The following is a 72,089-nucleotide window of genomic DNA, read 5'->3' on the forward strand; positions in this document are numbered from 1 at the left end:
AAGCACAACCAGGAGGAGCCACCACGTGATTCTTCAGGGGAAGAAAGACCAATAAGCTAAAGTTAACTGCAGGATACACATAGCCAATAGAATCATGCCAGGATGCCTTTGTCTTTGTATAATTTACATATTGTATAGTATGAATCACTACTGTGCAACTCGGAAAAAGTGCTGTTCGGTTGGTGGCAAGAGAGGTGTAGAGTTGTATTGAGAGGGATCCGAGACCCAGGCGCATATGTAGTAAATCTGTGTATTGGGAATAAATCCACTCGTGCGTGCAAATGCCGGCTTCCTGATACCTTTCTATTGCAGAACGAGCGCGCATATTGTTGGATGAGTGAGAGTTGGGTAAAGTCACAAATTGGAGTCAGATTGCTAATTTGAGTTTACATTGATTTAAAATTAAATTCTAACATTGATTTAATACTAGATTCCAACATAAATTATATTGAATCGTAGTGAATGTAATTGAGTGATTTTAAATCAAAGTGAATGAAATTGAGTGATTTAAAATTAGTGAATGAAATTGAGTGATTTTAAATTAAAGTGAACAATATTGAATGATATTGAATCATAGTGAATGGAATTGAATGATTCTGAATTAAAGTGAATGAAATTGAATGATTTCGAATCAAAGTGAAAAAAACTGAATGATATTGAATCATAGTGAATGAAATTGGATGGTTTTGAATCGTAGTGCATGATATTGAATGATTTTGAATGAATGTGAATTAAATTGAATGATTAAGAATGATAGTGAAGAATATTGAAAGATTTTGAATCAAAGTGAATAAAATTGAATGATATTAAATAAAAGTGAATAATGTGAATGATTTTGAATCATCGTGAATAAAATTGAATACTCATTCATATCTTGTCGCGGTAATGCCTGATCCAGGAGAGGGCGTCATCTGTGACATCTCGAAGATCCTCGTCGGAACAGTGAGGACCAGACGGACAGTGATGCAGGATGTGATCCATCGTCTCTTCTTCTCCGCATATACATCTTGCGTCTGTCGCTATGTTCCAGCGTAATAGATTGTTTTTAGTCTTGCCTACGCCAGACCTCGCGCGGCTGAGCGTTACCCAGTCCTTGCGGGTAAGTGTGCTTCCTACAGGAAGCTGCTCTCTCACTTCTGGAAGTGCGGGGTTAGGATGATCAGTGACAACTTCTTTCCATCTCTGTAGACGGAAAGTTGTAGCTTGAGTAGAATTGAGAGGTTGTTCTCTGATGAAACTCTTGCGGGATGTAAGTCGGCTAGGGATCTCATTGTGGTCGTGCAGAGGGTGGCGTTCGTCATGAGACTGCTTGTACCGCTCCGAGCGAGTGAGAGCTTCTCGTCGAATGGATGGAGGAGCAATTCCCGCTAGCCTATACAAGTGCTGCAATGGGGTTGCACGAAGGGCTCCAGTTATGGTTCGACATGCACTGCTGAGTGCTGGGTCTACTTTGCTGGAATGAGCAGACCTTGACCATACTGGAGCACAGTACTCTGCGACTGAGTAACAGCATGCAAGCGCAGTTGTTCGAATTGTGGCAGCATCGGATCCCCACTTTGAGTTGCCTAATTTGCCAAGCAAGTTGTTTCTGGTCGAGAGTATCTTCTTCAGTTTGAGGATATGCTCTTTGAAGGACAGAGTCCTGTCTAATGTTATCCCCAGGTAAACAGGATACTTAGTATTCTTCAAGACTTTTCCATTCCATCTGATGTCCATGGTGGTGTTGGCTTCTTTATTGATCAGATGGAATGAACAAACTTGGGTTTTTCCTGGGTTCGCATTTAGTGACCATCGAAGGTAGTACTCAGTCAATATCTTGAGAGCTTCCGTAAGTCTCTGCTTGATGGTATCGAAGCTATCTGACTGTGTTGCTAAACACAAGTCATCAGCGTATAGAAATCTTCTGATATTATTGAAGGCAGGTTGGTCGTTGGTGTAGATGTTGAAGAGTATTGGAGAAAGAACAGAGCCCTGAGGTAAGCCGTTCTTCTGGCTCCTCCAACGGCTCTTCCTTCCGTCCATCTCAACAAAGAATCTACGGTTAGATAGGAGACACTCAACTATCCGGACGATATGTGAGTTGTTAATCGTCTTCGCCAGCTTCATCAGCAGTGACCTATGATTAACCGTATCATAAGCGGCGGACAGATCAACAAATACAGCGCCAGTGATCTTCTTGGCCTCAAATCCATCTTCTATATACTGTGTTAGATTCAGGACTTGTCCACAGCATGATTTTCCCTGTCGAAAACCAGCTTGATCTGAGATCAGCTGATCTTCGACTGAGGGAGCCATTCGTTCCAGTATCAATCTCTCGTACACTTTGTATAATATACAAAGCAGAGATATAGGTCGATAGCTTTTTGGATCTTCGGGGGGTTTCTCTGGTTTAAGCAAGGCTACTACCCTTGATTTTCGCCATAGCTTTGGGATCGTGTGAGATGTTGCACACGAGTTGAACAGGGCAAGAATCCAGGATCTAGCTGTTCCTCCAAAGTTTTGAACTAGCTCTGGGTGGATCCCATCAAGTCCTGCTGCTTTGCCTGGCTTAATTTGCTTTATAGCAGAGTTTAGTTCTTCTATTCGGAAGGGCTCAAAGCTGTCATCACAGGTGTTCATGAGACGTGCCATTTCGCTCTTCATCTTCTGCAAGCATCCCCGTTCTTTGTTTAGCGGCTTACCATTTACCAAGAGCTGGTTTGCAACCTGGTTAGGTGTAACGGCCGCTGTGCGTTTCACGGGTTGTTTGTCACAGTCGAGTTTTCGGATTGTGCTCCACGCCTTCTTGCTGTTGTGAGTCAGATCCGTACTTTCAATCGTCTCTCTCCATCGCTCCTTCCTCTGATCATTAACCAAAGCCATGAGAGCTTCGCCGAGCTCGATTGTATCGGCGCCAAAAGGATCGATGTTGTACGCATTCACGTATTCATTATATACATCACGGCTTTTGCTGTTCAGGCCTGGGATGTATTCCTTCCTGCATCCTCTGGGGATGTGGTGTTTTGCACACTCCCATACGAGATTGCGAAAGGCGTCGTAATTTTGAGGCGTTGGTGGTATATTCCTCACTTTATCATCAAGCCCGGCAGTAAAATCTTCCCAGTTTGCTCTTCGGAAGTTGAAGCGTGGCATTGGTTTGTTAGTCACACGTGGTCTCAGAACGGGTCTAACCTCAATCAATATTGGCCTGTGTTGTGACCTTGGAATGGGGTCGATTACAGTTTTTTCAAAGTTGTTGTGATGTAGTGCAGATGTGAACACTAGATCGGGATTATAGCCCCGTTTCCATCTAGCGCGAAGGAAGGATGGTTTATCCTTAGCGTTGTGGAGTAAAGTCAGGTCGTTATTAAGTGCCCACTCCTCTACTGCTCCGCCATCGTTGTTGGTATGGTCGTAGCCCCATAGAGTATTATGGCTATTGAAATCGCCAGCCACTAATAGCACTTTGTCTCCAAAATCAAAGTTGTCAGGCCATTGAAATCTTATTGGCGGTGGCTTGTAGACCGAAATGATGGAAATTTTTTCGGTGTCCGCCTTCAGTATTTCAATCCCATTTTGTGTGCAGTCTCTACTTTGCGAGATGATGGACGAGTCTCTGGCATAAATAGCACTGCCATGGGTTTGGCTGGGATGGCTGACAATCAGAGTCATTCCGGGTATAGTAGGAGGTGCGCCACTTTTGTGTGTCTCTTGAAGGCACAAAAAGTCCACATCCAGTTGTGACAAAAATATAGATTTGTCCTGGGACATGCCCTCTGCGTTGAAAGTGCAGATTTTTAAGGACTTCATGGTAAGGGTCGAGGGTCTATCCTTTTACCACCCTAGTTTTTGGCATATTTGCGTGTTGAAGCAATTGGTCTCTGTCATTTGTCAGATTAACGGAGGACACCACGGGAAGGTTTGCTTCTTGTCCTCCTGAATACTGAATGACATTAAATAATTTTGAACAAAACTGAATAACAATGAACAACTTTGAATGATCCCGAATTACAAGCAAGATCATTTTAGGAATGAAATCGCGACCTCAGAAGCATTTTCGAGATTGTCAAAGCTGGGTCATAAAAAAAAAAAAAAAAAAGCGTTGTCGTGCGTCTTCTTTCACCGCTGCTTGAGCGCTCGGCGCTCAGCTATCTTGCGAACTCTGTCGCAATAAATAATTGATAGCCTGGTGGTATGGATCGATATTTTAAAACAACACACAAAATGGATTTGCCTTGTCGTCACCGTCTGTATTTAATCTCTCCTGTGCTGTGTGTGGGGGCAGATAAAAAGTGAAATTGACTTTAGTTTTACTCATCCATCCAAAAGAGAATATAAGAAATCAAAGCTTCTGAACATTAAATGAAATTTACTTTCCACAGTTCAGAACCCATATAAGTTACCGTAGTCAAATGTATTTAGAATGCTGCATGCTTGTCATTAACTATGGTAATGAAATGTTTTTTAGTTTGAGTACTGAACACTAAAGGATAATGTAAATGGCAGTCAACCTGAAACAGAACAAAGGGTGGACTGCTAGGAGCCACTTTTGTGATCCTGGCATGGAAGTCCATTGTTTCAGAGGGGTCTCGTTCACACCTCCTGTGGTGCAGCTGTGATCCAATCTTCCTGCATTCTTCTCCTGAGTGTCTGGTCATTAGCATGGTCTAAACTTCGGTTACACTTAAAGGATTTCATACTTCTGACTATTAAAGGAATATAAGAGTTTGAGCTTAACATAGTTCATTAGATGTTGGTGCATCCAATGTATGAAAATGTGATATTGTAAAATGCTGAGAGTGTGACTGGTGGAGCGAAACTGGTTGCGGGGGTTGTGCAGGAATGGAATGTTTTAGAAGCAGATGGTGCTGAGCGAGACGAGATGACTCCGGGAGCATTGGCTGAAGGAGCGGCCATCGGGGGATCGCACGCAGGAGGAGCCACGGGATTCGGCGGGAGGAGAAAGACCAATGAGAGCGAGCTAAAGTTAACTGCAATACACATAGCCAATAGAATCATGCCAGGATGCCTTTGTCTGTGCCATTTGCATGTTGTATAGTATGAATCATTACTGGGCAACTCGGAGGTAGAACACATTCGCTGGTGGCAAGAGAGGTGTAGAGTTGTATTGAGACGGACCCGAGACCCAGGAGCCATGTAGAAAATCTGTATTGGGAATAAATCCACTTTGTGCGTGAAAATGCCGGCTTCCTGATACCTTTCTATTGCAGAACGAGCGCGCATATTGTTGGATGAGTGGGAGTTGGTTAAAGTCGCAAATTGGAGTCAGATTACTAATTCGAGTTTACATTGGTTTAAAATTAAATTCTAACATTGATATAAAGATAAATTCCAACAACACTCAAACAAATATGTTACTGAAATCAAAAATGTCCAAGTCACACTTTTTACGAGAGTTGTTTTTTTTTTTTTGTCAACCAAAGTTGACTTATATTTTACAATGTAGTACTACCACTATACAAAGTACCAGGTTTTTATCATTTTTGAGGGTGACTCACAAAAAAAACTACAAAAATAAAATACTGTAAATTAAATTTGACAACACCCCATATAAACATACCATAGTATTTTTCCATTGTAGCAAAATTCTAACATGAAAACCTTCAGGGCATCATGGTAGAGTCTCAGTCTGTTTTCACGTTCCTGTTTGCTTATAACTTCACCTCGATATTCAATAAGAAAGTCTCCCTTCTGAAAGCGGCAGCAACTGAACACTCCTCGACCTTCCAAGGGAAAGAATTAGGATGAATTCGAATCATTAAATTAAAACAATGGTGAAAACAAGGCTCAAACTAAAGAAGTGATTGCCAATCCTCACCTTAAAATGAATTTATATATTTTATGAGGAACCTATCCTTGTCCTTGCCCAAGGATGAAAAATATGCTACCTCTTCTTTGGGTTTAACCTTAGTTCCTTGTGGCCTCATTGCTGACATATCTTGCTGAAGATGAAGACCTAAAGAAAGTCATAAGGCGGGAATTACAAGTTAAACTATCCGGTGTATAATTACTTGGTGCAGATCTGTTTAGCAGTTAAATTTCAGTCTTTCAGTGTACCATGAGAGCCTATGTAGTAAATACAATACAAAACTAAATAAAATATATTGCATGTGTCACAGCACAGCTCTACTAAACGCCGGTAGAAATGAGGTGTAAATATACACTGATAGACTACAATGTTTTCATTAAAAGAGTTCAGATTTAAGTAAAAACAAATGCAGCATTTTACCAAATCATGAGTGCAGAAGTCCTCGAATTTTGTCCATATTGATTACACCTAGTCATTATTTAGAACATTTCAATTATTATTATTTAAAACAGCAAAGGCAATTGAACTTTAAATGAATAGACAAAATTACAGCTCAGCTTGGAAATTGCAGTGCGATGTTGTTTTCGGTTAGATTTGTTTACCTGACATGTTTCGGCGAGTCTTTCGCCTTCTTCAGAGTGTTGCATGATGGTGTCTTGTTACTCGTCTTTATCAGCTGATGTTCCATGAGGGCGTGACTTACCTGTAAAAAAAAATGTCAAGTCACGCCCCCCGGGGAGCCTTCATCCTGTCAACCACCTGGAGCAGCATCTTGGAGGAGTGAACGGACAGCATTATGACCATCGGCCAATCAAAAGCTGTGAAATATAGACTGTGTGAATTATTAAGTAGGGGGTGCAATACAAGGTCCTGCCTACAGGGGCGTTTTCTCACACAATAATACACAACATTCATGTTATTTTGGTTTAAAGGGACATTGGCTAAAATTTGGAATTTGAGCATTCTACACCCTAAGAAACATGATAGCATTGTCCGAATTACGAGGACATGGGTTGCGTCCCCGTAATTCAAATTGTCCTTGCAGTGTTGCGTGTATTCAGGTCAAATGTCCCTGCAATGCATGAAAACAAACATACACACACACACACACACACACATCTGTTTTATGGATTCAATTAGTTTGGAGGATTACAACTCCCAGACGATTGCCCGACATCTTCTTCCGGCTCAGAGCCACGCAGTCATATCGAAATTAATACTTTTGAAATGAATCCCAAATGCTGGTATATTCAATTAATAGCCCATGGCAAAAACGGAGGACATATTCCCGAAAATTATAGGTGGTTTTAGTTTTGTAAACATAAAAAGTAGTTTCAGATACAGTGACGGGCCATACATTTCACACGCAGGCCTTCAGTGAAGTCCTACTTAGTCGGGCGGAAGTTGTTCCTCTTCGGCTTAACTGCCACGCACGCCGGCCGGTCTCCTCCGGAGCTCTCGCACGGTCCCGAGCGAAGCGAAATGTCGCCGCGCTCGTGCCCGGGCGGAAGGTGCTCCTATTCGGCTTAACTGTGACACACGCCCGCCCTCCTCCTCCGGAGCTTCCATTCGGTTAAACTTAGGGGCCGCTTGGAACCGCCCGTGCCCGGGGAAGGTGCTCCTCTACGGCTTAACTGCCACGCACGCCGGCCGGAGCTCTGGTACGGTCCGAACCGCGCGAAACATCGCCCCAAATCGTGCCCGGGGGAACGTGCTCTTCTTCGCCCACTTTCTCCTTCGTCCACTCTCCTCTTCGGCGCACGCCGGCCGTCTAACCGCTCCAGCGCCCCCTTGTGCCGCTCGGCGAAACTACAATGCCCCCGAATATTTTTTAGACCCGCGAAGCACTGAAGCGAAAGGTGAAGCGCGAAGTAGCGAGTGTTCACTGTACCAGACTTTTTTTTTTTACTTCGTGTTGGGCGGAAGTTTTACTTTGAAGGAACACGGAAGAGGATAACTACTGAATGGATGCTGTTTGACAGTCCGTATCAAGACGATTCGGAAGAAAGAAAAAAAGGATTCTCCGACGACAAGATTGATAATTTAAAGATACTTAGCCCGGTTGAAAGTGTCAATAAGGTGAATATTTGTGTTTATCGGTCTACAGATTTATGTTTCTGATTTGAATATGCGTTTAATTAAGTGCACTTTGCATGTATAGAGAGAATTGAAACTCGTGGCGTCATGTTTGTTTATTTTTTAGCGCCAGGTGTAAGAGGTTTTGTGTGTACGAGACAAAAGGAATAAAAGGAGAAACTTCGGACCACCAGTAAAGCTTCATTATTTCAACCGACGCTACATATGATGTTAAAAGAATGGAAATAATTTCAGCTGTCTGGCCTGAAATGTCTTGTTGAAACACATGATGCTGTGTATATGACGCCACTGCCAAATCCTTATGAAAGGGACTAAAACCTGGATTAATCAAGTCAAGTCAAATGTTTCTGAATCTTTTTGTGTGTTTTTAATGTATATAAAGAATGCAGTTGAGCACATTTACGGCGCAATTGTAAACCTGAAAACTACAGCACTATAATGTTCAACATGTACAACTTAAAGCCAACTGCTTTTCAGTATAGTGAAAAACATGTTTGTTCTTCTAACGTTAATGCAAACATGAATCGGAAACGACCAATATGGACAGGGCTAAGTATTCACACTTTGTGGTAGAGTACAATATATGCTTTCATATAGATGTAAGTCGCAGTATTAATGTCGTTATAACCTTGTATTTTTCCTGTGTACTTTACAGAAGGAACGAGTATACTTAAAGCTTCCATGTAAGTACAATTTTATCTTGGACTTTTCTGTATACTTTTCAGTACAAGCCAAGTATTTTTAAGCATACTTCTGTGAAGTTTATAAAACCTAGTATTTTTAAGTACACTTAAAGTATACTGCCTATGTTTTAGTATAAAACAAGTATACTTGCAGTATACTTAGATAAACTTCTTTTTCGTAAGGGTTGATAAGGCTATTTTATGTGTTTAAAACTAGACCGCTCACCAGGGACAGATGGCTTAGCTGGCAACTTTTACAGACACTTCTGGAAATCACATAGGAACATACTTTTTCAAGTTTTTAAGGAAACAATCAATAATCTAATCCTATTAACGAGAACGAAACAAGGTATGATCACTCTAATCCCGAAACTGGACAAAAATCCAAAGCTATGAAAGCATTGTACTTCTAAATAATAACTACAAGCAACAAACATACATATATAATGACAGACTTTAAGAAATTAAATACTAATTATCCGTGAAACACAATCGGGCTTTGTAAACAAAAGATCAATTCATATTGACATCAAATTCGTTAAAGACCTCTTAGATTATTATGATGAGATAGAAGACCAGGGTGGCACGGTGGCCGACTGGTTAGCACGATGGCCTCACAGTGAGAGACAGCATCGGTCGTGGGTTCAATCCCGGCTCCGGCCATCCTGTGTGGAGTTTGCATGCTCTTCCCGTGCCTGCGTTGGTTTCCTCCAGGTACTCCGGTTTCCTCCCACATTCCAAATACATGCATGGCAGGCTGATTGATTATGAATGTGAGCGTGAATGGTTGTTTGTTTCTGTGTGCCCTGCAATTGGCTGGCAACCAGTTCAGGGTGTCCCCCGCCTACTGCCCGATGATAGCTGGGATAGACTCCAGCAGCCCCGCGACCCTTGTGAGGACAAGCGGTACAGATAATGGATGATGGATGGATAGAAGACCAAGGATTCATCCTATTCATTGACTTTCAAAAGGCTTTTGATAAATTGGAAAATCAGTTACTTTTTGAATTGTTGCCTGCACATGGCTTTGAACCTTGATTCTGCGAGAACATTGAAACTTTTTATACTGAGCCTATAAGTACAGTCATACTCCCAACCGGCACTGTGTGATACCCACTGTGTGTGATCACAGTGGTGTATGTTTTTTTTTTGTTTTTTGTCAAGACATCTGAGACTGATTTTTATTTCCCCTCTGATATTCTGGCGTGTCAGACAATCATTCAACTTGGTCAGGAGATGGCAGTGTGAGCCGAGTGGTAAGCCTGCGACACCTGCGATGGTCGTCAATCGCGCATGCGCGCAGCCATTTCCTCATTGCCGATGAGAATTGGCGAACAACCGACTGCAGTGTCGCTGGCTCTACACCACCTCACACTTTAACCCGTTTTTCAGGTGGGTAAAGGTTTACAAATTAACATTATAATGTGATTATATAGACGTTTACTTTATATTTCATTGTTGCATCATCGCTCTTCATAAAATGAGCATATAACCGTTTTGTATCGTCGTCTTGTGTTGCCGGTGTAGGTACTAGATGTGGACGGGTCGCTATATGTGGACGGGATCCTTCGGAGGCTGCGCGCTTGCTAATGACGTCACACGTTAACACGTATTTTCAAATATATTTCTTTGCCCAGTGGTTCAATCAGGCTACAAGATTGTAGGAATAGAATGTCTCTATATAGTGTAAAACATTTCTTAATAAAACATTCCCAAATTTTTCCTCCGACCCTTAACCGGTCTGATTCCCAAAGCAACGTAGCATTAACGTGACGTTTTCTACAGGCACGCAGAGGACACCAAACGAAAAAAAAAAAAAAAGGATGATCCTCGCAAAAGTAGCAGTAAATGTTCTACTTTATTATTATTGTTTTAATTGTGATTATTTCGTAACTCAGAACATACAAATGTAACAAACAGGGGTGACAAACATGGAGTCAAAGGTCATCAGCAGATGCGAAGGCTACCGAAGGACCCCTCCACATCTAGCAAACCCAATTTTCTCTTTATTATTTTTATTTATTTTTTGAATGGCTTTATTTAACATTTGCACAACTTACAAAAATAGCATTTTTATAATCAAATGAAACAGACCAATGTATGAACGAAATGCACATTAACAAGAACAACAAAAATAGGAAAAAATAAATAAATAATACAATACAACCAACCTAATACAATAATTACGCTGTAATTTGACATTTTATCTGAAAAAACAAAGGACTCAACACTTTAACACATTCCCAATTTGGTCAGGGGTGACAGAAAACGTCTCAGCTAAGTGTGACAACGTGTGCAGACTTTTCTTGTTTTTCACGAGGGACAGTACATGTACATATGAATGCAGCTCAAACAAAAACACACAAAGAAGAGGAGAAGAATGAAAGAAATTTGCCTTATAAATGTGGAATTTCCCCAAAAGTAAATTAGTAACATTCATCACATAACGGAGTGATACATCTTCAGAGTCAAAACAGTTATGCTATCTTTAGACTCAATCGTTATACATTTGCCGGTGTTCGTCAAAATAAAGTCCCTTACATCACTCCAAAACTTAGATGTAACTGAGCAGGGACAAAATAAGTGAATGGTGGTTTCCGGATCAATTTGGCAAAAGGAACAAGTTGCACTAATATCAACAAAATTGTAAATAATTACCTTACTTGGATAGATATTGTGTAAGATTTTGAAATGAATTTCTTTGCACTTATTTGAGATACAGAATTTAAAGGGGTATAACCAAGCTCTGTTCCAATTGATATCATCAAGAACTGTCTCCAATGTCCAAATTCATTATGGTCCTTTATTCCTAACAATATTTTCAAGAAAGTAGGAGGTTTGAAATTTTGGCTTGGATGTAACTATTCAGTAACAAAATTGCCAATCAAACTCTCCGAATTCTGTGAGCGTAAGTCTCTATAATGGGCATAACTTTAATTGCAGATCTTTTTGATCATAATGGCAATCTCTATAGTTCTGAAGACTTTATGAAAACAAAAATCTTTCCAATCGCACATAAAGAATTTTCTTCTGTTACAAAAGGATTGCCCACAGGCATAATTGTATTAATGAAATCCTGCGTGGTTGCCATTTCTTTTCGATTTAAGCAATCCTTGTACATAAGAAATAAAACATCCTTAATTATATCACATCCAGGTGACTTCATTCGTTTCATCGAATGAACAGCATCAGTAATTTCTTCACAAGAAAGCTCATTATCGCAATTTTCTTGAAATTGGGCCGATATTTTTGGAATAAACTGGCCAATTTTCTCCATAATTGTGTCACATTTTGCTTGGTCAAACACTGAGGTATATATTTGCCATAAGATGAAGTAACACATTTTGAAATCTCAGCAGGGTCTGTACTGATTGTGTCATTAATATTGAGAGAGACAATGTTATTGCGTCGCCTATTTCTTTTTTCGAGACCAAAAAAGTAACTTGAATTCCTTTCGCCTTCTTCTAACCACTTAGTTCTGGACCTGATAAAAGCACCTTTGGCCAAATTAATATACATATGATCTAAACCGTCACTGAGATTTTGAAACTCTCTTTTCTCGTCTTCAGATAATATTTGTTTAGAATTCAACTGTCGCAGTTGGGTCAACAAACGATCATCTTTACTCGTGTTTGGCTTCTTGTTTTCCTGAGGCCTTTTCATCGCAGAATCTCTCACTTTAAATGTAAAGAATTCCCATTTCTGGATTGGGTACATTTCTTTCGCATTAAAGATATCCTCAGCAAGTAATTCTACACTTTCTTTAAATTGTTTGTCTTTCAAAATATTATTATTTAACTTCCAATACCCCCTAATATTTGTCTTTTCTTTCGAACCCTTCAATCTTAAATGTATGACTTTGTGGTCAGACAGCGGAGCATGGGCATGAGATACGTCAGATATATACTGTTACCCTTTTGTGGATAACAACCAAAGATCAACCCTTGACTAAACGGATCTACTCATGTTGGTCCATGTGTAGTCTCTGGCATCAGGGTTCATGAATCTCCAAGCATCCGAAAGCATATTTGTCACATAAAAATAAAGTGGGTTGAAATCCAGAGTTTGAAAGAGTTCTTGGAGGCCACCGATCCATTTCTTCATCTGGAGCGTCATTTTAGTCTCCACCAATGACAAAAATAGATTCCTTGTATTTTTCCTTTAGATTATCCAATTTAAGAGAAAGTTTAGAAATAGCTCTTTTGCTTGTCCAGATCTATTGGGTCCATAAACATTGCAAATAATAAACGTCATATTGTCCACTTTCACAACCAAAATGATCCATCTCCCTTCCACATCGAGCCAATGTTCCAAAACGTCCCCATTAAACTTGTTCAATAAAACCGCAACTCCAGCAGAGTGATTTGAGTCGTGCGAAAAAAATAATTGGTCCCCCCCGTTGTGATTTCCAGAACTTTTCATCATCGCTGCATGAGTGTGTTTCTTGTCAAAAAATTAAGTTTACATTATAGCGTCTACAAAAAAAGGAATACAGCTTTTCGCTTTGTTTTATCGCGCAACCCCCTGACATTTGTTGAACATAAGCTTAAGGCACTAAACTCAAATTTTGTCATAAATCAGCGTTGAATAATGTCAACAACAACAAATAAATATAGATAGAGATAAAAAAAAAAAAATGCGCTAACCAACAGTAGCTCGAGCTTCAACTACGAGTACCTTGTATTGTAAACCAGGATCTGTTAAACATCATCACCAGTGTAACTTGTTAACGAGAGAACCTTTGATAAGAAACCAGTTGGGTACACATCTTCATCAGTCGGTCGTCGTCACCTTCTTTCCCTCGATGTACGCGTCGGGACCACAAAAGCCAGCCCGCTTCCCCTGTCTCCTAGCAGCCTCCTCCAGTGGTCAAAGCTTGTTTCGTTGCAACTTGTGACTGAGCGTCAGATCCTCCTTGACAATAAGTTTCTTCTCTTTCAAGATCTTGTGATCTCGTGATGTTCTCCACAGTTTGTCTTTGAAAGATCTCATAGTAAATTGAATGACGACGGGCCGAGTTTCATCCTCGCGCCTGACTCCAACTCTGTGAACTATGTCAACAAGAAAGCCCAGTTTCTCCTTATCTTCTGGTGCAAGTGTTGCAAGGAGCCGGCATACTTCTTTTCGAATATTCTCTGTGACCGTCTCCTTCATCCCATACAGGCGTAGATTCCATCTCCGGCTGTAGCGCTCCGCATCCTCACTCTGTCTCCCCAGCCCCTGAGACTTGTTCTCCAGCGGTGTCCAACTTTATTTTGTTGCTCCTTATGTCTTCTTCATTCTTCTCTACCCTTATCTCGATTCCGTTCATGTGCTCCCATATCTCATTGATGACTTTTGTATTTTGAGACAAATTCAGCTCAAGAGCAGTGAAACGCGCCGTCAGTTCAACGACAGCTTTCAGAATGTCAGCATTTGAGAGGTTCACGGGCTCAGAGTCCATTTTATTCGCACTGCAGACCTCTTCGTGCTCCTTTGCTTTCGTACATTGTTTTTTCCCAGATGGACTGCTGAGTGGTGACTCTGAGAGCGGTGCGCACAAGCCATCAAATGTTTCAATTTCCTGGCTCAACAGAGACATATTCTTGTCGATACGTTTACTATCTCTTTTTCCTGACATCACTGCCACAATCTATTGGTGGATATCAAGGCCCGAAAGTTGCTATTTACCAGTCAGTCAATTAGCAACTTTTTCTCCTTGACGAATTCACACTAACAACCACGTTAGCTGCTATTTTTTTGGTTCACATAGCAATATAACATATCTCGAGTCTGGTTTATCCGCCTTTTTTTAACGTGATACAGAATAGTTTCGGAGCTCGCTACGCATCCACCGCCCAGGACGCCATCTTGACCGCCTCTCCCGTCTAGCAATCCGTCCCTATCTAGTACCTACACCGGGCGTCGAGCAGTGGAATAGCGTCTACTTGGTGAAGTGAGCCGTGACATGGCTGTGTTATAGCTTTCCCATCCAAATAGGATGTTAATATTAAACTACTACGTGGTTCAAACTTTGTAAAAAATATTTAACTGACTAAAAAGCATTTCAATTGTTATATTTTGTACTGTATACTAGTGCTGTCAAGCGATTAAAATATTTAATTATAATTCATCGCATTTTTCACAATTAACTCGTAGATAATCGCACATTTTATTCATTGTAAAAGAAAATCCCTATATTCGTTGTAAAAAAAATCCCTCCCATTTTTTTGTACATTATGTATATAATTCAATATTTTATTGAATTGCAATACCTTTAAATTGATTTTTTTGTTTTTATGCAAATACTTAATTTTTTTAATTGAAAAAACAAATCATAGTATTTGACTCAAAACAGCATCTCAACAGCCTTTCTAAGGGATCAAATTGGAGTCATATAAGAAATATAAAATGCCAACAAAGTGCAAATGAAATGGGTCAAAATAATGGGCTGTCATACCGAGGGTACCGAGTGCGACTGCTTCCGCCTTCTCCGCTTCCTGCAAGTCTTGAATGCGGGTTGCAATGGTGTATCTCGAGGACAATTTGTAAGTGCAGTCGTTGGATGCAATGCGAAGTATTTCAGCCAGACCTTCGTCCTCCACGATCCGAACAGGCAGTGGCCACCCACTTAACGATGGCTTCGGTGAGTCTCTTTTAAATTGACCCATCCATCGGTTTCTGTCGCAAATTATCCATGGATGCCTGGGTTTGACAAGGGGCTGGAGAATTGGCATCAGGGGTGTGCTTGGCCATCAAATGGTATTTTAAACTGGATGTGCTTTGATGGGAGTTCAGTTCACGATGGCAATACACACAAATGACTTTGCTCTTATCAACGACACCATTGAGGTAACTTTTTTTTAAATAAAACTTGCCATTCAGAATTTAATTTGCGTCATTTTTACCACTCACCATGATGCTTTTAGTTCTATAAACTGGCAAAAACTCCACACAGGAAGCCCATGCAGGTGTGTCCTAAATTTCGCGTGCTTGATGTTTTTTTCCGGTCTCATAAGCGTCAGCGCTACGTCATAGGACTACATTTTTTATTAGAACAAGATGTTAAAAAAATTGACAGCGTTAAAAGTGGGTTGGATTAATCCCATTAATAACGCGTTTTTCTGACACCTCTACTATATACGTATTGTTGGAGTTGAGTCACCGAGGAAAATAAAAAGTAGTTGGTAAATGAACCTTAAAAGCCAAACTTACTCCAATGCGTGTTCGTTTTTTTGTACTCAAGAAGAAAAGGTTCAAATAAAGACCCAACAACTGATTAAAGCTCCGATATTTAGTTTCTTCGATTTCTGGAGTTCAGGAAATAGTACAAAGACAGATATCTGGGCAGCTTTTTCTTAATCTCACGAGAAACTGTACTCGGGCGAGCACAGTCGAAAAATGGCGCGCATCTTTCAGCCCAGTTTCAGATTTTATTGGAGTTTTTTTATGTCAAGGATAACGTAGGTCGAATCGGTCGTCTTCGCTCCACGTCCAAGGGAAGATCCTCTCCAGCTTAGTTATCGTCTGGAAGGTTAATTCACGTCTGCTCCCCAAGACTGGCCCGCCAAGGCTGGAATTCTCCGGCGGGCAGTCTCTTTGTCTCTCGTGCTGGCATTTCCCTGTAATCTTGTCGGTGTGCATGTGTGCGTTTGTATGTGCGTGCTCCAATCTCAAATTGTTGTCTTTCGGAATGCCTTTTTACGATAGCGTCCCTGTGACACCTCCAGTACCAAATTCGGTATGTTTGCATCTCTACAGCCAATGTGGAGAATGTGCTTTGTCGTATTTGTCCATGAATTGCTGTGAATGTGAGTGCAGGTTATGGAAATGCGATATGTGCAAGTTTGTCTCACGACTGAAAATTTCAACAAAGTTCACACATTAAAACTAAGTAGAATAAATTTAGCATATGCGAATAATATAATAAATCAGGAAACATCAGGACTACAATCCCAGTCATTCTTGTGACCTGTGCTTCTAGTTTCTATTTATAAATGCTTCTTGTTTAATCAATGTTTAACATATTCAGCAAATATGAACCTGCTAAATTAAATAATCGACGTTCTGTCCCGTAAGTGTTTAAATTAATGCCAGTAATCGGAATACAATCCTTCAGTGAGGTGCACTCTATAGGGGCAGAAGGAAATGTCATCATTGATTCACGTAACCTGAGATCTTCTCATATACGCTCCATGTTTTAAACTTTGATCATATAAAAGTGCAATTTTCAGCAATTAGTGTCACATTGGAGCTTTTAATCAAATCGTAACAGAAAAAGCAGGTTGACTAAAAAGGCCCAAGTAAAAGTGTGAGCTGCGCTTTGAAAATTAATAGATTTGTGTTCCAGTCGCACGTTTTACCTGGTCAGTCAGGTATGTGGTCATCAATGCGCTGCCACTGGACACAGCACGTGCAAGGTTACTGAAAAGCTTTGGGAGATGGAAGTTGCAATTCACATGTTGAAAAGTTATCGAACCTTGTTCAGATAATGCTGAATCTGAATCTCTACCATGAAACATGAACCTTACTCCCTAAGAGCATTGCTAAAAAAAAATTGCTTAACTTACCTGTGAACACTTACCTTAGCTAAAAGGTGTCAAGGAGTAACAGGAATTTCTAGTAGCGACTTACTGTATGTAAGGAACATATGAACATGAACAACGCAAGCAGAAAAAAGAAAAACAAAAAACATAAACTAACAGTCCAAACATAACTGCCGAGCTTCCCCACCAAAAAACAAGACATGCAAGCAAGCATCTACGGTCTTTGGTTCTCATAGCAGGATTACATGGTCAAATATTTTTTTATTAAACAAACATGCAAGGGATAAAGAGTCAAATTTGAAAGCACACTACTTTAAACGTAAACATGGAAACTGGTTTAAATCCAGTAGTAGACCTTTACGGCTCTTAGACCCAGACTTAGATATCAACAAAAGGAACCAGTAATCATCTTTCTGTTAAAAACCTGAAGACTTCAAGGTAGCGGCCATCTCCAAAGCCACTAGGGTGGATTGAATCAAAATACTGCATAATCGTCAGTCTTAGGAGTTTTATTAATTGGAGTTGCAAAAAGTTTGGTTCAAGACCCAAATCAATTTGAAAAAAAAAAAATAAAAAAAATCATACGAATTACAGTGATAGTAATTTGCATATTTATAAATAGAGAGAAGCATGAATATTTGTTTCAAAAGTAGTTTTCAACTGATTGCCCTCATTCACCCACCATTGACCCTTTGCATGTTATTTCACAGCCTGCGTAGGAACTCCCTCTGGCTTGCAACCAGTTCAGAATGCGCCCCGCCTACTGCTCAAAGACAGCTGGGAAAGGCTCCAGCACACCTGCGACCCTCGTGAGGAGAAGCGGATTGGAAAACGGATGGATGTACATTTCAGATCCGGAAATTATGTCAAAACAGATTTACTCACACAGTGCCCAGGGAGCAAAGCAGGGAGAAGCGCCACATCTTTGGATGCAAAGTCACACTGAAGAAAACATAAACTAAAGACTTCAGAGAGGAACTTAATTGATTGTGAGTAATAATCTGACATAATTTATACCTCAGCTTTTAAGTTGTGGGAGAGGGCTCATATGGAGGAACCCAGGTTACCACCACATCGCCATCCACAGGCACGGTTGCAATGCCCTATATTCGAAAGCAGATGCTTAACACACTCTGTCTAGGCAGCATAACTGTGCCGCGACACACCAGTGTGGACATGGTGTGGCCAGTTAGCGTGCATGTGTGTGGAGTTCCCAAATGGTGTCGCTTAAAAACAAATGCTGCTCACTTGCTGGTGTGTTTTGGTTCGTGTTTTTTTTTGCACTGGTGATGATGGACAGTCCAATTCGGCAGGTGAGTTGTTACGCACTCCTTGGCGCGTTCCGACTTCCATGGCCACCGTCCTGCTGTCTATATCGACCAACACCTTTTCTGGGGTCTGATGAGCGTCAGCATCGGGCGCGCTAACCCGGCGTTCAGTTCATCCCCCAGCGCCAGTTCTGCTTACCAAAAGTGGCCCACTGGGCGGCTCGCATTCCACGCCCGGCTCCACGCCAGCGAGCCGGGCCTCTTACCCATTTAAAGTTTGAGGAAAAATAAAATAAAATTTATGAGGCACATAATGATACGGTGCAGTGACTGGATGGTTTCTTATCACAAAAGGGAGCACAGAGATACTGGCCGTGTCCAAATTAACAGGCTGCAACCTCCGAAGGCCAGTTCGCAGGCTGGGTCCTCGAAGCCTAAGAAGGCTCCTCCTAATGTAGCCTTATATGGACCGTATAACCCGTGGTGAATTTGGACAGGCTCGATAGCTACGTACAAATAATTAGGCTGCGTCCTTCGATGTCCAATATGGCGGACAGAAGACGTCACTTCCGGTGCGACAAGAACGCTTACGCCGGTGTCCAAATTCACGCGGCCTCCGAGTACTAGCCTTATAATCTGTCCTCGTTTCCATGGAGTTTCCATGGAAACGGGCCCTGAGTGAAGGCTACGAGCATGCAACCTTCGCAGCCTTAAAAGCCTCGCTCTTCTTCTACGCCGTTCTACACTCGCAAGATGCAAACTACCGAAGCCACGTGTTCCGCCTCATCGGAGTACACTTTCAGATGTAAGTATAAGTTATTTATATGCAATATTAAAACATCACTCATGAGAAATATTGGGCAGCAATGTTTGGATATTTAGCTCCAGATTAAGATAATTTTATTAGTTGCGATATCGGCCAAATATAACTTAGGTAGCTCTAAGAACTATTGCATAGGAGGTACGGCTGAAACATTTGAATTGTCTTATTTCTGCATGTTAGCATTATTTTATTTAATCTTTCCCTTATGTTTTAGGGAGCAAGGAGATGACCGCGCGGCTGATCAAGCTGCGCGGGGAGTACGACAGCCTCTTTACTGGGGCCAAGTTCTCCGCAGCCACAGCATGGAGGTAAAAATACAATTACTATCGGGAAAAATATTTGACGGGTTATTGTCTTATTTCCATCCATTTAAACTCAAAATATCAAAAGGAAAACGCATAAGAATGGCGAGACCCACTATAGCAATTTTAGTTTCCATTCATCAGCCATTTGTGTTTGAATTAGATTTGCGCTAACACGCAGCTGTTTATCCTAGCACAGAATGTGCCCTGTATAAATTCCATGTACCTCCTGCAATGTGCTCCCCAATTACTGATATTAATGAATAATATACGAATCACCCAACACATTAACATGATAAAACGCACTGAAACGGTCATGAACTAATGTACTGAAGTACATAAATCTGCATGTTACCCATAACACCAGGATTTCTGACTAATATTTGCATCTTTTTTACCCATTTTTTCTTCCTTTATTTTTGCATGCATTTTTATTTATTTAATACAGGACCATCGTGGAAAAGCTCGAGCTGCAGGGCAAAGTGACGCCCCTGCAGGCAAAAAAAAAATGGGATAATTTAAAAATGAAGTATAAAGTATGGAAGTCCACATTTCTTTTTCTTGTGTGTGAAAATGAAGAAATAATTGTTTTATCTTTTTGCTTCTTTACATATAAAGGATTGCAAAAACCCAGGCACTGGCGAAGGGGTGGCAGGGAGGGCTACTGCCGATACTTGGCCCTGGTTTGACCTTATGGATGGAGTGCTCGGACAGAGACCGTCCATCACCCCCCCTGTCCTAATTGCCTCCATCCCTGAGGAAAGACCAGGGCCAAGTCAGGCCAGCCCGGAAGAACTCCCAGGGCCAAGTCGGGCCAGCCCGGAAGAACTCCCAGGGCCAAGTCGGGCCAGGGTGACGCAAGAGGAGGAGGAGGAGGAGGAAGAAGTCGTGGTCGTAGAAGAGGAAGAAGAGCGAGGCCAACAGCCGGAGCAACGACTGAGAGGGAGAAAGCGAAGGAGAGAGGATGAATTGATTGAACTATACAGACGTGATTTAGCAATGCGGAGACAGGAATTGGAGAGACAGAGGTTGGCAGAGGAGGGAAGGGCAATTGAGAGGAGGGAGACTTTTGAAAGGTTTTTTACTTTGATGGAAAAGATGATAGATCAAAATAAAAAATTAGTGAAATATGCTTGGTGTTCAAGACTGAAATTTAGATAACATTCATTAAAAAGTAAACAAAAACCGGGGTACTTTCAAAACAGATGAACTAGTTCGTATCCCAGTCACATCTTGAGATCAGCTTCTTCAGACAAAAGTGAAAAAGCCCAGGTTTGTGAAAGACCAAAACATTTACAATAATATGAAGACTCCACCATGTCTGTTTTGCTTACAAACTTAATTTATTGAAAAACTGGTGGACAAACAAGGCATAAATTAAGTACATTATAATTCACAGTAACTATTCACAGAAAATAAAAAAGCATTTCCCAGTTCAGAACTGTTGCAGGATAAACCTGAGTGTGTCAGTGCTGTTTTGCCAATTTTCGCCTGAGCAGGGACTCATTTGGAGCATGGATGGAACCCTTGTTCCAGGACCCATGACATGGATGGGGCACGAGCAAGAGTCCTGATCTTCCTCTCGTGACTTGAAGTGGGGCATCATACCGGTTGCAGTGTCCACTACATCATCCATTACGTGGGGGTTTGCAGGGATGGTCGGGGCAATAGATGGCTGCCATGTCACTACAAAAGATGGGATAGATTTATTAACCATTCATTACATTGTATTTGAATCTATTTTTCCATCTTCTGATATTTTGCCATGTTTGTGTGGCTGTGCTGTTTGATGATTCAGTTAAAGATTATTTTGTGGCATATTTGATGGGATGATTGCTCAAATACCATTGTGCAGTTAAAAGTATTTAAATACCTAAATATACTCGTGGTCCTCTGGTACCTCCTCCAGGGCAGACACCTGAGCAGACAGGTGGTCCCTCCACTGCACTCCAGCGACTGTGTCAGCCACCTCTTCCACAGCAGCCTCCTCTTCCCCTTCGTCCTCCGAGGCCATGAGGTCTCCCACCCCAAGGCAGATGTTGTGGAGGACGGCACAGGCAGCGATGACCTAAAAGAAATAAAAAGGAAATGCTGTATATTGGCTATATTTGATAGTTATTGCACTGAACAGGACATAATTTGATCCTGAATAAAGAGCAACATATTGAAAGTAAAAGTATCAATTATACATTTTTTTTTTATTTACTTACATGTGGTGCAAAGGTGTGGTGCACCTCCAGGGCGTGGAAAAAGATGGCCCGGAATCTCACCTTCATCATTCCAAAGGCACGCTCAATTATTGAGCGTGCCTTGGAATGATGAACGTTGAAGCGCCGGGCCCCCACGCCCTGCACCGGCCGCTTGTAAGGAGTGATGAGGGGGAGTGGTCGCTGGAGGCACGGATACCCTCCATCTGCCAAGATGAAGTGCCCTGGAGGAGGATACAGCCCTCTTTGGTAAAGAGGGCTGTGCCGGAGGACCCTGGAGTCGTGGACTGATCCAGGCCAACCCACGTATATGTCTAGAAAGCGACCCTGATGGTCACACACAGCTTGCATGATTATGCTGCTGAAAAGCTTGCGGTTCTTGTAGTCATGACCATCAGGGCCACTTGGAGGCTTGATTCGGACATGACAACCATCTATTGCTCCAGCAGCTCTTGCAAATGCATGGTGCTTCGCCAGCCCTGCAAATCCCTGGGTCACTGCCTGAAGGTCTCCTGCAGTGTTGGGGAAGTGGATGACTCTGTGGCGAAGAGCCACCACTTCCCCAGTGACCCGGTGGATGATGTAGTGGACAGTGGACCGCGGCATCCCAAATGCTCGTGCCACCACCCGATATGATGCCCCACTCGCCAGCCAGAAGAGAAAGACAAGGACCTCTATCTCGACACCCCATCCATGTCGTCGGTCTTGGTCCAGGAGGTTCAGCAACACTCTGAATGAGTCCCTGCTCAGGCAAAAGTCAGTTTGGAGATCCTCTCCATTGAAAAAACGATCCAACACTGGCACACCCAGGTTTATCCTGCAGTATGGACTTCTTGGCTGTTAATGTTTTGAATAAAAAAAAAAAAAACATGAACGCATTAATTATTGTACTTGTTTCGTTTGCTTGCATCATTCCTACAGTATCACCAACTTAATTTTAATAACTCTGGCCCTAAACTCTCTAGTGGTATTCTGGTGTTTTGCCATATGTACAAACTAATCACGGGGACAATAAAGCCGTCACAAGTATCTAAATTCATAAAAACTCTTTCAGAATGTATATAATTATATCATTTCCATTCGATATTTGTTCTATTATGAAGTTAACACATGTACTACTGAAGTTGTACTACTGATGTTTTTAGTTCATCTGTAACAATCACGTTATAACCCTATTGACCTGTCAATGTTGGTAATAGTGTGAAAATGCTGATAGACGGATTTAGAACTTACTTCATTCCTTCGATAAAGGACAACTCTGCGATGGGAAAGCGTGATCCTCCTCTCCTCAAGAACAAAATGGAAATAAACTAAAAAGTGAAATAAAATGAAGAAAAGTTCGGGTTCCATCGTTTAAAATGAAATAATACAAATGTTTCGCTAAGCCGATGCCTTCGGTCTGGCGCTCGTCGCTGATTATCCATTGATTATCCAAGCCGTTTATAAATCCACCGCAAATACTTATCACCTGCGTCGAACAGAGGAGCAAAGTATATGGGGGCGTAACGTAAATGTTGCGTCAAGCGGCCTTGGCTCCATGGAAACGAAGACCAATTCCAAGGCTGGATTCGAAGGTCGCACGTGACAGCCGTGAATTTGGACACCACGCGCGGTCGTGTCGCGCCGAAAGTGACGTCATGCGGCCGAAAAAGCAGCCTTCGGAGGTTGCAGCCTGTTAATTTGGACACGGCCATTGTCAGGTGTGCCGTGGGAAATTATCCAATTTGTGTGCCTGTGCGGTCTCGCGCCTGGCAAAGTAATCATGTAGTACTCTTCCATACCAGTAATCGGCAACAGCAGCAGCTGATACCTAATTGCCTGGTGCTTGGAGACAAGCAAATTAGTGACGCATTCGTGAGCTGGAGCCATTGTCAGGTGCACCAAAGTCTCTGTAAGTGAAGGGGGAAAAAAAACTGATATGATCATTATGCACTGTTTTTTTATACTGCAAACCCCTCGTATTCAAAACTTTACCAGCAGACCTCGTTCCTGTGTTGGATGATGTTGTGCGCATGGTAAAATTTGCGAAAAGTCGCATATTTGCGGCTTTGAGGAAATGGTAGCGGAGCATAAAGCCTCGCTGTTTCATACGGACGTCCGATGGTTGTCCCGCGGCAAGGTGCGGGCCGGTGTGTATGAGCTGCGAGAAGAACTTAGTGTTTCTGACAAATGAGGGGTCCGATTACGCAATGCTGATTGCAAGTGATGAGTGGTGTGCAAGGCTGGCATACCTGGCATATATTTTTCATTTTCTGACTGAACTGAACTTTTTTTCCCGATGTAACAAAAGAAAAATGTATTTTACATCAAAAAGGAATTGGCAAAAAAAAAATAGTAGGATACATATCCAGTCTTACAAAACATAATCAAGTGCCATTTATAGTTTTAAAACATAAAAAAATACATCCAATTGTTTATTGTCGTCTGTATAAATATATTTAAAATGTAATCTCATCAAAAAGAAATTGGCAAAAAAGTAGGCTATATATTCTCTTACAAAATATAGTTATGTGTCGTTTATACCTTAAAAAGAAAAAATCCATAATTTCATTAATTGTTTATTGTCGTCAGTATGTCAAGGGCGTTTGGGCTGATCATCGTGACGTAGGTGGCCATTTTTCATTCTACAGTTGACTGACCAAGAGGTAGAATGATTTATTAGTTTAGACATACAGAAAACTCCTTCATGCACTCTGCAGTGTTCTCTGTAAAACACCATTATTCATTTATTCGTCTGTAATTGTTAGTATGTAACTGTCCCTTTACCAGGTAGAAAACCGAATATGCCAATTTGGTTAACTTTAGCTGTGCTGTACATGTTGACTGTAATTGATGTCAGAGTCGCAAATTTTGATTTTGGTCGTAGGTCTAAATTAAATTCATATTCTTTCACATTTGGCTCAACAAATGGCCTTTGTTGAATATCTAATTCTGAATATTCATTTTAATTTAGCATTCCTCCTTCATCAAGGGTTGCTAGCTCAGTGCGCACATGGCGATCGATAACTCTTACACAACACACAGTCACGTATAATGAATGAACATTTATTTAAATATTCCATATTCAATACTTTTCCATGTGATCTTTCGTTTATTTGCGCACCTTTATTTATTTATTTTTGCTCATAAGTCGTCCAAAGTTATTGTAAGCTCCCCCCCTCCAAAAGAGACACCGTGGGAAAATGAATGTGTGAATCTCATTCATTTTCCCACGGTTTCGCGGTGGAGGTCGGAGGGGAGCGGAGCGATGAGCGCATGCGCGGAGTTTCCTGGTCAGGAACAGGGACTGGGGTTCCTTCGAAGATAAAAAAACTCCAAGAGCGCATTGCTTCACTCTTATGGTTCGGAAACTCAGGGAGTGTTCAAATTTGCCGTTGAAGTTTTTCAGTATGGCCCAAAAGAAGCAGTTCCGGAGCATGCTCTCTGGAGCCGATCCTGTTGGGGATGCGGTGCGCAAAGTGCGTCAGGGAGAACAGGTGGAAAGAGTTCAAGCATGAGCTGCGGATTGCTTTAGAACATAGGATAGGGATCGCTAAATAATGGGAGGGTAGCGTGCACCTGTTCTTCGAAGACACACACTTCTCAAGTCGTGTTAGTCGGAGTGATGGATTATTTAATTAAATATGGAATTAAATAAATCAGATAAATAAATATACGCACCATTAAATATTTAGATAAAAGTGACATTAATTAAATGTTTCATGTATTAAGTAAATATTAAATTAAATAAATCAATGTGTCATTAATTAATTACATTACCATTATATGTAAAAATATGAATTTATAATTATTTCAGAATTAAACATTTAATTAATTAATTACTATTGTATCATGGTGTATTTTTTTTTATTTAATCTTGGCACTTTCATCCTCTGTAGAACTTCACTGAAGGCCTACGTGTTAAATGCACGGCCCGCCACTGCATTATTCAATATAAGCTTCCAAAAATGTGTTTGGAATGAAACATCAAAATAAGTGGTCTACCTCTTTGCGATGCATTTAAAACCGACAACAACAACCAAAAATGAATTACAAATACCAATTATTTTTATGTCCTTATGACCTTCATATCCCACCGTTTAATTATGTCGTGGTCCGCGGCTTTGGACTGTTTTGCAGTTAAGTATGCATCCGACACTGAATGGCTTTTTTTAAGGACACTGCCACAACCTTTGCGCATTTTGAGGGACCAAGTTACGAGATTCCAAAAATGATCAACTGCACGCGATGTTAGACTCTCGTGGTTGTTAAAAAATGCTTCATGCGTGTTGATGTGGCAGCAGTTGCGTTTTGCTGAGTTATGTACGAGTTTTATGATATGCGTCACGCACGAGATTTCTCTCTCTCTCTCTCTCGGTTTTGTAAGAATAAAAATTAGAATTTAATGGCGGTCTGACACGTGTCTTTTGAAGATGCTACAGTACATTTTCTCACTTTTATTCATATGATTTCTGTCCCTTCCACATTAAAAAAATGGATTGTTGCTCAAGACAAGTGGAAATTGTTTACAAGTATTTATTTTAGTATTCATGGTTAGTTCCATTGGCATAGTGTATAGTTTTTGGTTCAATTTAAAATGCACGAAACATTTACACACTTGCGCTAAACAATGCATATTGCGTTCGTAGAGGGCTTACAGCACCACACAAACACACAGAGACGAGCATGGCAGCAATTAAAAAAAATAAAATAAAATTATTGAATCATATCAGGAACTGAAAATTTTGTTGTTAAATGTCGAAGTAGGACGCATTCAATATGCCCTGTTTCAGCTATTCTCTTTCAACACTGATATCTTAAAGTATACCTGGAAAGAAAAAATAATTCTTTGTTTTTACACTTTCTCTTTCAGAATGGCATCAAATATTATCAAAGCGAAGGCAGTTGCAATCCGGGAGGCTGTTAGGGCCAAAAATTGGTCCCCCAGCCTGGATGGCTCCCTCAAAGCCATTGGGACACATCTAAACAAAACTGTTGCCCTCTGTGACGGGACAAACATATTCAAAATGGTCTTATTTGAGAATTTGTCTGCCCAAGTCACAGAGGGCAACAGTTTTGTGCCAGGGCAGGAGACCACACTCCTCACCCGGCCCAATTCCAAAATATTTGTTGGCGCCGCAGTAGAGGTCACTGCGGAACTGGAGGAGCAGGCCAGGCTACGCCTATTTCCACCGTCAGTGACATCATCTCCTCAGGAGGTGAAGGATTCCCCTCCTGAGGGGATGGTGTCCTTGGAGGGGCAAATAGTGGATGTAAGTTTAGTGCACGCATGCATACATAAACTTAGAAATGTACACGCACACACACAAACACACATGCACGTATGCGCATACATACACTTGTGAACACATTAACATTCCTTCAGAATTAACCTTGCGTTCCAACCAGGGACAGCTACAGGTTTTTTTTCTCTCTCCTGAGGCTAAAGATGGGCTTGATTGATTCAGATAGGGGCTGCGAAAATATTTTTTAAATATATTTTCGAATATCACTTAACTGGGACTACGCCGATTTCTGTTGGGGCTCGATCACCCTACATCCCTTGCTCCATATAAAACATGTGTTCCCTTGCATTAAGCATTGCGATATAATACAATACAATTTTATTTAAATAGCCCATTTGACAACAGCTGGAGCTGTAACAGAACGCTTTCCATATGCCGTCAAATAAATTAGCAGGTAATTAGAACACAAATATAAACACATTTACACATTTAGCTGAATCGCGACAGTCTCATGTTGAGTCGAAAGCAAAAGAATAAAAATCTGTTTTCAAACAGGTTTTAAAAATGGAAAGAGATGGGAGCTCATTCATTCTGACACAATCATTGCAATGTGCTATTTATTGCGAGGGTACCCACTTTTCTTTTTGTTGTTCTTCAGTGTCAGCTTCACAGTTCTGTTTGCACACACATCATGCGCACAGACATACATGATTCAAATGTTTTTTTTTTTCAATTTGGTCCACATTAGATGCGTCCATTTCGCATGGTGCGGCTGCGTGGGGCCCGGCCTGTGCCAATACGCAACGTGACCATAATAAAAGTAAGTACATCATTTATAGTTTTCCTGTTTTTGCATTTCATTCATACACACTGAATATGCATTTTTAAACTATTGCAGGACGGTGTGCAGGTGAATGTGGCACTCTGGAAAGAGGCCAATTTGGTCAAAATCGTATCGGGAGCCAGCTACACTTTTACACACCTCATCGTGCGGAAAAATGATTTCGGGTTGAACCTCCAAACAACCCAATTCACTGAAATCAAAGTGAGTAAATACATTGCTCTAGATCAATGGTAGTCAAAAGGTTTCTACATACTTGTGGTCCCTGTACTAAGGCACTTTTTAATATCAACCCAGAACAGGTGTTCCCCATCCTGATTTATACTTATTAATTCATTACAAAAAGAGATCTTGGGTAAAAGTTGTTTCCAATTCACAAAAACTGTTTTTCTTCGACAGAGCTGTAACTACGAGAAAACAATTGCAATAATTGGATTTTCGGTGGTGGAGTCAAAGGTGGAGGTGGTGGATGCAGCGGGTCAGCTGACCGAAATTCCCCTCAACATCTGGGAACAGACTTTTCCTCACCCCCCGACCATCTCCCCTGGTGATAATGGACTGTCTGTCAAGATAACTATGTCAGAGGGAGAAATTGTACAACTCCAACTATAATACAAACACGCGCACACACACACCCCCACACGCATGCACACACACACACACCACATCATTAAAAATAAAAATTCATATCCTAAAAATTTGAAAGTTTGTGGATAGATTTTGGCGCTTCACCTAGTCTCATGGGTTTCAGCTTTTATTTTTGATGGATAGTGAATAATACAGTTCAGCGCTTATTTAATTGACTCAATTAACTAACTATGCACCATTATCAATCATTACTGTACAAAACTTAACATTTAATATGTTAATATAGTATCTGTAACTCAATTACCAGTTACGTGTGCAACTTCAATATTAAACAGTTATCTCAACAAAAAGGACAATCGGAAAAATGTTTATGCACAGTAAAACAGGTAAGCCATCTCTGGGTATTTTACAATTCAGTCTTCATGGGAAAACATTCAACAATTTGATTTTCTTGTTTAATACATAGTTCTGCACAGCAGGTGGCAGACGAGCACCTCAAAACGTCAGATGTCATCCGCCTACCACGAAAGAAGAACGTGATGGAGGTTCTCCCTCTTCTGTCGGTCAACCTGAGAATTATGTTCTTGAGGATAAAAGTTGGTGAGGTGGGGTTGTTTTCAGTCGCTTGAATATAAGTATGAGGGAATTTATTTTTTTTAATTGGTTGTTGTTTGACATTATTTTGGTTTATTTCATTAAATGGCTGTGGGGGTTGGATGGTCACCTTCGTGCGTACGCGTGTTTCAGGGTCTCGTGAAAGGCGAGTGGCCCAATCCCGATACCCACACTACACTCTCATTATGTATGTACGGCGTACAAGTGTTTGAGAGCGCAGCCGAAGCATATTGCCGACAATTCCTTGAGGATTTGACCGAAATACCATGAAACTGGCGATGTTCGGTATAATTCTTGCGTCCGTGACGAAAGAATGAGTCTCTTCAAGTGTATATATCGAATTATTACATAATTTATCAGTTGAATGTGTGTAATATCGATTGTTTTAAAGTCACTTACGTGTTTTGTCCAAGTGCAACTTGGCCACCTTTTGCGTCTGCCGCAGATCGATTAGGCGCCGCAAATGGTTGAAATGAAACCATAGCTCCTATCAGTGGGAAGACCGTCCCCGAGTTTTTACTTTACTTCTTCATTACTTAAGTTTGAATGTCACTTTAAACTGAAGAATTGTTATTTACAAAACAAAAACGTGCCGCCATCCTCGATGACATCAGAGGTGGAAGTCGGTTACGTCACACGCATAGTCACAATTTTGCAATATTGGTCTCCTTGTAACCTGTGCTCTCTGACACCACGTGTACACTTCAACAAGGTACGTATGATGTCGAGTGTTTATTGCGATTGGGCCATTCTTTGTCACCGTCTTCTCTCTGACAAATTGGCATATTCCGCAGCCAAAATATGGTGAGCAGTTGCTGCGATAGCAGGTGCAGCACAAGGTTATTTTAGTTAACAAAGATGAACTAAAAAACTAAAATAGACAAAACACATTTTTAAAAATGAAAAAATAAAACAAAAATGCCCTTAAAAAAATTAAAACTACATGAAACCAGTGATGGCAAAATGAAGCCCCATATAGCAGTCAACCCATGCAGGGAAATACCACATGTGTCAGGCTCGCTTGTAGCGAGGTGAAGGAGGAAGAGAGAAGGACCCAAAATGCAGGGAAGCCAGGCAAAATGTAACATAAGGGGAGTTTTAATTAATGCAACCAATGAATTCGGGGAAACAAACGTACGAAGTGAAAAGCAATGAGGATGACAAAGAACGCGACTGGACAGAACTAAACTTGACGAGGAAAACAGAGACATTGACAAATAACTTAGGCACGAGAACGAGAACGATTGCAGGAATCGGCCGTGACAGTCAGGGAAAGGAAGCAATGTCCCGACAACAAGCTGTCGGTCCTAAGCACTTAAGTAGTCCGGGTGATTGACAGTCAATGTGACACAGCTGCGTGACTGATGAGGAACCGGTGTGTGGCTGGTGGGCGCGACTCTCATGCCCCGATGACAAGGGAAGGGAACGAGCGCTGGAGGAAACGCCCCCACTCAGCTGGGAGAACAAAAACAAAGACATGACATGACCGAACGGGTCATGACAACATGTAGGAGCTTCAAGATGATTCATTTTTCTTGACTACGCCATGGACAGAAAAATGTATAGCATGCTTGGTGCATGCAATAAAATGGTGAGGTGTAAATCATGCTTTGAACACCAAAAATTATATATTTGAAGAGTGTTTTGACATTAATTGTTCCGTGTTACTTTGTCGATGTTTGTGCTTATGCGACCAGTGAAATGTGAAATAAGGCGGTAAAATCAAGTGCTTATTCATCTTTATTTAAAAAACAAGTGAATCAACAACAAGTTATCCATTCATTGTCATTCAGTATCATTCAAAGTTCAATCTTATTCAGTTCCATTTCAAATTATTTCATGTCATTCAGTATCATTCAACATCATTCTATATCATTCCACATCCTTCCACCAAAATTTCTTCAGCTTCTCAGCTTTCACACGCAATTTCTCCAGAAATTACATTGCCTAGTCATTTATTATTCATTTGAATGTAATTATAAAGTAATTTTTTCTATCCCTTGCTGTTCGATCATAGATGAACTCCAAAGGATCCTTTTTCACAACAAAGCGGAATAAACATTGACTGAAATTGTTTCAATAGGCATAGTTTTTTGGAATGTTCAAAAAAAAGGGAGGGAGGATGAGCCTAAATGTTCTCACCCACACATAAAGCCCTAAAATTAAATGGAGTAAGGTTGCTGTCAAAAAGGCATGTGTAATGAAACGATTCGTATCCGTAATTATTTCCCCGTGAGTATAAATCGGAGTTGATTTTTTTCTTGTGAGTAAGGATCAAAATTGTGAGGGTTTGAATTTTTTTTTGGAGAGTACAAATCAAAATTGTGGGTTTGAAATGTTTTGTGAATACAACTCTCGTTTCTACAACTACGAATTTTCACTTCGCACGAGTTGCCAGCTGAGGATATGAATCACCCTGTGAGAGTACGAATCTGCACAACATGCAAATTAGGATGACGTCACGAACGCCTCAGGCAGGTCCCAGGGTAAGCTAATCAAGCCGCGATTCCGGCTCTCGCGCATGCAGATTGAAGAAAACAAAGATGGCGAACGCGAGCGGATCGGACGGCGCTTCCAGCGGCTCAAGAGACGCATCTTCACCGCAGGTAAAGTCAGCAACGTGTTTATACAATTTCTTAATAATTATTTCATACAGTCATTATATATAATAGCTATATAATAAATATATGTAATAGCTTTGGACTCACAAGCTAATGATGCATTTTTACTGTGTTAGCATTAGCACATAGCGTTGGCGTACAAAATGTAAGTGCATAATTGGCCGCAATCACATTTTTTGGGATTGTCTCAAAAACAATATTGTGAATGTTATTCTGTTTAAAAAAGAACAATTTATTTTATTCAAAGATGAGTCCCTTCCTTTATCAAATTTGGTAAATATGATAAATAAGATATGACGAGGTAAATGCTATATTCAATCCAGAAAATGGAAAAATAAGGCCTTGTCACTGTAATGTTTAAAAAATAAGTCAAACGAATAATTCCAATCTTTAATTCTAATGGCAGCTAGACGTGAAAGGATAAATGGTTTGGTGCAAACTGCAAAACAATATAATTTGTTTGATCTGTTTGAGAATCTTGGTTCAAGATGGCAGCCACTCTGCACTTCGCCCCAATTAGTCCAGGCTCCATCTAGGGTTGTAAAATATGTCATTGCTGGCCGGTAAAAAAAAAATGTCCATTGTGTTTTCCATTTTTCACATGCAATGGATTGAAGTCATTTTTATGTTAATGGTGTTTCTGCGCTACAGACATCCCATTAACATAATATTAAAAAAAAGTTTGACAAAATTGGACATATATGTTTCTCACAGCACAGTGACGATACGCATGGTTAGCAATGACGTGCAAAATCTGAAATGAAAGAGACGTAAAGTTGATCAGAATTCAACGACCAATTTATGAATACTACTATTCATTAATCTCAGCCAGAAGATGGCCCGTGCAAGTTCAAGACTAGAACTGGACTGTGACTATTATTGCCACCACCAGTTATACTTATCGGTCATAAATCTGAGTCCAGCAGTCAATCACTTTCGAGCAGGACTACAAGTGTGATTGGCATTGGTCCAGGCTGGTGTGTTCTTTGGTGTGGATGCTGACCCAAGTGTGTGATTAGAGAAGTTATTTAGCAGGCATTGTACAATAATGACAATACTTATGTCTAGAACAGAAGTTGTATTTTTCTCACTCAGGCCCAATTAAGAGAGGTGCTCACCACTGCTCAAAATCTGGTGCAGATGCCGAGCAGTGTAAAGGGCAACATAAACCAGGGAGAAGCTGCTGTCGGACAGGGAGCACAATCAGCTCCAACAGGGCGGCCTCAGCAGACAGCCCAACAGATAAGAACTGGTCACACTGGCCCTGAACACTCAATGTCTCAGTAAATGGCACGGTAGGGTACTAGGGTCATTTGACTGCAGTAATTCCACACCCAGTTCAGGCACATTCAACAGACAAGGTACCTGATTGTGATTCAGGCAGAAAGCAGAACAGCAGTAGCCTGTGAATATTTCCTGAAACTCCAAGGAACATTGTTTCGAATGTTTAGATTTTTCAATGTTAATTCATTTGAAAAACATGCTATTAACGTCAATAATATGGCCAAAAAATCATCAATGTAATTTTTTTTAATGTAATCGTATGTCTATTTCTGTCTATTAATCGCAAATTATATTACACTTCAAATTTCGGCATTTTATTACGTCACCATTAAATGGCTTTGTGTCAAAGAAATTAGTTTATCATATTATCAAGTTTCAAACTATGCTTACAGGTCAATTGAAGTTCAAATTAACATGTACCTTTGTGATTCAGTGTTAACAGAAGTGCCTGCGCTGACAGGAAGCCACAAAACATCTCAAACTGTTTAGAACAGGAAACCGGTCAGCTCAAACTTAGCAGAAGTGTGAACCAAAAGATGTCTTGAAAGCTGAAACTGTTAGACGGGTGCGATAATGTCTGAGTCTTCAAGTTTTCCATTCTGTATGAGATGCATATTCAAATTGCTTTGCTGTGATGCAATAAAAAACACACGGGAGCAGGAAGCTTTAGCTTTTTCTCTGGGCCTTCTCACTGTGACTGCTCCTCGCGAGTGACAAAGACAATCTTGGCTGGTTGATTCATTTGTTCAGGCTGTTTTTATAGCAACATCCCTCAAACTTTGAAATTTTTTGGAAAAATCCACTCATTCCTTTTCAGACCAAAACCATTTAATTCAGTGACTCTATACTTTTGACCCTTGGGACCCCCATCTTTTTATTGTTGCACTTTTATAGAAGTCATGATTCATGACCAATGGTTTCTTTGTATCATTGTATCCTCTGAAAATACTTTCACAGGAATTTATACCGTTGCCGTTTCAATTGAGTTTCTGCTAGTTATGATCTCTGCTAACCTAAGGCTGAGCTGTACTGTATTTTTGTACACATTAATGACTAGAGCGCAAATGAGTCACATTTCCTGATGTTAATCCTATTTTGTACATTCTGTGGAAACATTTTACAGCTCTCTATTGTTAAAACTCTAGGAAAAACTGTAAATACAAATGCATGTCATTTTTCAGGAGCTGTCACAATGGGACCAAAACCCACTTTTGGGTCCTGACCCCAATCACTGATCTATTGCACAAAACAAATATTATTTTATTTATATCGCATATTTCACAACAGTTGGAGCTGTAACAAATATGCTATCAAAGCACATTTATATACAGTCAAGTTAACACCATCATTTTGATTGTTAACATATTCTGAAGAAGGTTGTTTTATGTTGAATGGAATATAAAATAAAGAGAATAATTGTATGCCATATTTACAGGTCTTTTCCTGGATTTTTAAAAGAAAAGCTACAGGAAAAAGCTTTTTTTTAACCACCTAAAAAGGCAACAACAAGCCGGGAAGAGGTTGTTCGTCAACTTCTTTCTTTTTGAAAAAGAATACGCAAAAATGCCAAGAGCAGAAGACAACCATCCTCTGCTTCCAAAGATTATGTTGCAGCCTCAAAATAAAGACACATCTCTCTTCTTTGATTGAGCCAATTTCTTTTTTCTTCTTTTTGTTCAGTTGGAGTTTTTCGTGAAGCTTATTAGATCGAACCAACAGTAACTTCTCCTTCATGATGTCAGCCGCCACTCCAACTCGAAAACCCCTGGGTCCTAACAACCCTAACATTATTACAGAACATGTAAACATACCGGCATGACAAAATAAGGATGTTACCCAAACTGAAACACTATTTGTTTTTAAACACATGAATGAAATATAAATCCCTTCGCACTTCTAAGTTGCAACAATGGCACTGAAAACTAGAGCCGAATGGGTTGAGAGCGGGAAGGTAAATGGTGTCATGGCCTGGTTAGTGGCAGGCTTGGCAGAATCAGCGGGGAACGAAGACCCTGATGAACTTGACTTGCGTCTGGCATTATGAAGACACATTAGGGGTGTAGAATTAGTGGGAGACCCCGCCCTCGGGCCACCACCGCCGGTGAAATACCACTACTCATCATTTTTTTTCACTTACCCGGTGAGGCGGAAAGGCAAACTCCGCGCGGGCTCTCGCTTCTGGCGCCAAGCGCGCATCCCGGGCGCTTTGGCGAGAGTGGCAGTGGAGGAGTTTGACTGGGACACCTGTCAAACAGTAACGCAGGTGTCCTGAGGCGAGCTCAGGGTGGACAGAAACCTGCGGTGGAGCAGATATTGTTTGGGGTTAGGAGGAAGCCCGCATTGTTTGAAAAATTCTTTCCTTGATGTTATGCCTACGTTATCTCTTACTGGGTAGCATGTTCAAATATTGTGTCATTGGCATACTTTTTTCTTTTACGTTTTGACTCTTTGTTTGTTGTAGATGTTTGATGCATTTGTCTGCACACCTGCGTCGGCAGCTGCTAAAACAAAAAAGGCAGGCATGGTAAAAGCCAATAAGGAGTCTGGAGATGATGAGCATGACAACGACGATGATGAAGAAACCGAAGAGGAGCCCCCACCACCCAAGAAAGCAGCTAAGTCTGGTGCAACAGCCCCTGCGGAAATATTCACCCTAACATTTCCCTCCTGTTTATCACATATTTACTCATATTCTCACATCAGTGAGATTTTCGACTGGAGGATCATATTTATGAAAACAAATACATTTACCCTCAGAGGCAATGTTAATTATTTGCAGTTCCCAGGGTCAGGGAACAATTCAAGTAAGTCATAAACCATGTCATTATTTTCATCATTGACATTACCTTCATAATCAGGGCCAAGCAAAGGATACAATTGAGCCAACCGGTTGTCCATGGGCAATATTGCTTTGATTTTCAATCTGATAATGAGAGAATGCTGACACGGAATACAACAGCATCCTCACAAGATCAAGAATTCCGCAAAAACAGCGGTTGATACCAAATCAAGGACACCAGGGCTTTGTGTTGTCCAAAGGCATTCGTCCAGGAACTTCACATGGTGGCGTCAAAACCAGAATGTCCTTTCATTTTACCATGAAGAGTCTGAAGACCTTCTGTAGCCCTGGTCTGACTACCACCCGCCGTTGTGTTGTTGAGAATAAATGTGCAACATTGTTCACCGAACAGAGCACACCACCTCTCTCATCCTACGACATATCAACAGCTATCCTGTTTCGGAATGCCATAAGGGATTGGCTGATAGCCTTTCATGCACAGTTTCAAACCCTTTTTGCGTCCAATTACCCAATTTTGTGCACATTGTGATGGATGCAATTGACCTGTCTGCGTTCTTCGTTCGAGGACTCAAATGTTGCTGTTACTTGAGCTACGAATTTATACTAACTTAGTCCACCAATAGCTTCAATGTATATTGAATTATTTTGGCCGTGCCACCCTGCTTTCCCTTTTTTTAGCGTCACCGATGCCCTGGCATGACAGTGGACAGTTCGCAAAGTTTATACACAAACAATATAAAACATACAATTTCCGATCAATCAAGTACATTTTGTGGAATGGCACTCTCCAGAAGCTACCAATAATTCGACAGCAATTCACTGGCATACAACCAAAAGCCCTCAAATGTTAACTTTAGATTCAAACAAACAACAATGTGACATGTTACATACAAGCGTTGCTTCTGTTGGAGTAAATAGCTTCTGCTGGATCGCAGTTGGATTCAAAGTAAAGGATAATGTAATTATGGCAGTCAATCTAAACAGAGCAAAGGGTAGACTGCTAGGAGCCACTTTTGTGGTCCCGGCATGGAAGTCCATTGTTTCAGAGGTGTCTCGTTCACACCTCCTTTGTTGCAGACTTGATCCAATCTTCCTGCATTCCTCTCCTGAGGGTCTTGTCATTAGCATGGTCCAAATTTCGGTTACACTTAAAGGATTTCATACATTTGACTATTAAAGAAATATAAGAGTTTGATCTTAACATAGTTCATTAGATGTTGCTGCATCCAGTGTATGAAAATGTGATACTGTAAAATGCTGAGAGTGTGACTGGTGGAGCGAAACTGGTTGCAGGGGTGTGCAAGAATGGAATGTTTTAGAAGCAGACGGTGCTGAGCGAGACGAGATGACTCCGGGAGCAGTGGATGAAGGAACGGCCATCGGGGGATCGCACGCAGGAGGAGCCACGGGATTCGGCGGGAGAAGAAAGACCAATAAGAGCAAGCTAAAGTTAACTGCAGGATACACATAGCCAATAGAATCATGCCAGGATGCTTTTGTCTGTGTGTCATTTACATATTGTAAAGTCACTACTGGGGAACTCGGAAAAAGTAGAGTGGAGTTCTGTGGATGGCAGGAGAGGTGTAGAGTTGTATTGAGAGGGATCCGAGACCCAGGCGATTATGTAATAAATCTGTGTATTGGGAATAAATCCACTCGTGCGTGAAAATGCCGGCTTCCTGATACCTTTCTATTGCAGAACGAGCGCGCATATTGTTGGATGAGTGAGAGTTGGGTAAGGTCGCAAATTGGAGTCAGATTACTAATCTGAGGTTACATTGGTTTAAGATTAAATTCTAACATTAATTTAGAGCTAAATTCCAACAAAAGCCATCTCTCTTTCAACAACTCTATATTTCCCTCCCACACGTAGTTGAGCCATTAACACTTCCTGATTTAGGTTACATCCGCCAAAATAAAAGCATGCCTTTCAAAATAAAAGTCGTCATAAACAAATAAACTTTGCCTGAAAGGCAGAACAATCTATCATATCCACACCACTATCAGATTTCCCCTCTTGGTTGTGGATTGAAGTTTATTTCAACCACTGTCAAAACCAGACACAGTGGTGTTGATAAAGTTCCTAACCGCTCTGGTCTGTCAGCAACATTTATACAATTGAAATTTTCAAGAGCTATTTTTTTTTTATAGAAAACATGTTGATCATCCACTCTAGTCACAGGAAACACCCAATCCATCCATGTATTATCAAGATTAGCATTTTTCATAATGTCAACAACACAATTTTGTTTGCGTAATTTGGAAATCTTGTTTTCGAAGTGCTATCCTTTCATGAAAGTACATACCATCCCTCGCAACTTTTTTCTGTGGACCAATAGTTACCCACTTGAGTACTAATTAGAGAGTTCCAACGCAAATCTAAAACACGTCCTCCACAAATACGTCTCATTACCTTTTTCAGTTATCTGCTTGGTGTTTGCAAATGCCTTTTCATTTGTAATTGGGATTCGCAATTTTGGTATTGTACGATCACATCAGAGTTTGCTTATGTAACTCTGGGTCATCCCCACATATAACATAACAGAAATATCAGAATACCATTGTACATCCATCGAACATGGAACAGCTACGTTTAACCACTTCTGGGACATTTCAGCTAAAATATACGTTCTACTTAGTCAGGTGTCTTATGAAATAAGACCATCTTATTATCAGACTTTTTCTCATCTCCTTTGTAGGAGTTTTCAACCGAAATGACCTTTTTAGAACGCGTCAAATGAACCAAAGCTGACTTTCCTGCCATCCTTACCGCTGTGAGCGTTGTCAATAAAACTTAAAATGTTTCTTACAAATGTTTCTTCTTCACACTAAAGGAGTGGAAGAGTTTAAACCTGGCTAGTTTTATTCGATGTCCTGCATCTTGTGTCACTGTTATTCTGTGGAATGCTGTGTGGGTGGCTGGTGAAGTTGGAAAAAGAAAGTGAAAGAATGTGAGGTTTGGGAGGTTTTAGGTCGGTGCCTGGCGCAGACAGATACCTCGAGGGGGAAGGGATGCACAAGAAACTGGACCCTTCAGCCACAAGCAGGAGGGGCCACCACTTGAAGAAAGACCAAGAGAAGCAAGCTAAAGTTAACTGCAGCATACACATAGCCAATAGAATCATGCCAGGATGCCTTTGTCTCTGTGTCATTTGCATATTGTGTCTATAAATTAATGCTGAACAGCGAAGACAGAGAGAGCTGTATTGAGAGGGACCCAAACTCAAGTTGTAGATTTGTGTGTTAGGAATAAATCCACTCGTGTGTGAAAATGCCGGCTTCCTGATACCTTTCTATTGCAGAACGAGCGCGCATATTGTTGGATGAGTGAGAGTTGGGTAAAGTCACAAATTGGAGTCAGATTATTAATTTGAGTTTGCATTGGTTTAAAATTAAATTCTAACATTGATTTAAAGATAAATTCCAACAACACTTTGTATTCTAACATTTTTCTCTTACAGTCAGCTAAAGTAGCTTCATCATATATTTCCCATTGGTTCTTAAATTTGAGGTCTTCTATAAGGCCTTATAATACAATATAATACAATGCAATGGGATTGTCTGTATAGAACTCAAATTATATCACATTAAGACATATAAAGTAGATACGAGAAAAACTGCAGCACAGCAACATTCTCATGTTGATTTATAAGCCCCAAAAAATGTATCTTCAAATGAGTTTTAAAAGTGGACAGAGAGGCGGCTCGCATAACATTTAATGGAAAGCGACAGTGCTTGTCGTGTTCACAGTTTTACTAATTCTACATACTGTGTCCACTGCCTCCCCATTTCCTCAATACATAGCCTTTTTTTTCTCTTTTTTTTCATTCATTCTTTTGTAATTGTGTTTGTGTTCAGATCACAAGTTGTGGCTTCTTCAAATGTGTTTTTCGCAATGGTGTTCTTGTGATCTCTTCAGTGTCAAATTCATTGCGTCTTTGGCTCAAATGAAACACTGGCTTGAACTTGACAATAGCAAGTGCGGCTTATTAGGGCAATCAGACAGATATAAATTTGCACTGTGTTACCTCTGTTCTTGTGCTCGCATTAATCCCCGTGTTGTTGTGTGCTTCCTCAAGCCTTCTGCCTGTCCGGCCAAGCCCCGTATCACCACCTCCTGCCCTTGAAGACCGGACCGCGTCCACCACTCCACCGCCTGGCCTGCTGAACTCTGGACCCGCTGCCTTCACTTCCTTCCCCAAAAATAAACCCCTTCTCATATTCCGATTGCTCTTGGGTCCTTTTCTCACCATTACAGTTCCACCCAACCGTTACACCAAGTTTAGTAAACTTAAGCACTCATCTGCAGTCTGAAAGCAGGATTAGTGCTGCACTATGCAAACTACTACTAGTTTCATTTGAGAAATGTATTTTGTTTAATAAATGCAGTCACAAATATTATGTCAGGGTTTTGGTATGGAGTTGGAGTGGGAGGAGGAACCATATACATTGAAATGAGGCAGGAGTAACTCCATGCAAATTAAATGTCAAGAAAACAAAGCGCACAAGGCACTGGGGGAAAAATGTGTGACAGGAAGTTGTTAAGGTTGAGCTGGGATCTTGGCTGTTTTGCGACTCTGAAAACTTTGTAAAATGTTTAGCAAGTCACAATACTCTCTTTGGATTAGGGTTAGGTTAACCCTAACCCTAAATTTTCCTCTCTCACACCTCAAGGACAAAAAGGAGGAGTCTGTTGAAGTGAGGATGTCTGGCTTGTCTGACAAATATAAATGCAGACCTCAAAGACTTTGAAGAAATGTGCATGGCTGATTTTGCATTAACATGCAGAATTGTCTAGGCTCTAGACAATTTCTTTGTTTGCCCTAGACTCTAGGGCAAACAAAGAAAAGGCCAAAATGTTTTTCCTCTGCTGAACATCATGGGATGTGTGCAGAAAAGGACAGGAAAACCTGCTGTCATCAAATACTGCAATTTCTCATAGAATAAAAATCCTGAGGAATTTTACTGCGCCTTGCTCAAGCTGTACCTGCTGCATCGTGCTGACTTGGCAGTTGAAATCTGCTTATCTGTGAAATGCACATGGAGGACTTCTAGAATTATTGGTGTCATCGTATGTGGCATTTTTGCCTCAGACAAAGTAAATGACGTGAAAACACCAGAGGAACCAACGTATGCAAGTTAGGCGGGCATAGCGAGTAACAATTTAAGATGACCGCCGGTGGCTTCACTTCTCTTCACGGCAAGCAAGCGGCATTGTTTGTCCATCCATATGCAAGTCTGAGACAACTCCACACTTTTACAAACTCCATCTATCTTGAAATGAATTTTTTAATCATTTATTTCTTTTAAAGTCAAAACACGAACATTGAAATACCCGCTTTTGTAAAACCACAATGGAAATGCAAAAGCTACAACACAACGGAAATACAGAGGCAACGGAAGTGACCGAAACTCCCGCGGGATGGAAATAGACACAAAGTTGGAATAGTGATAAAAGTAAAGTTGTTTCATTGTTGGAGCTTGTGTCACTGTATCAATAATAATAATAATTTATGCTGTGTTTTGAAAATCGTTTATTTGTGATGCTCCAGTGGTTTGTCCGCACGTACGGACGACGGGTTCAACGTGTTCGAGAGGACAGTTAGCACTTGCCAGCCACAAAATAGACGTTGCTAATGTTGAGTTAATGTTTAACTAAAACAAGGCCGAGGCACTCCATTGCGGTTTTGATAAGCAAAGTTGGAAAAATTATTTATCGCGCTTTATCAAGTATTGAAGCGTCTTCAAAAGACATTATGTCAGACATTATTTTTTTTTTATCTGCTTTATTGTTACAACATGTCTGCTCTGAGCAACGTGTTTCGTGATCGTTACGCACGGATCTCATCTTCCCTGTCTTCTCCGTCTGCTTCTTTCATTCTCGCACAACCTTCCCGTCTAATTTGTTTCATTATTCTTAATATTCCGCGGATAATAATATTGTGTGGACGCAAGGCTTACATTACAATTGTTAAGGTTGAACATTACTATTCCAACTTTGCATCTTTTCCCATCCCGCAAGAGTTTCACTCACTTCCGTTACCTCGGCACTTCCGTTGTGTTGTAGTTTTGCAATAGCGCTACGGCTCAAATGTTGTAGCTTTTTGTATTTCTGTTGTGGGTTTTGCAATAGCGTGTATATCTGTAGTTGTGTTTTGACTTTTGCAATTGTTGTGACCTTTCTCGGCCACCATACAAACTGCAAATAAACACTCAAATAAATCCAATACAATGCATCTTTAGTGACAAAACATTTTCCTTACAGCTGCAGTTGTAACAAAGCACTTTGTCAAACATTTGAAACCGCATTAAAATTAAAAATACGATCAGATAAAAACATAAACCTTTAGTCACTCAGGCAGTGACTGCTTTTGTTGTTTGTCGGAAGCAAAATTATTCAGTCTCTTAGAAATGTCCGGCACAAGGCAACTTGAATATTGTCCTCAGAAGAAATAGGATTTCTCATCCTATCACATAGTTTAACAATTGCCCTCCATTATGAGAGTAGGCATTCTCTGATGTCAAATTTTGTGGGTATCCCTTCACATTTTCTGTTGGGCCTAACCTGCAGAGTATTAAGAAAGAAGAGGCCTGCTGACTATTTCGACATTATTTTGTGTGAAATAATCACTTGCTGATGCTTATACATCACACAATGTGGAGTTGCAGACTTGCCCAGCAAATAGTCTTCTGTTGGTCAACGTATCTATCCATGAAACCTCATGAATTGCCATTCAGCTGAAAAGATGGAGGGAGCTCACGGGGGACCGTGTGTCTGATCAGTGAGCACCGCTAATCTGGCAGGTAATGGCTGCATTTACAAAAGAAAGCTAACTGTAGGCTGTTGACTTGTTAATTCAAAGCCTCACAGCCATTCGGCCACCCTTCAGTCATGGAAGGGCGAGTAAGAAAATCCCAGGCATTCTAGTGTTAAAGCCACAGCAGTTCTTCTACTACATAAATGGTGGTGTTGGAAATGGTAAATCACATTTTTAAAAATGTATCCACGCAGAGTCGACGAAAATATTGCACAGACTACAATGACCGGCTGAGGGAGCAGACATTTCCAAGCCAACAATTATTCTCGCAGCCGCCACAGCACCTTTCTACATTTCTGGGACAGTTTGAAACCCCCATATCATGGCCTGGGCAATAAACTGGACAAAGTCAGAGCAGCGCTGTCAATCGCCGAAATACACTTCATTGATAACATTTCCATGTTGTTGAAAGACCTTTTTGCAAATGTGAACGCCAGATTGAAACAAATCAAAGGCATCAATTTACCTATTGGTGGGATGTATGAGTTGTCTGTTGGCGATTTCTATCATCTCCCTCCAGTGAGACAGTCCAAACCTTTGCGCGTATATGATCGCTCTAGTCTCAACCACTGGTGTGACAATTTCAAAATCATCACACTGACTTCATGAGGCAGAAATATGATGTCGCTTTTGCTGTACTGCTGAATTGAGTCCGCGTCAAAGAGAAATCGGTGGAACGGTCTGTTCAATTTACTATTAATTTGGTGTTGTCTTGGATGCGAATATTTCAGCAGACAGTTGTTCCTATTGATCACGATCATGTCAACTGACAATAAATAGACTCCATTTATTGAATCAGAATTGAATGGGGTGAATTCAATACATTCCTGTCGCCCAAACTACCCATTGATATTTGTATTTATTGTAGGTGGTGTTAAGTTTCATTTCCTTAAATCTGTACTATAAGTGGTGATTAATGCCTGTTCCAAAGCTTCTACACCTTAGGAAGTCGGACACAATTGCACATTGCCTTGGGATCAATCATCGAAAAAAGTTATGTAGAGTCATTCACTGGTGTGCCAAAAATGGAGCGCACATTGCGCGTGCGCTTTAGTGATGTCATGTCATGTCATTATCCACACCGCTTATCCTGTACAGGGTTACAGGAGGGCGCTGGAGCCTATCCCAGGTGACTAGGGGCGAAAGACACGCAACAACCTGAACTGGTCGCCAGCCAGTCACAGGGCAGACATAGACACCGTCACTGAGTGGGAACTGAACCCACGCTGCCCGCACACAACTCGGGCAAGTGTACCACTACACCAGAGGTATTCAATTAAAAGTCACAAAGGTCCACGACTAAAATTTCTTCTAATTAAAACGTCCGAACCAAAGTCCAACTTCCCTTAATGTCTAGCCTATGTTCAAATTTTTATATAGTTTCAATATTTAGTTATTTTCAACAGAGTGCACTCATATACTAAATATTTAACAATGTTCCCATTCAACACCTTTGCCAGTCAAACAAATATAAGGCGTTTATTTCACATTCAAGAAAATGTGGCTCAAGAAACTTAAGGGTGCCACTTCCAGAAAAAACAGGAAAATATCTCCTGCAGAAATATATCAAGTGCTAAGCATTGAGTTAATATTTCTTACCTTTTTTTCTTTAATCAAAGAGTTGTCAGCCTAAAAAAAACCGATAAGCCTAATTATCCAAGTAAAGCAGGTCAACATGTTGAGTACACAATCAATAAAAATGGCTGTCCTCATGAAAAACTAATTCAAAATGAGCTTTGACACCACCTTTTCTTTTGAACATTTTTTTAACTTCTCTTAATGTGAAAAATGAGTTTGTGACTGCCCTGCCAGTGATTTAAATCTGGGTTGGAACGGAGTCAGGGCAATTGGGATTTGGTAGATTATTTCACACATCTGGGTTTTGTGTTTTCCTTTAAATAATGTTTGTGCAAGCAACCGCATTAAATAATAATAATAATAATAATAATTTGCTCTTTATTAGTCCCACAATGGGGAAATTCGAGATTCGAACCCAGGCCTCCTGGGGAGACTGGGTCCTGAACGCGGCGCCTTAGACCACTCGGCCATCCTGGCAGCCAAAGCACTCCCTCACAACTTCCCCATCACCGAATGTTTTTTTACGTTTCCCCAAAATGTGTTGTAGTGCAAAAGTGCTTAACTGTTAAAATGCTACAAGTCAGCTGATGTCTCAAGTTGTAAAATCTTATTGCACTTCAGTTAGTACGCGGATGTTTGTGTACACACTAGAAAGAAAAAAAAAACAGATTACAGCGCGACAGACAATTCCAAAGACATATTCATAAACATAAATTACAAACAGAGGGTTTGCTACTCAATGGTAATCATATAAACTGAGAAGAAATGTGATTACAGACTTGATTCTCAAGAAGCCAGGTTTTGAGGTGTTTACCAAAGGAAGTGAGAGTGAACCAGTCTCTCAAAGCACTTCATTCTGACAGGTGTGAGATGCTGGAGAGGCAATACCCATGTATCCTCTGTTCCTATGATTCCACCTTGCATCCAAAACCCATAGCACTTCTTGGGTTGGACATTTAGGCTAGTTGTACCGCAAAACTCTTCCAATATCTTTATATTTCCCTCCATGCCACCTCTCGAGCCACTCACCAGAACCAAGTCATCGGCGAATGCCAGCGTGGTGAGCAGGATGGCCGAGTGGTCTAAGGCGCCGCGTTCAGGACCCAGTCTCCCCAGGAGGCCTGGGTTCGAATCTCGAATTTCCCCATTGTGGGACTAATAAAGGGCAAATTATTATTATTATATGCTCACCTCAAGCCAGCCCAGAACCAGCCACCTCCAGTGTATGGATGAGAGGATCCATAGCAAGATTTAAGAGCAGTGGGGACAAGGGGTCACCTTGCTTTACTCCAACCTTCATTTTAATAGGCAGGGATGTGGCCCTCCCACAACCTATTCTGGTCGAGCAGTCCACATAGGAGTTCTGGATTAACTCCACAACATGATTGTCCACTCCCTTCTGCCTCAGAGCACACAGGATATGTTCATGAGGCACGGAGTCAAAGGCCTTCGCAAAATCGATAAAGACCACTGCCACAGCATCACCACTCAACCTTGCTCCTTCAATTATCTTGTTCAATATCAAGAGGTTTTCACCACAACCTCTTGAAGCATTTGTAAATGCCCAATAAGGTGCATTGCTGTTGTTTCGTTTATGTGTGTGGATGGGAGGTTGTGGACCTGCAGTGCCACCTAGTGGCATTTCCGTGTTTGTTTTGGGGGGTCATTTCTTCTTCGTTTTCTTTATTTAACTTCTGGTGTTCTGACAAAATGTCCTACCCGCTCGAATCGTCCTACCGTAGGCTGATTCGACAGCCTGTTCTGACAAATCTACCGGAAGCGAATTTGACAGCCAAAGTACTACACCGTGCGCTTTCAGATATTCTATGCAGTATATTTACGCTTATATACAGGTAGGACGTTCTGACAGTTTAATTTATGGAGTATATTTACACATATATACAGGTAGGACGTTCTGACAGTTTAATTTATGGATATATTTACGCTTATATACGAGTAGGACGTTCTGACAGTTTAATTTATGGATATATTTACGCTTATATACAGGTAGGACGTTCTGACAGTTTAATTTATGCAGGATATTTACACATATATACAGGTAGGACGTTCTGACAGTTTAATGGGATTAATTAAACAATTGGGAGAAGACAGTAGATGGAAGAACAAACTCCACAGTGTTTTGTCCACAAATATTTACATTTATTACAACAATAGTCACTGTGTGACTGGTCATCTTGGGGGACAAATTGGGCACATTGAAAATGGGCCCACCTGGTACATTTATGACACTGCACCTAAAAAGTAAAAAACAAGCACACATAAAAACAATGCATATGAAAATTTGAAATCAATCATATATATATATACAATTTCAATCATGCTGAACTCTCCATCACTCTCTATCATGGAGCACACCACACAGTAGTCTTCCGCGTTGCCTACAAAAACCGCAAGGGCATTTTGTTAATCGGTATAAATACGTGATTTGTGTAATTCATGTTGTGGTTACAAAACTAGCTATAAACTATAAAAGCTGTCCCAAACTTACCCTGATGTTCTATCAGGGTACAAGCTATCTGTCTTCGAGCCTGCTCAACAGCTTCTGCTGCGGTCAGCACCCCCTTTATCTCACCAAACAATATGAAGTTTTCGGCAAACTGCAATACATGATTTTGTGGACATTCTTATTTAATTTTATAGATGCAATAAAATTGTATCCATTTAAGAAAAATAGTTTATATTTATATATATATATATATATATACACACATATATATATATATATACATATATACACACACACATATATACATATGTATGTATGTATATATATATATGTATATGTATGTGTGTGTGTGTGCATAAATGTCCATTACACGTAAAAAGGTTCTATGTAATATAATAAATTCGTATTTTTTTACTTGCCTTGTGTTCCATAATGAGGCAGTGCAGGTATGCATCAATGACCTAAATTGAGAGCAAAGGAATGTATATGCATCATACTGCAAAAATACAATTACGATCAACTGTGATAAAAACAATAGGAGCTTTTACTTCATCTGCCAGCCATTTGGTTCCATGAAGCGTTCTGAATGATGTATCATAAACTTTGAATGTACCGACTACTGCCTCCACACGACCATCGTCATTTGCGGTCCAGAGCCTGTGTACTAAAAGAAAGTTATGATTAAGTTAGAAATTACACTTTAGATGAAACTGTCAAAATAGTTCAAGCCCAACAGGCCAAAGGGGAAGTCAAGGCCAACGGGCCAAAACTGAACTCAAACCCAACAGGCGAAAGCTGAACGTCACAAAGCATTCCATGACTTATTTTATGGACCACCGACAACCTTTAAAACTCCCATTCACCAAACAATAACTCTTCAAGGTCAAACATCGGCCAACTTTTACTGGCAAAACCTAGTCATGCAACAGTTAACCAGGTATGATGCCCAAACCAGCAACAGACGACCGAATGGTCAAGAACAATTTTTCTTAAAAAAGGTCACCTTTGTCTTGTGTGCTGAATTGTGCAAAGGGCGGATTCTCAGATGGGACTTTAACCGGCTGTACCTCTCTACTAGGGGGAACAGTTCGGGGCGCAAATTGAATTACTGAGATTCTGGTTGGTTCATCTTGAACTGGGCTTTGTGTTGAGGCATAGCTTTTCACATCAGGTCTTTTATATGGTTTTATATGGACAATGTTGTACTGAGTCTGTAAAATCTTCCCATCAGCATTCTGCAATGTCACGCGTTTGCCACATATGCTTTGGATAATATAGGGACCATTTAAATCTGGCTGTAGCCTTCCACCTTTTCTCCCACGCTTTTGCATATTTAGGAGAAGGACTTCGTCACCAGCCTTGTACAGCACATCTCTGTATTTCTTGTGGACCCTTTTAGCATATGCTTCCATCTGCTTTTCTTGACTCTTTTTTACATTTTCCTCCACAGACTTCCTCACGAGCAACTTTTTGAGAATGATTGAGCTCACCATAATAACCTTCCTCTGGGAGTATGATGGTGGAAATCTGTAATTTTTTTAACAATCATAAAATGAGAATTAGCTGAAGCACAGCATGAGACTTTCATTTATTGTCTAATACAATGAATAATTTAAGCAAGTACGTGAAAATAAAATAGACTAGGGCTATGTGTATGTCAGAATAGAAAAGAACAAAAGCAACAACTTTTATAATAATATAACACTTACAGTACCTGCTAACTTAAAAAAATATATGTGTAACTGATAATTACATCTCTGTGACAGTTGAGAAAGGACTCAAATGACTCACTGGCAATTCAGCAGGAACTTCAGCTGGAAATCGTGCTTCCCTCCCATACATCAGGTGAAACGGTGAATATTTGGTGGTGGTGTGTACTTTGGATCGCAACGAGAACAGGGTGGCATCCAAGTATAAGTCCCAGTCATTCTGCTGCGCATTAACCAATTTCCTCAGGGCTCTAAAAGCAGATATAGTGAAACAAAACATGTGAAATTGTGAAAGGCACAGATATTTGCAATATGAAATGAAAAGCATACCTTTTTATGTTGTCATTGGTCTTTTCATCAAGACCATTGGTCTGCGGATGATATGCTGCTGTGACTACCCTTTCTACCTTCAGGAGTTCACAGAGCCTGGTGTTGAGCTTCAAGACAATTGAAACTAATTTGTAAATAAATCACTCATACACACATGAAACACAAACCTGGTTGACAAACTGTATGTACAACAATCACTCACAAAGGATAAGCATTTAATGTTGGTGTGTTCCTTTATGATCACTGAAGCAGATCCTAAAATAATTTGCCAAACATGAGCATTTTTCATAAATAGGCTTACTTCATTGACGAACTCTCTGCCTTGGTCTGACAGGATTCTTGCAGGGCACCCATGTCTGTATATTATTTTGCAAATATTCAGACCAACTTCAGCAGCAGATTTCGTTCCCAATGGGTATGCCTCGACCCATTTAGAAAAATAGTCCGTTGCAGTCAGGATGTACTGGAACCCACTGGCAGTCTTTGGAAGTGGTCCAGTAAGATCGATGCCAACGAGCTCCCAGACACCTGACACCTGATAAAATAAATAAATATACATATATACAGCTATACATACATCCACAAATAATTTTTGGAAATGTTTACATTGACACTATTGTTTAAGACGATTACAACTCACCTTAATACACTGCAGTGGGAGCGCAACAGTGAGAGGTTTGCCAACTTTTTGGCACTTGTCACATTCCTGGATCTTAGGAAAGATTCATAGCAAAGACAGATATACAAACACGAAAATCTATACACAAAGACAAAATCTATTTTGCAGTAAATCTGTGTTTATGCATGTTCAAATGTTGCTCAAACAAATCAGAAAGGTATAGTACCACATACCCATTTCTCAATGTCGACAGTCATGCCGTGCCAATAAAATCGGCAACATAAGGCACTGCGTGGTTTAAGGGTGCCAGTGTGCCCTCCAATAGGAGAAGAGTGAAACTCTTCGAAGAGCCTCCTGTACTCCTCTTGAGTTTTAATTGCTCTCCTGGAGCAAAAGAAGAGTTCACCGTCTATATCAGGAAAAAATAAGAATCTTAATAACTTTAAATTGCTAATGATCTGAGCTACACGTGGGATTGGTTACAATGAAAATACTGACCTTTTAGAGTGAATTTTGAGGCATACCTTCTTAGGTTTTGCTTCTTGCTTTTATCATACCCAGGTGGGTATGTTCCAGCAAGAAGAAGATTGTAAACTTCGTCCCACTTCTCCTCCATAACTACAATGACTGTTGCAAACTATTTTTTTTCTGATACAGTTGACATGAATTAACAAGCAAAGTAGGAAACATTAAGGAGCACATACATAACTGCATACTCAGTCAGGCCATATCTGTATAAGGTTTGGAAGTACTAACTTTAAGTGGCTATATTCAGTCATTTTTACTGGATCATTGTTTTTGTTTTCTTTCTAATTAAGTAAAACCACCAACAATGAAACACAGAATTACTACAAAGAGAACATTTACTGGCGATATCAAACGAGTATGGTATACATAAACTGCGTGAGAAATGTAGGCAACTGAAACACACGCCGAAAGTATTTTGAGACAATGAATACGTCAAATAAGACTCAAATGAAAATGAAAACATTAAGTACTCACTGCTTTTCACCGCACAATGCAGATGTAGGAAAAAATGCTGCAAACTTCCAGCGAAATCACTATCGGTAGGACAAAACGCAACTAACTTCCCCGCGAAATCACTATGGGTAGGACAAAAAGCAACTCGCTTCCCGCGAAATAACAATCCGCGTTATGCGCATGCGCGCGCACTAGGCATTGGTAGGACGTCTAGATGTGTAGGACATTTTGACAGTACACCGGGTCGCGACGCCACGAATCAACGTCTGTCCCAGGCAAAGACAACCGTTTATTAGCGCCCTTGGAAAGCGTAACGAGGTATGACGATGCATAAAATACTAAATGTACTAAAAATGTGAATTATTTTGGAAACTACTGTTACAGTTTGTGTTTTTTATGCTCTATAGTTTTCACGGTGCAGTATGCGTGACCGTTGTTCAGCAATAAAGGTTTCTCGACACCAGTTGAAACTCTGCGCCATTATTTCAAGTCCAAGGGGCCGCTACAGCATTGACTTGTCTAACATTGACTGGGCACGCTTTCATTAGTCGTTTCGCAAAAATTAGACCAAACAGCCGCAACACTAGCGAGCCAATAGTCACCGGCCTCCATGCATTTAGGAGGTTCAGTTTCTTCACATCAGTGGTTTTTTAGAGCAGCCTAGTCCGCCACTCCTTCACCGCCTTAGGTATTACACCCTGGACCAACCATGTGGTGAACAGCCTTGCCAGTTGCCTCCCACTTCGGTCCCAGCCTAGCAAGGCCCTCTTGCTGATCCTGTCCGGGACCGTCGCTGAGCTATTCTTCATTTTGGCTAAGTCGGTCTTGACTTGGCCTGACAGGATGGGTTGGTAGAGGCTATCGTAATCCGCTCTCTCTCCAGAGCTGAATCTCCCAAGTCCTTCAAAAGGCTTCTCCGTTTCCAACCTCTTTCTGAAGTCCTCATACTCCGTCTCCATAGGGATTTTGCAGTCTCTCATTTCGCCACCTTCCAGTATGAAGTCTGTCAACTTAGACTTGTCTTTCATGTACAAATCTTGCACTTTCTTGTTCAAATCCCTTTCAGAAGAGGACTTCTTTGGCAGCCAGCGCTTGCCCCTTCGGGAGATCTTCTTTCTCATCGTCTCTTCCGAACCTCACACTTCCCACCTATTAGGCTAACCAATTCCAATGCGGAGGATTCAACCAGCCCAGGCTCCTGGTCTACATCCTAAACCAAAGCAGCAATGGCCCTGAACTCATCACCCACTTTCCCCCTGCCCGCCTTCTCCAGCCTCTCACGTGTCCTGGCAACCATTTCATATGGGGGCACCATCTCCGCATCACTTTTCTGTTTGTGTCTTTCACATATCACCGTGGGCACTTGGGCATCCGGGCCATCGCTTGCCGCGCCCCTATGCAGGCTCCTCCATTTGTTCCTCACCTGCTCTGCCAATTTTCCATTTCCAACTTCAACAGCGACCTTCTCAAAGGTGGAGACTGATGCCCCTCCTTTCCGGATCATCTCACATAGCGTCGCCACCTCCTCGGCTATACACAGTCTCGAAACTTTGATCTTCTCCTTTTTCGCCATCATCCGAGTCTTCAATCTCTCATTCCACTTTTCTGGATGGACCATTCTGGTGTGCTGTGTGACTCCCAACTTCTTCCCGAAGACTTTACTGCATTCTCCACACTGGAATTCTTTTCCCTTATCATCCGGCCTTTTCGTATAATACTTTGTGACGTGACAAGCAATGGAGTGGCAGTTGCTGGATCTCCTGTCACATTTCTGACATTTAAATACCAGTCTTTTCGTCACATGTCTATATACAAAGTGTTTCGCCAGTGGCCACACTCCACATATACTCATCCCACATAATGGGCAGGACAACCCCACAAGTGGCAGTCCGATCACGATCATCCCCGGCGATCCTCCCAGCTTGTACATCATCGCGTTGAATTAATTCAAGAAATCGCATTGAAAAAGTTTGACTTAGTGTGGTCCAGAAGTATGAAGGATTGGAATATGTCGTGGTAGCAAAATGCCAATTAATTACAGGTTCATATGTCATGGTGTATGTATGTTGTTTTTGGTTTAGTATTTAGTTTTATGTTTTTCCTTGTGTTTGGTGTGTGTCTCTTGTTCAACCTGATTGTGTCCAGCTGTGCTTGTCGCCCCATTCCGTTGCATGAAGCAATCAGCTCCCTCCAGCCCTTTGTGTCTTGTCCAGGTGTTCCTTGTTGTCTCGTTACTTTGTTTGTATTTAGTTCCTTGTTTGCTTTCAGTTCTCTTTGGTTCAGTGTCCCAGTTAGTTGTCCTGCCTGTCGCGCCTTGTCGAAATAAGACAAGTCTTTGTGTTTTTTTGATCCCTGTTGTTTTGTGCGTTTGATATTTTAGTTTTTTCCCCATACCTTGTGTGTTTTGTTTTCTTTACATTTAATTTACATTAAGTTACTCCTGCCTCACTTCACTGTATCTGGGTCCTCCTCCCACTCAACCTCCATACCAAAACCCTCACATCATGTTTGTCACTGGATTTATTAAACAAAATAAATTTCCCAAATGAAACTAGTAGTAGTTCGCACAGTAAAGACATGTGATTGTGTTTACTATTCTCATATGCTACATTTATGACTTATTTAAATGTGTTGAACTTGTGTAGGTCATGAAAATTCGACATTCCCACTTGCAACACACACACATTAAATGAAGCCTGAATGGCGTGAATTTTAAGAATGGATTGAAGTTGGAACAGTGAGATGATGAAAAATGGGGAAGCTGTAGTGTGTAGAAAGTGTGCAATTGGGAATGTATAAATGGATGAATTTTTGAAGGGTGAATGAGGTGAAAGTGTGAGAGGGGATACGACAATGTGAAATGAATGACTTGAATGAGTTAAATATCAAATATGAAGCATTTAATAGTGAAATGTTCAATCTACCATTGGAAATGAATGGAATTTTTGGGGGTGAATAACATGAAATGGTGAATTATGGGAAATAGGTGAAGACATGAAAAATGGAAGCACGCTTTGTGTGAATTTTTGGAATAGAACGAAGTTGGAACGGTGAAAATCGGATGAAAACTGTGGTCGTAGTTATGCACCGAAAAAAGGCGAGGAAGAAAAAAGTAGAATAACGAATCTTTCACGAGAGGATTTTCTTCTTTTTTTCCTCAGATGATTCTTCCACATCTTCATGCACTTGCACTTTGTCAAACGTACTGTTGCTATTTTCTAACATTTTGAGCCTTCAAATTATTGAAAACATTAGTAACTAGAGAATGCAATTCCTGAAGAAATTGCGTGTGAAGGTGTCAGGTTCGCCAATTTGACATATAGGGTTCATAGCTGAAAAGAGAGACACGCAGCCCAAGTGGAGACAGAAAGGTTAACAAAGTTTATTTGGCAACTTCATCTCCCTTCTGTTCATCGATGTTTTTCATACATTCCCTTTTATAACATCGAGGAATCAGATTACACTTCGAGAAATCAGATTACATTCAAGGGTGGTACAGTTCGTCTTCTCAAAAGCTGGTTTGGTCCGGTTTATCATTGGTGTGTCGTCGTGGGTCGCAGCTGACTTTGACGTCAGCATCTCTTATCAGGACCTAGCACGATGTTGCTTGCTTCAGACTTTGAGGCCAACTTCTTTATCAGGACTCATCACGATGTTGTTTACTTCATCCTCATTTCTGAAGAAGTGCCACCGCCCTTCTTTTCAACATGATATGTGCACCATGTATTGAAATAAAGTTGCGTCATGGCAAATGTATAATAACCTCCAAATATTATTCTAACAGAAGGCGAAAGGCTGGAATATTTTTTGTGGAATTATTTGGAATGAGGCTGAATGTTTTTGAATAATATTGAATGACTCTGAAATGTTGAATGAATTTGAATCATAGTGCATGAAATTGAATGATTTGAATGACAGTGAATAATAGTGAATTATATTGAATCATCATGATTTAAATAGAAAAAATATTGAAAAATATTGAATAATAGTGAATGACATCGAATGAAAATGGGGAAAGGCAGTGATTCATGGAAGGTGGAAGGATCTTGAATGATGGTGGAAAATATTCAACCGAGCGAGAATCGAACCAAGAACCTCCAAGTATGGATTAAATAGAAAAAAAATATTGAATAATGTTGAAAAATGTTGAATAATGTTCAAAAATAATGAATAATGTTGAATTATAGTAAATGACATTGAATGAAAATGGGGAAAGGCAGTGATAAATGGAATTGAATGATATAAAATCAAAGTGAATAAAGTTGAATGATATTAAATCAAAGTGAATAATATGAAAACTGAATGACTTTAAATCATTTTAAATTGAAGTAAATAACATTGAACAACTGAATGGTACTGAATAACATTGAATGATTTTGAATGACACTGAATGTTTTTGAAAAATACTAAATGACACAGAAATATTGAATGAATTAGAATCATAGTGAATAAAATTGAATGATATGAAATCAAAGTGAATAAAGTTGAATGAAAATTGTTTAACGTTGTTTCCCCATGAAGACTGAAAAGTAAAATACCGGGAGATGGCTTCCCTGTGCAATAAAAAAATAATTCAGATTGTCCTTTTTTAGTTGAGAATTGTTTTATATTGAAATAGCACATGTAACTGTTAATTGAGTTTCAAATATTATATGAACCAGTGGAGGGCCGTGCATTTCACACCTGGGCCTTCAGTGAAGTCCTACTTGAATAAATCCCCCTCATCATACCATCATTTATTCCACAACGGGTGGATAAACAATATCAAGAAACACACTTACACGGCACTGAGCGAGTGTTGGACGATATAGCTTCTCTTGAAAGGTCCGTCTTGAAAAAGTCCTCACAAGTGTATCTTCAATTAACCCACACTTTTCCCACCTTCAGCCACCATGGTTTTAAAAAACAAGAATATATTTTAGATTTTCGAACGGTCACCAGTTATGTTGATTCGGCATAGCGCTTCCTCCTCACCAGTAAGTATTCGATCACAAGACGCTTCATCATCTTCAGCGGAAGGCTACCAAGAAGGCTCATTGTAACCAACTGGTGATCTAATTGGCTATCGCAATATTAAAACTTATATCTCATTAACTTTGACAAAAGACGCACAACTATTATAATTATAATTTTTTTATTTTAATGTTGAAATATACCAAAAATTAAGGCACATATTGAATAAAGCTGCTTTGTTGAACAACGTGAGTTAGGAAAGCAAAACAATAAAAAGAAAGAAATAAAATAAATAAATATATAAAACAAAAAACAGGTAAGAACAATGTGCGGATCTCAATCTAGAAGGGCAAAATGTTCCATTAAACTAAACAATCTCTGGGCATTATTATTCGTCATGTCAGCCAAGGATCTTCAGCTTTTTGAGGGATTGGATATGATAAATACTGTTTCCTTAATTTTTTTTGCCTCAGCAGGACTGAAAACACGTAGATCATATTTTTTTTTTCAAGGTAAGGATAGCATCTTTGAGTGAAAACCGACCGTTCCAATAAATTTATTGGAAAATTGATTACTATCAAAATTGAATCCCTCCACAGACAGAGGGCTCATGTCCGACACATTCTGATACACCACCAGTTGTTGAGTCATTGCTTTAAAGGTGGCAGGAATGGCTTTAATTACTTTGTTGTACTCACCAGCTGAACCCAGAAAATTTGTATTTGACACAGAAGTCACTATGAGTTAAAATAAAATACCTTGTTCATTCATTAAATGTGAAACAGACCAAATTCTTCAGCTACCCAAATGCAATGACTTGCAGTTGAGCAAAAGATATCTAGCGTAATTCTGATTGGATAAATACTGTTGGAATTTATCTTTAAATCAATGTTAGAATTTAATTTTAAACCAATGCAAACTCAAATTAATAATCTGACTCCAATTTGTGACTTTACCCAACTCTCACTCTTCCAACAATATGCGCGCTCGTTCTGCAATAGAAAGGTATCAGGAAGCCGGCATTTTCACACACGAGTGGATTTATTCCTAACACACAAATCTACAACTTGAGTTTGGGTCCCTCTCAATACAGCTCTCTTTGTCTTCGCTGTTCAGCATTAATTTATAGACACAATATGCAAATGACACAGAGACAAAGGCATCCTGGCATGATTCTATTGGCTATGTGTATGCTGCAGTTAACTTTAGCTTGCTTCTCTTGGTCTTTCTTCAAGTGGTGGCCCCTCCTGCTTGTGGCTGAAGGGTCCAGTTTCTTGTGCATCCCTTCCCCCTCGAGGTATCTGTCTGCGCCAGGCACCGACCTAAAACCTCCCAAACCTCACATTCTTTCACTTTCTTTTTCCAACTTCACCAGCCACACACTCAGCATTCCACAGAATAACAGTGACACAAGATGCAGGACACCGAATAAAACTAGCCAGGTTTAAACTCTTCCACTCCTTTAATACTCACACCTAAAAAGACAACGCTTGGCTCAAACATGACATCAATGTGGAGAATAAAATCATTTTTTCTTGATTATGTTAGGCCAGCAGAGAAGGCCTTGACGGCCCGCCACTGATATGAACATATTAAACGTTACGTTTTGTGTAGTAATGATTGATAATGTTAGATTGTTTGCTAATGGAGTCAATTAAATAAGCACTGAACTGTATTATTCACTATTCATCAAAAATCAAAGCTGAAACCCATGAAAATAGGGTTAGCCTCAAAATGATTCCTCAAACTTTTCATTTTTACGCAAAAGAAATACATGACACATTAATAACATTTAAAATAAAGTGACACTCAAAAAATGACAATTGTTTTCTTTTTATTTAATGTGAAGTGTGTGTGTGTGCGTGTGTGGGGGGGGGGGTGCGTGTGTGTGTGTGTGCAAGGGTGTATTATATGTGAATGTGTGTTATCATGCCATTTGTCATAGTAGCCTCAATAGCCAGCCCTGCTGGCGGTATAGCTGGTGGCTCCTCAAAGCATTCCTTCCAGACATTGACTGGAATGGAGGTCGGGTCCCCGTTGAGGTCCATTACCTCAACGTTGTCGTTCATAACATTAAATCCGAGTATATTTAATGTTATGGTGGAGTTGCAGCCCTGTTGATGAAAAATGGTTTTAGTGATTTAGAAACCACTTTTACCAAAGACGGGAAATAACTCAGTACAATCCTGTATTTTTTTTCCAGCACTTTGTACTTGGCTGAGTATTACTTAACCTACTGCTTACTGCTTTCATGAAGGACTCCAGAAATCAGAGAATAATTACTGTTAGTAGGCTGAATTCAGATGATTTGGACAATTTTAAATTAAACAATGGCTCGAGATGATTACTTGTTGACTTGCAAAGTTGTTGTTTAATTTGAATTGATTAGTTAATCTTGACACCACAACTACTAATGGTCAGTCTGTTTTGAGATGCAGCAAACACACTCCTACAATTAATTTATGAATGCAGCCTTCATTTTTTAAACTGTTTCCATCTTCCCTGTATGCAACAATAACAATTATGTTACATAGTAATATACAGGGTGTCCATCACGTCATTTTAAAATGTTAAGAATTCATTATTTTGGGCAGTTTGCAGAGGTGGGCATTTTACTTAAGTTTGCCAGTCCGTCATTCATCATCTGTCATCAGCCTGGGTACCTGTTTGTCATCCGACAATCCATTTTACAGGAGACGCCTGATGTTACATGCAACAGCAAACATGACAAGACATCGGGGAATCGTCTTCATGCACTTGGGGCCTCTAACGGTGCCCATGTAGAGGTGTATTAAATCAAGTATATGAGCACAAAAACAAAACTGACAACAAATGATTACAAGAAAACAAATCTGGCTATGGCTCAAGTGCCTTTGTAGAAATCTTAGATTTGTAAAATTATTTTATGGACACCCGGTCTTAGTAACAGTCATATATTCTCATATGCAAATGTGTTTAAAACAACAAAAGTACTAAGTAGAAACGGAAATCTAATTCAATTTCCATTTTATCAATAAATTTGAACAAATGATAAAACCAAACAGCTCTGTGAAAAACAAACAAATACATTAGGATGGATACATTAAACTCATCTCTTTAAGTTATGAATTAATAAGTCTATATAAGGGTTGGGAACACCTGTTCTGGGTTGATAGTAAAAAGGGCCTTAGTACGGGCACCACAGATATGTAGCGACCTTTTGAGTACCATTGACCGAGAGGCAATAATTTACTCACTGCAATTTCTGTAAATTGGGTCGTGCTGAGGGTCAACCCGAAATGATTCATCTTGGCCTTTAAGTGGGTGAAAATATATCCATTGCCAACCTCTAGATGTACCAAATTGGCCTCCCGCCAAATGCCTATCTTGACCTCCACATCGTTCTGCAATAGTTAGAAAAATGCATATTCAGGGTGTATAATTGAAATGCATAAAAAGGAAAACTATAAATGATGTACTTACTTTTTTTATGGTCACGTTGCGCATGGGCACAGGCGGGGCCCCACGTAGCCGCACCATGCGAATTGGACGTATCTAATGTGGACCAAATAGAAAAAAAGCTAAAAAAAACATTTGTATGTTTGCGAAAATGATGCGTGTGCGAACAGAACTGACAGAGGCTGACACAGAAGAACAAAACAGAAAGAAAACTGGGTTATATTGCAATGCTTAATGCAAGGGAACACATGTTATATGCATCAATGTCATTCTGGTCGAGAATTAACAATTCATTCAAGCACGATTCGATTTGATATTTATCTTGTTTTTTTTATTTCTGCCATGTCTCTGTACACTTGTGTGGTGCTGCAGCCATCCACAGACACAATATGCATTGATGTTTAGCGCAAGCGTGTAAATGTTTAGCGAGTTTTTAATGGAACCAGAAACTATAGAATATGCAGAGTTGCACTGCTACTTTGAAACTACTCATCCATCCATCCATTATCAGTACCGCTTGTCCTCACAAGGGTCACGGGGGCTGCTGGAGCCTATCCCAGCTATCATCGGGCAGTAGGCGGGGTACACCCTGAACTGGTTGCCAGCCAATCACACGGCACACATAGACAAACAACCATCAACCATCATCCACGCACACACCCATTCCTCAGGGCAATTTAAAGTGTTCAATCAACCTTCCATGCATGTTTTTGGAATGTGGGAGGAAACCGAAGTACCCGGAGCAAGGCCACATAGGTACGGGAGAACTTGCAAACTCCTCAAGGAAGGCCGGAGCCGGAATCGAACCAACGACCTCTGCACGGTGAGGCCATTGTGCTAACCAGTTGTCCACCGTGCCGCCCGTGAAACTACCCATGAGCCCCAACAGAAATCTGTGTGGCCCCACTTAAGTGATCTATTTGATATTGTAAAATATATTTAAAAAATATTTTCTCAGGCCCCTATCTGAACCAAGCAACCCCCTTTAGCCCCAGAAAAGAAAAAATATCACCAAACTGTCCCTGGTTGGAAGGCAATGTTTATTCTGAGGGAATGTTAATATATTTTCCCCACATCTTACCTCTGGAGCGCCTATGTGTGTGTGTGTGTGTGTGGGTGTTCACAAGTGTATGCACATGCAAGTGTGCGTGCATGTGCGTGTGTATGTGTGAAATATACTTACGTCGGTTATGTGCCCATCCACGGTCACCATCTCCCCAGGAGCCATTTGTGCGACCTCCAGAGGAGATGATGAGGTTGAGACCGGGAATACCAACGCACGTGCCGCAGCCTCCATATCAGCATCGATGGTGACGACGGGGCCCACATATATTTTGGATTTGGGGCGGGTAAGCAGAAAAGAGTCTTGACCCGCCCCAAATCCAAAATGCGCAAAGACATAGCTGTTGCCCTCTGTGACGAGGGCCGCCAGTGTGTCAAAGAGACACACGGTGTAATTTTTTGCCCCGTCACAGAGGGCAACAGTGAAATTATTGTAGGCCCCATTCATGGCCAAGGTGCCATTTGGTGTCAGGGACCAATTTTTGGCCCGGATCTGGAGCTTCTTGGCCACCACTTTTGCAATAAGGAGATTTGTCGTCATCCTGAAAGAGAAAGTTTTGAAACAATTAAAATCTATTATTTTATTTCTTATCGGTGGATATTTTGAGCGGTTTATATCGATATAAAATAGATTTCTGATGTTCTTTACATCCCTGGTAGTTAACCATGGAACTTTCAAATGATTTAATCATTAATCTCATATTTAGTTGTCATCAAAATATCGCACTTGACACACGTTCACATTTTTTCACTGTCTACATAGCAAAGACATCAAAGGTATTTTAAAAATTGACAAAGGTTAAGTCATACCACAACTGCTACAAAACTCCCCACAACAATGCAGAACTTATTGTATTTGTAATTGAATAAAATGTCAGCTGAGGCTGCTTGCAAAGATTTTAACCATCCACCAGGTGTCAGTGATGAACATACAGAATCAACAGATCAGGAATGTGCAGCTGCTATTGCAGATAGTGGAGTTTACTAAAGTGGTTCAGCAACATTTACTGGCTTGCGGTTGGAGCTTACGTAGCTAATTAATAGAATTGTACCGATACCACTACTAGTATCAGTATCAATACGATACACCATTAAAACACTGGTATCGACAAATACGAACAAATAATGTGCCGATACCATTTGGCGATACTCTAATTGAAGTGTCTCACTCTCACAAACATGAAGAGAGATGGAATTTAGCTGTTTATTCAACATCCTCTCTGATTTTGAACCGCTTCCGAATACTGGGGCAAAGATGGTTATTGTATGCTTATTACATCACTTGTGTTGTTTTACATTTGACAGAGCCGTAGAATTTCAGTGTTTAATTTGACAAATGATGGATTGGTTGGTTCTAGATCATTTGCAAAGATGATATGTAGGTATGGCTCTTTTTTCCTTATAGATAGGCTAAGTATTTGTTGTCTATGTATTTCACCATATCTCCGCACAATAAGAAACGGAGGGCAGTAATAATGAACAGTGTAATTTACTAATAATATTTTCGGAGAACCTTAGTTTTATAAAGCATACCAATAGTTGCACATATTATACACTTAACACTTTCTGTTGGCACTTCTCAGCATGGATTTCATCAATAACAAGACCCAGAAATTGTAATTCATTTACCCTTTCTGTTTCAACAGATTCAACAGTGAATTTGACTTATTGTTTAATTTGAGCTGGTGCCAAAGATTGTGAACTTAGATAATATTTTAATTCAACAACAATTTATTGTTAACGACCGAGTTTTTTCAACAGATTTAATGTAAAAGACATTCCCCGAAACAAGGTGCCATGCATAAAAAATAAATAAATTATAAAAAAGTGATTAAAGATATGAACAACAAATTGTTAATATGCATGCCTTTTGCATCCTCACTGGAAATACAGTTTTGGAAGGTCGTACCATAATGGCGACCCTGTTATTGACAGACCATGCACGAAGCCCAGATCTTTATTCATTTATCTATTTTTTTTTAAACACTATAAATTATTACTTAAACTTGTACGAGGCGGACCGCGAGGGCCTTTAACCGCGTGCAGTTGATAATTTTAGGAATTATGCTACTCGATCGCTCATAATGCCCAAAGTCTGTGCTCCGAGGTTCCGAACCACATGAGAGAAGCAATGCGCTCTCTGGGGATTTTTTTTTGTAAGTAACCCCTGCTCCAAGAGGAGGAAACACCGTACATTGCGTTCAACACTCCCCTCCCGCCCGACTGGGAAAGGAACGTGTCATTCTCCCACGGTGTCCAGGGAAGGAGGGGGGTTAGGGGGGCTAACAATGACTTAGGACGACTTCACACCCAAAACAAAAACAGAATAAAAACTTAAACTTGCGCAAATTAACAAAAGATCGCATGGAATATTAAAATAAGTGCTCATTCATTTTACGTGACTGTGTGTCGTGTTAGAGTTATCGATCCCCATGTGCGCACCTAGCTAGCAATATTTAATGAAGGATTAATGCTATATTGAATATTCAGAATTAGATAATCAACAAAGACCATTTGTTGAGGCAAATGTGAAAGAAAGTGGATTTAATTTAAGATCTATGACTAAAATCATTTTTTTTTACTCTGACATATCAATTACAGTCAACATGTACAGCACAGCTAAGTTAACCAAATTGGCATATTCGGTTTTCTACCTGATAAAGGGACAATTACACACTAATAAGTACAGAATAATGAATAAATAAATACATGTAATAATTGTATTATACGGGGAATAGGCTTAAACATACACTACAGTGTACAAAAGGTTGAAAATGTGGTTTCTGTATGTCTAAACCAATGTATCATCCTACCTCGTGGTCAGTCAACTGTAGAATGAAAAAATGGCCACCTACGTCACGGTTATCAGCCCTAACGCCCTCGACATTCCGACGACAATAAACCATGAATGAAATAATGGATTTTTTTTTTTATGTTTACAAACTACAAATGGCACTTGACTGTTTTGTAATACTGGATATATATCGCTCCGACTAACACGACTTGAGAAGTGTGTGTCTTCGAAGAACAGGTGCACGCAACCCTCCCATGATTTAGCGATCCCTACCCTATATGTTATAAAGCAATCTGCAGCTCTTATTTGAACTGTTTCAACGTGTTCTCCCTGACGCACTTTGCGCACCGCATCCTTTTGGACAATACTGAAAAACTTCAACGGCAAATTTGAACACTCCCCCAGTTTCCAAACCTAAGAGGTCGCTCCCTTCCCCTCCTCTTCCCTCCCACCCCACCGTGAAACCGTGGGAAAATGAATGAGATTCACACATTCATTTTCCCACGGTGTCTCTTTTTGGAGGGGTGGTGACTAACAATCATTTAGGACGACTTATGACCAAAAATAAATAAAGGTGCTGTTGGAATTTATCTTTAAATCAATGTTAGAATTTAATTTTAAACCAATGCAAACTCAAATTAATAATCTGACTCCAATTTGTGACTTTACCCAACTCTCACTCATCCAACAATATGCGCGCTCGTTCTGCAATAGAAAGGTATCAGGAAGCCGGCATTTGCAAGCACGAGTGGATTTATTCCCAATACACAGATTTACTACATATTCGCCTGGGTCTCGGATCCCTCTCAATACAACTCTACACCTCTCTTGCCACCAACAGAACAGAACTTTTTTTCCGAGTTGCCCAGTAGTGATTCATTCTATACAATATGTAAATTATACAAAGACAAAGGCATCCTGGCATGATTCTATTGGCTATGTGTATCCTGCAGTTAACTTTAGCTTATTGGTCTTTCTTCCCCTGAAGAATCACGTGGTGGCTCCTCCTGGTTGTGCTTGAGTCATCTCGTCTCCGCCCCCTCCTTGCTGCCAGCACCGTCTGTCCTAAAACATTCCATTCCTGCACATTCTTGCACCCCCTACTCTGTTCCGCTCCACACGCTCAGCACTTTATAGTCTCACACTTTCATACACAGGATGCAGCAACATCTAATGAACTATGTTAAGCTCAAACTCTTATATTCCTTTATTTAATATTCACTATAATTCAAAATCATTCAATTTTGTTCACTGTGATTCAATATTATTCACAATCATTCTATTTCATGCAATATAATTCAATATCATTCAATTATATTCACTATGATTCAATATGGTTTCATATACAATATAATAAAATCTCATTCAATTCCTTTCAATATGATTCAAAATCATTCAAGATTATTCACTTTCATTCAAAATTATTTAATGTAATTCACAATCATTCATTGTAATTCAGTATCATTCAATGTTATTCACTTCCATGTAAAATTACTTAATGTCATTCAGTATTCATATCATCCACTTTGATTTTATATCGTTCAATTTTATTCTATTTAATATCATTCAATTTTACTCAAAATGATTCAAAATAGGGGTGAGAAGCTCGGCCATCCGGGAGGGACTCAGTGTCGAGCCGCTGTTCCTCCACGTAGAGAGGAGCCAGATGAGGTGGCTCGGGCATCTGTTTAGGATGCCTCCTGGACGCCTCCCTGGGGAGGTGTTCCGGGCATGTCCCACCGGCAGGAGGCCCAGAGGACGACCCAGGACACGCTGGAGAGACTACGTTTCCCAGCTGGCCTGGGAACGCCTCGGCATCCCTCCGGCATAGCTGGAAGATGTGGCTGGGGAGCGGGAAGTCTGGGCTTCCCTGCTGAAGCTGCTGCCTCCGCGACCCCGGATAAGCGGCGGATAATTGATGGATGGATGGATGATTCAAAATCATTCAATTTCATTCACTATGATTCAAATTCATTCAACCCCATTCAACATTTCAGTGTCATTCAGGATTTTTCAAAAACATTCAGTGTCATTCAAAATAATTCCCCCCCAAAAAATCCAGCTTTTCTGCCTTCACACGCAATTTCTTCGGGAATCGCATTTTCTCGTTGTGTGAAGGCGGAGGTTTCGGTCCGACACCCGCGAAAAGTTGGGTGCGAGCCGATCAATGCTGCAAATGAAAATTTCAAACATCTTAGTGGGACAAGTAAGACTGAAACAGAAAAGCCCAAAAATCAGTGTGAGAAGTTCGGTTGACTTGAGAAGGATGTGTGAGAGTAAACAACGGCGAGAGGGAGCGGTGGACTGCGGACTCATCGACAGAGTGAATGAAGGGCAGAGACGGTGGTGGATTTTTTAATTTTTATTGTGATATAGTGGTTGTAAATCTCAGATACATGATATCCAAATAATGAAATATGGCAGTAAGTAAAGCAATACAGAGTGAGATTTAAATGATTAAAAGTTGTCATGGGTTCCAGTTGGTTTGAGATTTTGAGATGAGATTTGGAGTGAAGATGGTTTAGCGCAGGGGTCTTCAATCCTGTTCCTCGAGGGCCAGTGTCCTGCCCGTTTTCCACCTCTCCCTGGTGGAACACACCTGAGCGATCGTTATCTAGCTTCTGCAGACCTTGCTGATTATCTGATCATTTGAATCAGCTGTGTTGCAGCAGGGAGAGATGGAAAACCTGCAGGACACCGGCCCTCGAGGAACAGGATTGAGGACCCCTGGTTTAGCGTGTGAACTAGAAGGTGAGTGGCAGAAGAGCATTGGGAGGAGTGAGAGAGAGGGAATTAAGGAGGTCCAACAGTCGGTCGGTGGAGGGTCGCAGGAAGGCAAGTGGAGGGGTCGGCGAAAGTGACGTCGAGGGAAGAGAGAGTGGTTAGATTTGTAACTTTTTTTTAACATTTTAAACGTACCGATCGTTGGCATGGGATGAGAACAGAAAACTGACAAGGTAAGTGAGCCATTGTTAAACAGATCTTTTTTTGTAATGACAGTAAATGTCATTTTACTCTCTTCTGCTTTTAACAGGTCTTTGTTCTGGAGAAAAAACCACAGCAACGTCTCAAAGGGCCTCATTGGCATCGGGCTTCATTGACAAATATTAACATCCCCTGTTTCTAACACCTGGGAGGACGAGGGGAAAAAACAAGCAAAAAAAATACACCTTAGCTGCTCACACCGCAATGAAGGTCACGGGTATGTGTGTACCTAACTATTGTACCTAGATCCTTGGGAGGATTTTGACTCACCGGTCCCGTGTCTGCCTTTTCTCCGCCAACAGATTCGGCAAACGGGCGCACAAAAGAGTACAACGTGGAACACTGACCCCGAAAACCAGGGTGGCAACCGTGCAGACAAAGAAGAGATGGAAGCTCGGTCACCCTGCTACGAGCTCTCGATGAGACGTGGCCGCTTTCGCCTGACGAAGGAAGAACTTGTTTCCGAGGTCCGCGGCACTAGTGTTCTCCTTCGGCTCAAGTAAAGTCTGTTCTCTATTCTCTTGGGACCATTTCTATTTATTGAAGGGAAAAGGTAGGTAGCTCATCATTAAACGGCTCCTTTCTTTTTTGTAAAGCCAGTAAATGTTAGAATTTTACTGTCCTATACTTTTAACAGGTCCTTCATTCTGGAGAAAGATCGGAGGTAACGGGTATGTGAGTTTGTGTCCCTCATTGATCTATTTTCTATTGTATTAGTGTGACATATTCATTAATTGTGAAGCGATTTAAGAAAAAAAAATGATCATGATTTTTTTAATATATTGTGAGTCACAGCAAAACCTGTCTCAGCACCGCCTAAATTTTGACTCGCTGATCCTGTATTATGCTCTTCTCTCAACCAAAAGATTTGGAGGACAGGCGCCAAAACACTTGTCAGGGAACACTGAATCCGAAACCAGGGTGGCAACCATGCGGTACTTCTTTCCCTTCTCGCCGAATTGAACTTTGGCAGGAAAAGTCCGTAATTTAACACTTTGTCAGCTTTTGTCCTCACCACCTACTTTATTTTTTTGTTAGAACATTCTTCACGTGGCCCGCGGCTCCGCATCCTCCGTGCGTCTGGACGTGGAAGAGATGAAAGCTCGGTCACCCCGGTATGAGCTCTCCATGAGACGTGGCTGTGCTTGCTGATGAAGGAAGGTCTTGCTGATGCGTTTGGAAGGTCCATGGCACTAATGTTCTCCTAAGAGTCAAGTTAAGCCTGTTCTCTGTTCTCTTCAGACTGTATCTATTGATTGAAAGGAAAAGGGAAGTTGGTCATCCTGTAATTTCCTTTTCTCTCCAAAAAGACTCGTAGAATATGCGCCTCACCACTTATTTATTTCCGTTAGTACGTTCTCCACGGCCCCTGTGGCTCAACACGCTCTGTTCGTCGAGACAAAGAACAGTCGGAAGCTCAGTCGCCCTCGTGAGAAATCGCGACGAGACCTACTTTGCTTGCCCGACGACGGAAGGACTTCCTGACCTGTTTAGAAGGCTGATGACATGTTCTCCTAAGGATCAAATCAAGCCTGTTTTCTGTTCTCTTCAAACCATTTTCTATTTTTTGAAAAGTCAAGTCATGTAGAACAATCCCCGTACGGTTCTCTGTGTAGCTAGATTGTAAGAATCATCATCACTAATAGCATTTATTTTGACAAAGGTTGCAGTGTGAAAGATTTTTTGAAGACTTTAGTGGCTGCAACAGCCATTTATTTATTTATTTAATTATTTATTTTACATCTAATCTGTGCAACAGTCTTGTTGGAGCATGATCAACCTCCATTTGTTGTTGATTATTGCAAACATTTTCCAAAATAAATGTAAATAAAAATCATCTGCTACAGGATCAAACCATTGTCAGTGCAACCGGCAAGGTAACACCTTTACATTCTTTACTGTCATTGAGGTGAAATGATGTTAACTTCAAATTCCTTTTTTAGATAAAATTGCCCACTCTGGTCTCGTTGCACACTTCAGTACAATGACAATTAAGGGATTTCTGATTCACTTTTTGAACATACTTCCCAAATGTATGACAAAGTATGACTGACGACATTTGCAAATAATCCTCAAGAAACCACTGCCATGCAACAGCCGGTCCCAAGATGCGGAAAGAAAGTAATCCACACGGTTTTGGCCCCGTTGACTTTGATTCTACCTTTTGTTGAAATACTGTATTTTTGTGGTTAATGACATTTCTTTTATTTATATTTTTGCGTGTGTATTTTTCCCTCTTGTTTGTATTCTTGTTTTACCATTTGTAAATATATGATTGAAGTTGCGAAAGATATTTTGTATTGTGAATTATACCTTAATCTGATGTTTTTCAAAAGTCATTTTTTGGAGCAGCAGTACATAACTCCTTGTGAAATGCGCTCTATGAATAAAGTAGCACTGTCTTGTATTGTACTCGGGGGGCGCAACTACAACTAGTATGTTGAGTTTTTCAGCAAACTAATAAAAAATAATTAAAATCTAAAAAATGAATTGGCAAAAAAATATGATGCATATTTAAGTGTCTTTAAAACATAAAAACATTTTTCCATTAATTGTTAATTGCCCTCAGCCGTGGGTATGCGTCAAGGGCTATATAAACGTGACAAGCTCGCCGTTTTTCTTTTCAAGTTGACTGACTACAAGGTTGGATGATTGATTGGCGTAGACAACTAGAAGACTTTCCTGCATTTTTCTCCCTGGAATACTTGCACATCTACCTTGCTGAAGGGTATTTTCGCTTTAATTTATTTAGCATATTTTCCGGACTACAAGCCGCCACTTTTTTCCTAGATTTTGATGCGGCTAACGGTGGAGCTTTTCTGTGGATTTTTCTTTCACCAGTAGGAGCGCTCTCTAGTGCCGAAAATACGCTAAATGAATCTAGATTTTTTTTCTTCCTCCTCTTGGGTCTGTTATACTTGTTGTTGCCGTGTTAAAAAGGCACTGTTTTCACAATCTGTTGATATACCTTTATGTGCATTCACAGTACAAAATCGTTCTGTACATGCAGTAAACAACTCTTTTTTTTTCAACATAGAAAACTGCGGCGTACAGCAGGGTGCGGCCTGTATATCAGCTTTTTATTATCCCCCCTTCCTCCCGGAAAGAGTTCTGCGGCTTATGTACGTGTGCGCCCTATAGTCCAGAAATTACAGAGATTTAAAATTCTGTATTTTTTGCATGTAACATTTTAAAAAAAATCTCTCTCTCTCTCTCTTCAAAAAGGAATTAGCAAAAAAATACAACACCTATTTAAGTGTCGTTTATATATTATCGCAGCAAAGCAATTTAAATATGCAACTCAAAACAGAATGGAAACACCCCTCGCATAACGGTCAGTGTGACTTCAGTTTGTGTCCTTCGACCTCAGACACTTTTACTTCGTATCAGTCTGGAATGAGCGTCTGGCTTGTCTCTTCCTATCAGTGCAGGCACTTCTGTTAACACCAGATAACAAGGGTACAATGTTCACTTGCAAATCAAATGACCTGTAAGCATAGTTTGAAACTTAATATGACAACCTAATTTCTTAGACAACATTATTCCATTAATTCTCAATTGCCGTCGGTAGGTGCTGGCGTTTTTCATTCTGATGACAAGGTTGGATGGTTAATTAGTTGAGACGTACCCTAGGATATATGCACGTCTGCCTTTATTTAATTTTAACTTGAAAATGTTTTCTAATGTAACAAAAATAAATTTATTTCATCACTTCAAAATCGAATTGTAAAAATAAAAATGGGTTATTCATTGAACCAAACATGTTGACTCAAACAAATAACCCACAAGACAACCAATTTAAGTTTATTTTACTAAACATTTTTGTTTCGTTATCCACTTGAACCGAAAATGTTTGGTTAGCAACCTTTTTACTTTTTATCCATATTGCTATATTTTTTATCTAACTGATATTGTGGTGTAGGTCTAATTTTTTTCCCTTAATTTTTTCCCCTGTTTCTCCAGCATGGAACAAATATTCACCGCTGAAGGCGAAGGTGGTGGCCATGAGCGCCACCACCTCGTACAAAAATTGGAGCCTCAAAGAGGACGGGACGGTGGCGGCTGGGTCCGCGTTTAAGAACTGTAACATGGACCTGAGCGACGGAAGGAACATCTGCCGAATGGTCCTTTTTGAAGCTCTGGCCTCTGAGGTTTCTGAGGGCCAGAGCTTCCTGATAAAAAAATCTGCTGTTGGGAGGGATGAGCGGGTCCTCCTCTCCCGCCCGGACACCGAATTATTCCGGTGTGCCTATGTCACGGTGTCCGGGGAGTTGGGGGAGGAGGCCGCCCGCCTCATCCATCCGATTGCCAGGACAGTCCACATCCGGGACGTTCCCCAGGAGGACGGGGTCCTGGTAAACATCGAAGGCGTCATCACTGAAGTAATGTATCCCACTCGCACCGTCTCAGTGTGTGCGTGATAAAATTGTTTAATCCTTTTGTTTCTCCCTTAGATCCGAGCCATCAGGATGGTGAGGGTGCGAGGCCAGCTCGTGCCCATGGGCGTCATCCTCCTCCAAAAAGTGAATATTTTGCGTTTTACCTCAACTATTGTAATCTAAATATGCTGCAGCGGGCAATTCTCATTGTACGTTTTGTATGACAGGACGGGGCGTCGGCAAAGGTGGTGCGTTGGAGGGAGGCGAATCTCTTTGTCGTTTACGTGGGCCAAAGGGTGAAGGTGACCCACCTTGTGGGCAAGCCTTCACCCTATGGCTTCTCCCTCCAAACGACCAACTCACCGAGATCAAAGTAAGTAGGCCGGCTAATACAAAATGTGTAGAAAAAAATCAACTAGATTGAAATATTTCCATTGACAGACTTTAATATCTATTCACCACCCGTTTTCTGAATTTCGTAATTTTACGTTGGAAAGGTGAACCGTGATTACCTGAACACCTGTTATTTTCAGTCGACAGCGAGTGTCAAACGGGCACGTTTGTGTTGCTCTCGGGTGTGATAGTAGAAGTCATGAAAATAAAACTGTTCATCCTACGTCTGTTCATAAAGTGTTCTTTTACACAGGAATTGGAAGATACCCCCTTCCTGGTGGTGGGCTACAGACTTCGGGGGGACCTGGTGGAAGTCATAGACGGGGACGACAATAAAAGATCACTCCCTCTCGCCACCTGGAGGGAGCGATTCCCCGAGGACCCCCTCATCTCCCAAGAGGGATTTTGTTTTGTAATTACAGTGGAACCTCGGTTCTCGACCATAATCCGTTCCTGAACCCTGTTCGAAAAGCGAATTGTTCGAACATCGAAACCATTCCTTTGCTGCTTGCACTGACTTTCTTTGGAGGCATGATTAGGGGCTAAAACACTTCGTACACCGATATAAAACGCGAGAGCAAAACGCAGCACGTCCGCACGCGACAACAGTTGGTCATAAAGAGAGAAAGAGAGCGATCTACACCCGTACGCCGCTCAGCCCCCACCCTCGCGTGCGCACTCACGCGTCATACCGGCGTTCGAACTCCGAGGTTTGTTCAAACTGCGAAGCAAGAATTTCTCTTTTTTTTTTGTTCGAACTCCGATTTGTTCGACCTCAGAGTCGTTCGAGAACCGAGGTTCCACTGTATTTATTTAATGCTTAAAAAAATAAAACTTTTTATTTCCATATTGTGTCTTAACTTGATTTCTTTATTTAATCTGGTTTAACAAGATTCAGCATGCACACGCATACTCATCACCCCGTTCATACTCACTCCTTCCACGGATACACGCGCGTGGGGGCGGCCCCACGCAACGCACACGCACGCTAACCACTTGCACACCATTTCCTTTTATCCCGCATGCTACTCCTTCCACATTTTTCTTCGGATTCTCACCGTTCCAACTTCTCCAATCGCTTCCAAAAAAGAACGCCATGCGGGCTTCTTTTCCATTTAGTGTTATTCAACATCATTCAACATACTTCCACCTTCCATCATTCACTATCAATCCACATTCTCATTCAATTCTATTTGCTACAATTCAAACTCATTCAATTTCATTCTCTATGATTCAAAAATCATTCAATTTCATTCCACATGCTTCCACCCAGATGGCTTCAACTACGGAGCCTTCACACGCGATTTCTCCAGAAATTGCATTCCCTAGTTTAATGTGTGTTGCAAGTGGGAATGTCGAATTTTCATGACCTACACAAGTTCAACACATTTAAATAAGTCATAAATCTAGCATATGAGAATAGTAAACACAATCACATGTCTTCACTGTGCAAACTACTACTAGTTTCATTTGATAAATGTATTTTGTTTAATAAATGCAGTGACAAACATAATGTCAGGGTTTTGGTATGGAGGTTGAGTGAGAGGAGGACCCAGATACAGTAAAGTGAGGCAGGAGTAACTTCATGGAAATTAAAGGTAAAGAAAACAAAGCACACAAGGCATGGGGAAAAAACTAAAATATCAAACGTACAAAACAGGCATTTAAAAAAAACACAAGGACAAGGACTCGTCTTATTTCGACAAGGCGCGACAGGCAGGACAGCTGGAATTAAAGCGAAGCCTTTTTTTGTTCAACTCCAACGGTGTCGTTTTTTTGGTGTTGTCATTGCTGGAATGAAAGACTCGTCAAAGAAAGGCACCAGTCAGGATTTTCATGCCCTGCTCACATAGCGACAAAAAAAGAGTGTAAGTTGCTCCGACAGTGCAAAATGT

At 40.6% G+C, this 72,089-nt stretch overlaps 3 long non-coding RNA genes across 3 annotated transcripts; all 3 read right to left on the reverse strand.

The window, feature by feature from the left end:
* Positions 1-20,889: 20,889 nt before the first annotated feature.
* LOC148321070 (uncharacterized) lies at positions 20,890-21,787 on the reverse strand. Its single transcript, XR_015846792.1, has 3 exons — positions 21,718-21,787; positions 21,381-21,575; positions 20,890-21,193 (listed from the first exon to the last, which is right to left on the reverse strand). It is a non-coding gene; the product is annotated as an uncharacterized LOC148321070 (long non-coding RNA).
* A 24,802-nt stretch (positions 21,788-46,589) lies between these two features.
* LOC148321071 (uncharacterized) lies at positions 46,590-49,504 on the reverse strand. Its single transcript, XR_015846795.1, has 4 exons — positions 49,443-49,504; positions 49,231-49,302; positions 48,892-49,118; positions 46,590-46,702 (listed from the first exon to the last, which is right to left on the reverse strand). It is a non-coding gene; the product is annotated as an uncharacterized LOC148321071 (long non-coding RNA).
* On the reverse strand, positions 46,892-48,398 carry LOC148321072 (uncharacterized). Its single transcript, XR_015846799.1, has 3 exons — positions 48,343-48,398; positions 47,100-47,215; positions 46,892-47,012 (listed from the first exon to the last, which is right to left on the reverse strand). It is a non-coding gene; the product is annotated as an uncharacterized LOC148321072 (long non-coding RNA).
* Positions 49,505-72,089: the final 22,585 nt, after the last annotated feature.

Source organism: Idiotropiscis lumnitzeri, chromosome 16 (genome assembly GCF_059441095.1).
Source record: "Idiotropiscis lumnitzeri isolate Australia: NSW breed Sydney's pygmy pipehorse chromosome 16, RoL_Ilum_1.0, whole genome shotgun sequence".
NCBI lineage: Eukaryota > Metazoa > Chordata > Actinopteri > Syngnathiformes > Syngnathidae > Idiotropiscis > Idiotropiscis lumnitzeri.